We start from the raw sequence: 72089 nt of genomic DNA, 5'->3' as shown, positions 1-72089 counted from the left end.
ATAAATAAAGAAAAATATTCAGAGACAGAGACTTCTCACTCATTTAGCAAATAATTATTGAGCTCCAACCATGTGCTAGGTAATGTTCTAAATGATAAGACTATAGCCATGAATTTGATGTGAAACTTACTATTTTAGATATATTGGCCAGGAAATCCAGCTCCATTCATTTCCATGAATGTCCAATCTGTGCCGAGCAGCGAGTGCAGAGGTAGTTTCTCAGGAAAGCTAATGAACTTTATGCTTCATGGCTGCTTACTTTCATGGGCCCCTGCTACAGTTCTGGGTGTCCTTCTCAGGGATTTGGAGTTCATCTGGATGTATGCAATGCTGGCCCCCCAGGGTGTGGCCCTCCATCCTGAATCTGTGGGTGATGTTGGTGGTCTGCCAGTACTCCTTACATTTTTGCTGAACCTCTTGATACCCTGTAGCATGTGGGGTCTCCCTGAGTATTCAGAACCCAAGTTGGGCACCAAGTAGAAAGTTGACTGAGATTTCACTCTGCTCTCTGCTCAGAGTCCACTGGACTAAGGCTCTACCATGAGCACCTGGTGCCCTGCTATCCCTCTCCTCCTGCTCAAGACCTCTAAGAGGCTGCTGGACTTGGCTAAGCTGAGCCAGGTGCTAAGGCAATGGCCAAAGAGCCAGCTGGAATCCTTTCCAGTGCCATCAAAGGTCTGGAGCGAGTAAAAGGCACTTCCAGAACAAGAAATTGTTTCAGCTATGGCATGACCAACAAATTCTGAAGCTGAAAGAATCTTTCCTAAACTATTTTTTTCTTTTTTTCTTTTTCTTTTTCTGTATTTTTCTGAAGTGAGAAGCGGTGGGGGAGGAAGCAGACAGACAGACTCCTGCATGTGCCCTACCGGGATCCACCCAGCATGCCCACCAGGGGGCGATGCTTGGCCCCTCTGAGGCATTGCTCCACTGCAATTGTAGCCATTGTAGCGCACAATCAGAGCTATTCTAGTGCCTGAAGCGGAGGCCATGGAGCCATCCTCAGTGCCCAGACCAACTTTGCTCCAATGAAACCTTGGCTGCAGAAGGGGAAGTGAAAGATAGAGAGGAAGGAGAAGGGGAAGGGTGGAGAAGCAGATGGGCGCTTCTCCTGTGTGCCCTGGCCAGGAATCGAACCCGGGACTTCCACACGCCGGGCCAACACTCTACCACTGAGCCAACCGGCCAGGGCCTTTCCTAAACTATTAATAACAAAAACATCTATCTATCTATTATATCAGAAAATAAAATTATCTTTCTATTCTCTCTACACAAAATGGTACTGTAAATTTTTATCATATGAAGAAGGGTCAAAGAGTAGAAAGTCAAAAAAGTAGGGAATTATTCGAGCAGTTATGTTGTAACAGTAATAACAATTGTTAATACTAATTATAATAGTGCTATTTTTCTGGATGTTTTTTAAGACTTGTAACTTATGGTTTCTTTTTTTAAATTTAAAATAGAGATACACTCTTGAACCTAATTTCATAGTCTCTTTCATAAAGAGAGCTCCAAATTTGATAAGCTTTAGGCCTTGTGAAAATCTGGTTCTACCCTGACAGAGCACCTTTTCCTGAAGGAGTGGGCAGAAGTAAGAACATAGCAGATCACTAAAATCATGAGAAACTGATTCCCACAGTTTTTCTTTACACTATTAAATCCTAACCCTCTCACACTTGGTCTTAACTCTATTTAAAAAGCTGAGAAGAATCAAATGTCAATAAGAAGTGTTTGAAGTATCTAAATACAAAAGACCTGCCTGACCGGGTCTCAGTGAAAAAGCAAGAATCCAACTCTGTCTTCCTAATTTGGTAGAAGATAAATTTGCCTGGATTGGTTTTTGGAAAGGAAAAGAAATTACTTTGGAAGAACAGAGTTCCAGAAATTGAAGAGCATATCATTCCATTAGTGCATTTCTTTTAAAATTGGTTATTACTCCAGAGGTGGCCACTCTCACATGTCTTGAACACATCAACGGCTACTTTCCATCTATTCAGGAGGGAACAGCCAGGCGGAGAGCCAATGAAGGGAAAAGAAAGGACTGCCCATTTTGTTGCAACAAAACCAAAGAACTCTTGATTTATCAGTACATTTGGCACACTCGTTTTCAGGGGAGGGTGTGAAGGGGTGGTGGAAATAAAGGGTTGTAAATTTTATAAATGCAAGCCCTCTAAATTAGGCCAATTGGTCAGCTGCAAACTTGGCAGCATTGTGAAGCATGTGTGCTGGGGCTGCTTCAGAACACGATGTTCTGGTTCACTCTGAGAGCAAAGGAAAGTGGAAGAAGGGCTCAACCCGGGCCAGAGAAAGCGCTCAGCACAGACTTGTAAGAGGGCCAACAGGCACGGAAACACTGAGGATAAGAGACAACGTGGTTAGGCTGCTGACCACAAAATTAAGGGTGGGGGGCTGTGTGTGTGTGTGTGTGTGTGTGTGTGTGCATGCGCAACCCAAAACAAACTATTAAAGCCCCTGAGAGAGGTACTATAGTTCTGAATTTTACTGAAACTAAATTCTGGAAAATTCAGACCAGATTGATGATTAAAAGTAATAATAATGTTTTATGTAAGAGGACTGATGAAATTTTGCAAAAGTTATTGGAACTAATACTGAGATTATAAACTTTGAATCATAAAGATGTATGGCATGAAGAGAAAAAGAACAAGAAAAGAAATCACTTAAAACAGAATTTTTTAGCTCAAATTTGATAAGAACTTGCTAGGGCCTTTTTGAGCCTAAATTTATATTTCAGATTGTTTTAATTATTACTCAGATGCTAACAGGTGAAGTAGTCATATATAATACATATAAATAACTTGGCCTATTTGAGTATCTAGCCTTCTCAGATGTTTTCAAATGGTTTGTAAGAAAGTAAACTGAATACTTAAAGTGCAAAAAAAGTGAAATAGTGTATATAATTTAAGAAAATTAGGAGTAAAGTAAGTTATACTTTAATTCATAAAACATTTTGTGAAATGGTATTGACTACCTACACTCTTGAGACTTCTTTTTGGTTTTCTTTTTTAATGTTATTTAATTGTGTTTTTTTGTTTTGTTTTTTGTATTTTTCTGAAGCTGGAAACGGGGAGGCAGTCAGACAGACTCCCGCATGCGCCCGACCCAGATCTACCTGGCACGCCCACCAGGGGGCGATGCTCTGCCCATCCGGGGCGTCGCTCTGTCACGACCAGAGCCACTCTAGCGCCTGGGGCAGAGGCCAAGGAGCCTTCCCCAGCACCCGGGCCATCTTTTGCTCCAATGGAGCCTCGGCTGTGGGAGGGGAAGAGAGAGACAGAGAGGAAAGAGAGGGGGAGGGGTGGAGAAGCAGATGGGTGCTTCTCCTGTGTGCCCTGGCCGGGAATCGAACCCGGGACTTCCGCACTCCAGGCTGACGCTCTACCACTGAGCCAACTGGCCAGGGCCTAATTGTATTTTTTTAAGTGAGAGGAGAGAGATAGTGAGACAGACTCTCACATGCACCCCGACTGGGATCCACCCGGCAACCCTGTCTGGGGCTGATGCTTGAATCAACAGAGCTATCCTCAGCACCTGGGGCCAATGCTCGAACCAATCAAGTCACTGGCTCCGGAAGGGGAAGAGAGAGAGAGACAAGGGGAGAGGGAGAGGAAGAGAAGTAAATGGTTGCTTCTCCTGTGTGCCCTGACCAGAAATTGAACCTGGGATGTCCATACGCCTGGCTGTGGCTCTATCCAATGAGCCTCTGGCCAGGTCCTACTCTTGAGATTAAAGAGAATTTTTATTCAAATTATTTGGAATTGTGCTATGGTGATATCTCATTACAAAAAATCATTTATAACTGATATCATGCAAAAATAAATGCATCTGTTTTTCTTCAAATAGCCAGTAATGTCATAAACATGAAAGGACAGAGATCAAACTAGTGATAATTTCTTAATTCCAAATGTATATTATTACTTAAAAAATTTAAGTTGGGCCTACCAGACAGTAGTGCAATGGATAAAGCATCAGCCTGGGATGCTGAGGACCCAGGTTTGAAACCCCAAGGTCGCTGGCTTGAGCATGGGCTCATCCAGCTTGAGCATGGACTCATCTGGCTTGAGCGTAGGGTTGCTGGCTTGAGCGTAGGATCATAGACATGACCCCATGGTCACTGGCTTGAGCCCAAAGGTCGCTGGCTTGAGCAAGGGGTCACTGGCTCAGCTGGAGTCCCCAGTCAAGACACTTATGAGAAAGCAATCAATGAAGAACTAAGGTGCTGCAACTATGAGCTGATACTTCTCATCTCTCTCCCTTCTTGTCTCTCTCTCTCTTGCATGTGTGCATAAAAAATAATTTTAAGTTGAAAATAATTTCTTAAGGAATGTCTCTATACTGATTTATTGCACTGTAGAAGTTCAAGTATAAATGCAAAAATGCTTTTTACTTAGTAACATCCCTTTCTCCTTCACATAGGAAAAAAAGCCATGTTACTTATTATCAGTATGAAAAACCAGAGACTAGTGGCCAAAAGACTCAGCTGGTCTTTGTAAAGGAGTTTATGGCTTTCAGCTGAAATTGCTAAGTAAGAATTCTCCTTCTCAGCTGCTTGCTCTCTGTGAGTTCCCCATGGCCTCTGACCCCATTTCCATGGAGACAGAGGTGGGAAAGAGTAAAAATAAGTTAAGGGGGAAACTTTTTATTTTTTAGGCAGCATTTCCAAATCCCCATTCCTCGAATACTAAGGACTGTCCTAATTACAACTGGCCACACATGAGTAATTGAAATTCACTTTCAGTTCTTCAAGGTTAAATGACTGAAAATAAGGTATTTGATTGTAAAGGTACATTTGCGTAAATAGAAAATACCTGCCATGTTGGTACTGTTCAACCGAAGCTCAAAATAAATGTAAAATGGCTACTGATATTTAATAATGGAGAGAGAATCCTACCTACTGTTTTCCAAGATCTGTTTTATTTGGCTAAAGTTTATAAATGTTATGTGTTAGAATGTGCAGGCTTCTTCTGTAATGAGAGTGGGAGGGTTAGTTGGTGGTTCCCCAAATATCAGAAAGCTGAGATCTTGGTTAAGAAAACTTTAAAAAAAAGTGCCGTTTCCCCTCACATGTATCAATTAATCCATTCCCTTGCTGTAGGCTTTTGTTCCTGACTACTTAACTGAACTAATAAAAATAAATAGGAGATGATAATAACTATTACTCTAACCACTAGTTCTGCAGCTGAATACCAGCAGCTCCTTACTGAGTCATTATGGCATACTTGCTACTGTATGATATATGTTCTCACTTAATGACAATCCTCTTAAAACAACCTTTTCATTAGGAAAAAAATTTAGACATACACAAGAGAGGAGAGAATAGTCTGATGAGCCCCATGTACCTGCCACTCAGTCATGGCAACTACCAATGCATGGCCGCTCTTCTTTTATCCATGTCCCCACCCATTGCTTCCTCTATTGTTTTGAAGCAAATCTCAGATACTTTTATCCATAAATATTTTAGTATGCATTTATAAAACATAACTCATTAAAAATGAACACAATATCATTATAACACCTAAAATAGTAACAATTTTCTAAAATCAACAAATACCACATCAGTGAGATAGCTTTTTGAGTTATTGTTATATTCTTCTTCTTCACATTTTACAGCCATAGGAACTAAGGGCAAGAGAAGTTTAACATCTTGCCCAACATCTCCCAGAAGACCCACAAAAGAATCAACTTATAGGTTCAGGTAGAGGCAACACAAAGTCCAGGTTCAGTTTAGTAAGTAACCTTCTCAAGGTCATAAGGCTTATAGTAATAAAAGCAATGATAGCTACCGTGTTTTGTATACATACTATGTGCCAGACTTGCTCTAAATACTTCTTATCTCACTGAATTTTCCTAACAACCTAATGAGATTGGTGTCACTATCTCCATTTTACCGATGCGGAAGTGAAGGCAACACAGAAGTTAGACAACACCTAGTAAGTGATGCATCTAGTTAGGAGATACATTCACTCAATCTCTCATTTGTTTACTCATTGACTTTTCTTTAGACCTGTTTTTATATCTATCAATCTCTATATCTATATATCCATTTATTTGAATATATTTTCACAGATCAAAACTCAAGAGGCTCAAAATGATACACATGAAAAAAATTTGTCACCTCTGTTCCCTACCATCTAGTCCCCATCTCCATGGGCAACCAATATTTTTGGTTTCCGAGGTATCCTTCCGTAGGTATTATATACACATGCAAGCAAATACATTTCCACTCCTATTTTTACACAAAAGGCAGCATACTATACATACTATTCTGCATGTACAGATTTCCACTCAACAGATTTTTGGAGCTTTATTGTTCTCTTTTACATAGAGCCCATGTTACTCCATTCTTCCCATTCACACTGGGAAGCAAACCCATGTCTGTTTTCTAAGTCTCTGAATTTAACTTCTGTGTAAATATTTAATGTTGACTTGAAACTTCTTTCATGTTTTCCTCATTCATTTTTTGAGCCTGCCTGAGCACTCCTTAAAATCAATTCATTCTGCTATCATTGCCTTAGGGCAATGCCCTGAAACCTACTTTAAAAGTAAAACATATTGATATGTGTTGCCTGAGATCCAGGCAAAATTTCACTTAAAAATAATCCAATGTTATAATTAAACAGCTTTTAGATGTTATTCTATTTCTTCTTTCCATTTTGTCGTTACAATTTTAAAATGTTTTCAAAGAGGATATAAAATGGCCTGCAGTAACAGACACTACAAACTAATGTAGTGAAATACAAATAAAAAATGGAGGTGATATATTCAAATGTATCCTTCCAGATTTTCTAACCACAAGGGTTTGAGGCCACAATTGTCAATATCTACACAGTGTTTAAGACATCCCAAATTGGTATTGCCTCCAGATGACTGGCAGGAACAAACACAAATCTTCTTTAACCCAGGTTTCAAATGAATTCTTATGTGTCAAGTTCCAGGGAACATCAGCCATCATCATATTCTAAAATCCTCCCCCAATCCTCCAAAAATAGTAACACGGAGAAACAGGCTGCCATGAGTAAGAGTCAGCATAACAACAAACTATAGGAACAGAATCACAAACATGTCAGATATTGGAATTATCAGATGTAAAGTTAAAGAAAACTAGAAGGATTTAAAAAATAATGAAAATATAAGAGAGGTCCAAAAATATTTAGCATGGGGTGAGATGATCCAATATAATCAGACTGCTAGAACAGATATAGAAGAATTTAACAGATTTTAAATTACATGGAAATTGTATTGGTGTCTTTCAGAAAAGACACAATGCAATCAACAATTCAAATGCTCTAGAAATGTTTACCTGAAACCTATGTACTCTTATTGATCAATGTCACCCCATTAAATTTAATTTCTAAATAAAAAAAAATTTTAATTAAAAAAAAAGACCAATTCTTAGATCCAGGCATTTCAACAAATCCCAGGCAGTTGAATAGAAACCTTCATTTAGATACATGATAGAGAAACTACCAAAGTAAAATAAAGAATATCAGTTGGAGAGAAAGACAGGTTTACTACAAAAGAAAATCAATTAGACAGCTGACATCTCAACAGCAACATGAAATGAGGAGATGATGAATACTGTTTGTAAACCATTGAAGATGAAATAACTGTCATGATAGAATTGCTTATCCAGTGAAACTATCAGTTAAAAATAGGATGAAATGGAGATCTTTTCATACAAAAACAGAAAGTTTGCTACAAGCAGATCTTCACAAAGAAAACTTCTACCTGACGGCTTTCATGAAGAGTCTCAGACTTGAATTACAAGGGAAATTAATAACCATCAAAAATAGCAATGTGTTGAAGTCTAAACATGAAAAATAGAATAAAACAATAGTGTTTAATTTATGAAGTTAAGAGATAAATTAACACCCTCAATTAATTTACAATTGCAATAAAAAAAGAAAACACTATGAAAAACAAAGGATGTGAAAGAAGTATATGCTGAAAACTACAAAGCATTATTAAAAGAAATTGAAAAAGATACAAAATGGAAAAATATTCCATCTTCATGGATTGGAAGAATCAACATAGTTAAAATGGTAATATTACTAAAAGCTATATACAAATTTAATGCAATCCCTATTTAATCCCAATGTTATTTTTTTAATTTTTTTTATTTTTTCTGAAGCTGGAAATGGGGAGAGACAGTCAGACAGACTCCCGCATGCGCCCGGCCGGGATCTACTCCGCACGCCCACCAGGGGCGAAGCTCTGCCCACCAGGGGGCAATGCTCTGCCCCTTCGGGGCGTCGCTCTGTCGTGACCAGAGCCACTCTAGCGCCTGGGGCAGAGGCCAAGGAGCCATCCCCAGCGCCCGGGCCATCTTTGCTCCAACGGAGCCTTGGCTGCGGGAGGGGAAGAGAGAGAGACAGAAAGGAAGGAAGGGGGGGGGGTGGTGGAGAAGCAAATGGGTGCTTCTCCTATGTGCCCTGGCCGGTAATCGAACCCGGGTCCCCCGCACGCCAGGCCGACGCTCTACCGCTGAGCCAACCGGCCAGGGCCTTATTTTTAAAAATAAATAGAACAAAAAAAAATTATCAGATTTGTATGGAGCCATAAAAAACTCTGAATAGCCAAAGCAGTCCTGAGAAAAAAAGAATGAAACCAGAGTATCACACTACCTGGTTTCAAATTATACTCCAGAGCCATGATAATCAAAACAGCATAGTATTGGCAGAAAAACAGACATACAGACCAAATTAAGAATAGAGCTTCCATATGACCCAGCAATCCCTCCACTGGGTATCTACTTGAAAAACTTGAGAACATTGGCATGCAAAGACACATGCACCCCCATGTTTATCGCAGCATTATTCATGGTAGGCAAGACATGGAAACAACCAAAGTGTTCTAGATGATAGGATAAAGAAGATGTGGTATATATACAATGGAATACTACTCAGCTATAAAAAATAATGATATATTGCCATTTACGACAACATGGATGGGACTTGAGAACACTATACTAAGTGAAATATGTAAATTAGAAAAAGCTAAGAACTATATGATTTCACACATAGGTGGAATATAAAACCGAGACTCATGGACATAGGTAAAAGTGAAGTGGTTACCAGGGGGAGGGGTATAAAGAGGGACAAATATACAATGATGGAAAATGATTTGACTTTGAGTGATGGGCACGCCATACAATCAACAGTTCAAATGCTATAGAAATGTTTACTTGAAGCCTATTGATCAATGTCATCCCATTAATTTTAATTTCTAAAAAATAATCCTTGATTAAGATATATAAGGAGTGCCATTTAACACTGAAACATCATACACTTCTTATACTGCTCAGAGTAGAAATGATAATTAAACTGAGATTTTTAAAAATTAAACATGCATATTAAAATTATGTTTAGGAAAAACACTTAAAGTATAAAACTAGCAAAGGAAAAAAATGGAATGACAAAAAAGTAAATTTTAAATAATCCAAAAAAGCAAAAAAAGAGCAAAAGCAAAAAGCACATGGAAAAATCATAGCAAATATTTATAGAATGTGAAAATAAAATGGTAGAAATAAATTAAAATAGACCAGTACTCAATGTAGGTGGATTAATTCAATTATAAAACTATCAGATAGGATTTTTAAAATGTAGTATGCTGTTTTACATGGGTCATATTCAACTAAAACTTAAGATAAAAAGTCAAAGAATGGAAAACTAGACATTATAATAGACAAGGCTGAAAGGATTACCAGAAATAAAGTGAACCACTCTACTTTTACAAAAGTTTCAACTCATCAGGAAGATATGGCAACTCTAATTCATATATTCCAATAATGAGCCTCAAAATATATAAACAGAACTATAAGAAGAAACTGCCAAACCATTATTAAACTCGATCTGTGGTTCTTGAGCTTGAGAGTGCATCAGAAGCACCTGGAGGACTTTTAAAAACACATATTCCTGGGCCCATCCTTACAGTTTGATTTAGTAGATCCAAGAATTTGCACCTCTAGTAAGATTCCACATGTTGCTGGTACTACTGGTCCTGGGACCACACTGTAAGAACTACAACCCTAGAGAAGTCTTGCACATGTGCACCAAGAGATATGTATACTAGAGTTAAGAGCATCATGGACATTATTGAAAAGTATTGACAACAACATGTTATGTCAACCAACAACAGAAACTTAGATATTCAGACAATTGAACACTATACAGTGATGACCAAAAATAAACTACAGCAACATGCATTAACATATCTAAGTCTTAAAACCACTGAGCAAAAGAAGAAAATATAAGGAAAATATGTAAAGTAGGATTTCATTTATATAAAGTCCAAGGCAAAACAAATTGAGACATTGTGTAGAAATACGCCTAGTAATGATCAAACCATAAAGAAAAGCAAGAAAATGAATAACCTGGTCATAAAGATAACAGTTTTCTCTCTCTGTGTGTGTATGTGTAAGGAGATATAATCATAGAAATTACTGTTCTATCCCTTGAACTGACAGGTGAGTTTTTGGATGCTTATTTTATTCTAAGTTGTACAGATACAGGATGTATGCTTTTTGTAACTAAGGTAGATTTTGCAATAAAAAGTTACAAAGTTAAATAGTATATGAGAGGAGCAAATCTGTTTCAACTGAAGCAGTGAAAAGTGGATTCCACACGGAATTAGAATTTGCATGATTACTGAAAGTTTGACAGACAGACTTGGAGGAGTGGGAGATGTTTTAACCTTGACAGAATCACAGAATCAAGTGATTAGAAGTCATTCAATCTGGACAGAGAGAATAGTTCCCGTGGGGTATAGCAGGCACAGCAGGTTGGAAGGGAAGTTATAACACATTCTTAATTCAATTAAGTACACAAAGTCAGAATTTTGAGCTACTAGGACACTGTACAGAAACATTTTGATGGGAGAAGGTCAGGGAAAGTCAAAGATATGGGAGTTAGCTGTCTCTACATGGGAAAAAAAACTGCAGTATGGTTTAATCAGACTCTTAGGCTAAAGTCTGGTTATGTGGTCAGACATCTTTGACTTATTATTTTTTATTTTTTTCAATATAATTTGAGGTAATACATATATACAGTTTTAAGTTTATAACTCTATAAAGTTTATAATGAAAAACAATAGTTATTTTCTCTTAACTCTGCCCATTTGTGAGGTCCACTACCTTGAGAAACTACTTTCAACATTTTTTAGGCTCTTTCTTCTGGTTTTAACTTCTGTTTTTAGGTTGTCTTGAGACATGCACATTGACTTGTTTCATTATTTTATTTTTTTGTATTTTTCTGAAGTGAGAAGTAGGGGGGAGAGCAGAGAGACAGACTCCCGCATTTGCCTGACGGGGATCTACCTGGCATGCCCACCAGGGGGCGATGCTTGGCCCGTTTGGGGCATTGCTCTGTTGCAAAAGGAACCATTCTAGCGCCTGAGGGGGAGGCCATGTAGCCATCCTCAGCACCCGGGCCAACTTTGCTCCAATGGAGCCTTGGTTGCTCTAGGACAGTGGTTCTCAACCTGTGGGTCGCGACCCCGGCGGGGGTCACGACCCACAGGTTGAGAACTGTGGCTTTAGGCGACCCCTGTGTTTTGGTCGTTCGACCCCCGCCGGGGTCGCGACCCACAGGTTGAGAACCGCTGCTCTAGGGGAAAAGAGAATAGAAAGGAGAGGGGGAAGGGTGGAGAAGCAGATGGGCGCATCTCCTGTGTGCCCTGGACGAGAATCAAACCCGGGACTTCCACATGCTGGGCCGATGCTCTACCACTGAGTCAACTGGCCAGGGCCAAGACATGCACATTGACTTGTATGGTTTGCAAGCTAATAGCCATTTTTCACAGAATGCAATTTTTATTTGAATGAACAACTGACACATTATGGTTATTCATACTTGAGCATTTGACAGTTTTTCAAGAATTAATAAAGTAAGTCTGTCACTTCAAGAAAAACAACTGGCAGTATTTGTTACCAATAAAAAAATACAAGCTTTCAAGAGAAATTAGAACTTTGGAAACTCATATCTACCACTGTGAACTTGACAACATCCTGATACTTAAAAAAAATATTGCCTTTGAAATTGGTGGTGATATTAATGATTGTAATTTTTTATGTTAAAACAGTAAAATTGAGGCTCTGGCCAAGTAGCTCAGTGGATCAAGCATTGTCTTGGCATGCTGAGATTGGTTGCAGGTTCAATACCAGTCAGGGCACATACAAGAAGCAATCAATGAGTACACAACTAAATGGAATAACTACGTGGAACAATGAGTTGATGCTTCTCTCCCTCCCTCACTCACCCTCAAATCAATGCAATTATTTTTTTAAATTCAGTGAGAGGAGGTGAGGCAGTGAGACAGACTCCCACATGCCCCGACCGGGATCCACCCAGCAAGCCCAGTAGGGGGTGATGCTCTGCCCATCTGGGGCTGCTACTCTGTTGTAGCCAGAACCGTTTTTTAGTGCCTGAGGCAGAGGCTATGGAGCTACCCTCAGCACCCAGGGCCAACTCACTCCAATTGAGCCACAGCTGCGGGGGTGGGGGGAGTGAGAGGGGGAGGGGTAGAGAAACAGATGGGTGCTCCTTCTGTGCACCCTGATTGAGTATTGAACTCAGGATATCCACATGCTGGGGCGATTCTCTACCACTAACCAACAGGCCAGGGCCTCAATTAAACAAAACAAAACAAAACAACAATAAAATTGATAATAAATGTGTCAAATTTTAAAAGAACCACATAATTCAGTAAACTAATACTTTACATACATATGACTAATGCATAAGTAAAAGATCCATTCAATGTAAAAGGTAGACAAAATAATTTTAATGTGACAAAATAATCTTTAAGAAACTACTATTTGGTGATTTGGGGGAAGTATTAAAGAAAAATATACAAAACTAGTTGTAAAGGCTATTAAAATTCTCTTCCATTTTCCAACTATACACCATTGTATTGTAGAATTTTTTCTTTCTTTTTTTTTTTTCTTTTTTTGTATTTTTCTGAAGTGAGAAGCAGGGAGATAGAGAGACAGACTTTCGAATGCCCCCGACTGGGATCCACCTGGCATGCCCACCAGGCGGTGATGTTCTCCCCAGCAGGCAATTCTCTGCCCATCTGGGCTGGGCCGTTGCTTCATTGCAACTGGAGCCATTCTAGCGCCTGAGGCGGAGGCTATGGAGCCATCCTCAGTGACAGGGCCAGCTTTGCTCTAATGGAGTTTTGGCTGTGAGAGGGGAGGAGTAAGACAGAGAGGAAGGAGAGGGGGAAGGGTGGAGAAGCAGATGGGTGCTTCTCCTGTGTGCCCTGGCCGGAAATCGAACCCGGGACTTCTACATGCCAGCTGACGCTCTACCGTTGAGTCCACCAGCCAGGGCCTGTAGAATTTTCTTTATATACTTCATGAATGGTGGCTCAATGAATAGAGTGTTGGACCAGCATACAGACGTGCTGGGTTCGATTCCTGGTCAGGGCACAGGAGAAGTGGCCATCTGCTTCTCTCCTTCTCCCCTCCCTCAGCCAGTGGTTCAGTTGGTTTGAGCATTGGCCCCAGGCACTGAGGATAGAGCTTGGTTGATTCAAACATCAGCCCCAGACAGGATGGCCGGGTGAATCCCAGTCAGGGTGCATATGAGAGTCTGTCTCACTATCTGCCGTCCTCTCACTTAAAAAACAAACATATTGGTTGTCACACTGAGTGGGCAGAGTGCTAGTGGCATTTAGTGGGCAGAGCCCAAGAAATATGCTCAACATCTTACAATGCACAGGACAATCCCCAGGAAAGCAATTAGTCAGCATAAAGTGTCAGTAGTACTGAGGTTGAGAAACCCTAGAATATAGTAGATAATATAAAAACTGGCTATCAAAACAAAACAGTGAAGTTAAACTGCTTAAGTGTAAAAATCCAAAACACCACATTTTTCTATCAATATACATACAGATCAGCATAGGATAGTAGGTTTATTTAAGCCATAAAACTGTTCTTTGATTTACCAGTGAGACCAGCTTGTCATTTTCTAATGGTAAACAAAGGGCTAATGTTTGTGTTTGGGTCTATCATTAAAACTCTAACAATTTTTTAGACATTCATGCAGTGATGGGATTCAAATAATTTAACAACCAGTTCTCTGCCCTAATGTTTTAAGTATAAAAAAGCGATATACTAAAAGGTAGTTTATTATTTCATGCATTTAATACTTAAATAAGAACAATAAAAGAGGTACATAAAACTAGATTGTTATAAGAAAGAGTTTTAAAATATTAATAAAAAATATTAAATAATACCTGACAAAAAACAATAAAACTGTTATATTGCTTTTTTTTTTGTATTTTTCTGAAGTTGGAAACGGGGAGGCAGTCAGACAGACTCCTGTATGTGCTCGACCGGGATCCACCCGGCATGCCCACCAGGGGCAATACTCTGCCCATCTGGGGCGTCGTTCTGTTGCAACCAGAGACATTCTAGCGCCTGAGGCAAAGGCCACAGAGCCATCCTCAGTGCCCGGGCCAACTTTGCTCCAATGGAGCCTTGGCTACAGGAGGGGAAGAGAGAGACAGAGAGGAAGGAGAGGGGGAGGGGTGGAGAAGCAGATGGGCGCTTCTCCTGTGTGCCCTGGCCGGGAATTGAACCTGGGACTCCTGCACGCCAGGCCGACGCTCTACCACTGAGCCAACCGGCCAGAGCTTATATTGCTTTTTGATTGGTGTCCTCACTTGCAATTTTTTTTGCTTTCATCCAAGCATCATCGGCTGTGTGATTTATCCTTAACCATCATTTTATGAAAAGAATAAATATTATAAGCATAGTTCCATCAAATTTTTTCACCTATGGATGGAATGAACATTACTATGGGCGCTTAGAATATGCTGACACACAGATGAATGTTAAAAAAAAGTAAGGAGTGTAAAGTTGTTATTTCCACATTGGGCAGCTGCCCAGTTGCCCACCTTAGAACCCTGATTACAAGTGCCATTTTAACAATTGGTTCTCCAAACAACAAAATTAGGCATCAGCTCTGCCAAACTGGGGCAAACCAGCTGAATCCCACCACTGAATTCGTGTTATCTCACATTTAATATGTAACTCAAATCTGGTAATGTATATCTATATCTGCGTTTATGAATATATAGCAAATTGGGTCCCATAGCCTGAAAGTGAATTAAAAAGACACAATAATTAACATCTTGTGCTTTAACTCAAGGCAACATCCTAAGGTTCCCCAATTATTCATAAAATTAAAGACTTAAAGAATTATCTAGACATCTCATTAAAACACACACACACACACACACAAGAATAGTACTTAATATTCTGTTTAGTACTAAGAGAGCTAGTTAATAATAGTTGGGCCAATTAATGACATAATTTTGGTCTAGGAGTACATCAACTCCTAGAATCTCACAGTAGGAAGAATCAGCCTGTCAGTCAACTAGTTATACCTACTGTTGTGGGTTTGACTGTGTGCTCCCTAAGCCTGGATTGAAGTCCTAATCCTCTGTACTTGTGAATGTGACCATACTTGGAAATAGGGTCTTTGCAGATGTGATCAAGTTAAGATGAAATCATACTAAATTAGTGTGGGCCCCAAACATGACTGATATGCTTATAAGAGAAGAGAGGTTTGGAGAGGCACAGGAAGAGAGAAGTCCAAATGAAGCCAGAAGCAGAGATTGGACCGATGCAGCTACACGCCAAAGAGCACTACAAATTTCTGGCAACCACCAGAAACTAGGAAGAGGCAAGGAATGATTTTCCCCTAGAGCTTTCAAAGGGAGCATGGCCCACTGACATCTTGATTTCCAACTTCTAGACATATGAGACAATATGGTTCTGTTGTTTTAAGCCACCCAGTTGTGTTATAGCAGCCGAAGGAAACTAATACACTTACCGATCTATACCAAAGTCTCTTCCTTCAAAGTTCTTGTAGGTTGTTCATTGGCACTGGCCTGGGAAGGGCCAGTGATGGAGCACTCACTACCTAACGGAACAGGCAAGTCAGTGCTGGATGGTTATAAAAGCTAGAAAGTTCTTTTTTATATAGCGAGCAGACAGACTTTTCTGCTTGGTTGCCTGAATTATTTTATTTTTATCAACCACCAGTCTAGAATTCTGTCATCTATTCTATAGTATATATCATGATATAATTTGGCAAATGGGTCACTGAGAGTACATCTTATCCAAGGCAGAAATTGAGATTGCAAAATGCCAAACCAAGGTCTTGTCAACTCACTATCTTCAGAGTAGGCAGCAGTGCAAATGTGTAAAGTAGCCCACTGAGCTCTCAGGGATCTGTGGGTCCTGCAAATGAGAATGGGTGGCATCATGCTAACTCATTCCAATTCAGTTTTTAAAAAGTTTGCAGAGGAAATTAGACCCACAGGGTAGGGGCTTAATTTACACAAAAAGGATTAAGTGACTTCAGTCCTCCATAGTGGCAGAAATGGGATTAGAATCCACTTCATTATGCACAAATCTCTTTTGTGTTTTTCTTCTGACTCTCATGCGGAGTGCCTGAGCACATAGTTGGAATACCCATCATTTAATCCGCTGTGTACGGTCCCCTGTAAGGGGATATCTTAATAAGGTGTTTAATAAATGCTCACAAATTAGTTTACTTCCATGCCATTGAGTGTCCTTCTTCCACAGCAATTCAAATTCTATTTATAATAAATTCACTCAGTATTCAATGGGCAATGCATATATTTCAAAATGTTCAGCTGCAATTTGGATCTAATTAGTTGACACTTTGAATACTGCCAAAAGTTTTTTTTATTCAGGAGTAGATTGGCTGTTTCAATAACAAATCCTCAAAAACATCTGTAGAGTAAAGCCAACTGACAAAAATATTTATGTTACAGTTTTCAGCTGTGACATAAGGGGACATTCCATCTCATGTGCTTTGCATTTATTGCAAGAGCTTTAGCCACACGGGTGCTCTGTGGGGTGGGCTTTCCTCATTATCATCTTGTCTTGTCCTTCCTTCTTGTTGGTTCAAATTTACAAGATGATTTAGATAGAAAACTCAATGGCCTAACTGGATATTTTCCTTTGCATCTCAACATCCCATTGTCTGTAGTTAAAAATTAAAAACAAGGATGGCAGCCATATTGAAAGTCACTTCTAATGCTAAAGAATAATAAGAACAAGAACAAGCACTGGCTAACTGTGATCATGTTAAAGGCAATGATGATCACAATCACAACAAACAATCATGGCACGGCTTACTATGCACCAGTGACTGTACCAGACATGGTATCTCATTTAGCCCTCACAACAACTATGTAAAACATGCTATATCTCCATCTTGAACATGAGAAAACTGAGGCTTAGGGGGGCTGCATTACTTTCCCAAGGTCTCAGAGCTAATGAGTTGGAGGGGTCAGCATTTGAAACCAATTCTAACTTGCAAAGTCACTATGTTACATGGTATCTGGAGATACCACATGGGGTATGGAGTAGAAATTCATGTTTCTACTGTATATAACAGTATGCATATTCTACATTTTATAATGCCGTCATCCCTATCAATGCCTCATTGATTTAGATAAAAGGCAAACTAGCTTTCTCAGGGGAAGAGCAATGACACAAAGCGAAAATCTGGCCCTTTATAGTCACAGAGGAAGCTGGTGTCTGAGAGACTGTGGCCTTCTAGATAGGTATCCTGTAGCAAAGGATACTAACCCAAAGTTGTTAGCTCAGTAACTTAGACACCGCCCCTCCCATTTTGGTTTAATTTCATATTAGAGTGTGGGGCTGATTTTGTCCAAATAATTTGTTTTTCACTTCATGATGCTAAAGGTTGCAGACCTATTTCCATAGTCTGATAACTTGATCCCACAACCCATCTCACCACAGTGGGATCTAGGTTAGAAAGGCCAGACCCCAAGGCACAGTGTATTGTGTCAGAGCTCAAGAATGAGGCTGTCTGGGTTTAATTATCAGCACCATTACTCACTAACTGTGTGAGAGTTTTTAAGTTTCTTTTAAGTATTTTTCATTTTTATTCTCTTAAAACAGAGAATACTTATAATTCTTCAAAGAGTCGCTGGGTAGATTTAAATTAATACCTACATATAAAGTTCATGGAATAGTGTTTGACATATAAGGCTAATTAAGTATTAGCTATTATCATTGTCATTGTCATTTCCCAGCCTCTTGTGGGAATCTAGGTGTCTGACTCTACTATTAACTCTTGCTTTTCACTATAGAAAATGAAATAGTTCAAAGATCTTGATTTATATCCCAAACCATCCTTAGAAAAACTCTAGTAGGTATTAGGATTTTCATTAATTTTTATTTATGTCTATACTCAACAGCATAATTTTTCAAGATAATGTGATGAGCTAAAGAAGTTTCAAAAATAATTTTTATTCCATTATCTTTTTGAAAAGTAATGAATAAAGAAGCTTGTTTTTTCTTATTAATTCTTAGAGAGAAAGAATATGATAAACACTGATTTGCTGTACCACCTATTTATGCACTCATTGGTTGATTCTTTCATGTGCCCTGACCAGGAATTGAACTCATGTTAGGATGACAATCTAACAAAGTAAGCTACCAGGCCAGGGCTTAAGAAGTTTGTTTTTAAACATGTTGTTTCTGGCTAGAGATAATATGATAAAGCATTCAGCACAGTGCCTGCTACATGGTAGATAGTCAGTAAAAGTCATGATCACTACTATTAATATCTTCACGGCTGTCTTGCAGTCCTTATTAGTACTTTATCACACAGTGCACTTTTCTGTTGTAGACTGAATATCCTGCAACTTACAAACACTAAAAATATTGACTTTTTTAAGTACAGGAACCATAATTACTTCTCTGAACTTTCTAGCTAAAAATCTTATCTGAACTTCCTGGCTAAAAATATCTACCTTGCTCTCTTCTCTAAAGAAGGAATTAGAGGCCCTGGCCGGTTGGCTCAGTGGTAGAGCACCGGCCTGGTGTGCAGTAGTCCCAGGTTCGATTCCTGGCCAGGGCACACAGGAGAAGTGCCTATCTGCTTCTCCACCCCTCCCCCTCTCCTTCCTCTCTGTCTCTCTCTTCCCCTCCTGCAGCCAAGGCTCCATTGGAGCAAAGTTGGCCCGGGCACTGAGGATGGCTCTGTGGCCTCTGCCTCAGGTGCTAGAATGGCTCTGGTTGCAACAGAGCATCATCCCCTGGTGGGCATGCCGGGTGGATCCCGGTCGGGCGCATGCAGGAGTCTGTCTGACTGCCTCCCCATTTCCAAATTCAGAAAAATACAAAAAAAAAAAAAAAAAAGAAAAAAAAAAGAAAAGAAGGAATTAGAAAAATTTAACCTGAGTGTGAAAGAATAAATCAATTAGAACACGTACACACTTTACAATAGCATTCTGTTGAGAGCTGCTTATACCTAGACTTCCAATTTCGTGTCTGTCAATGGAACCTGTCTCAAATGTCATCATGCACAGTGTTAGTTTAACATCAGCTCAAAGTAAGTAAGTGCAACCAAGGATTCAAGTTTCAGCACTTTTAATAGTGAGGAAAAGCAAGTCTAGGAATAGGACCACTGGGATAAACTACGCACTAGGAAAACATTTTCTTTGCCTGAACAAACATATTTAGTCTCTGTTCTGTTAGAAAATGGTGTTTCAATGGAGAGTCTTCACTGTTATGACATAGTACACATTATTATTATTATTTTTTAATTTTTTGTATTTTTCCAAAGCTGGAAATGGGGAAAGACAGTCAGACAGACTCCCGCATGCGCCCGACCGGGATCCACCCGGCACGCCCACCACGGGTGACGCTCTGCCCACCAGGGGGCAATGCTATGCCCCTCTGGGGCGTTGCTCTGCCGTGACCAGAGCCACTCTAGCGCCTGGGGCAGAGGCCAAGGAGCCATCCCCAGCGCCCGGGCCATCTTTGCTCCAATGGAGCCTTGGCTGCGGGAGGGGAAGAGAGAGACAGAGAGGAAGGAGAGGGGGAGGGGTGGAGAAGCAAATGGGCGCTTCTCCTATGTGCCCTGGCCGGGAATCGAACCCGGGTCCCCCGCACGCCAGGCCGACGCTCAGTACACATTATTTTTAAGGTAATCTAAAAAATGTTTATTATGAACCTGGCCAGTTGGCTCAGTGGTAGAGCGTCCATCCAGTGTATGGATGTCCTGGATTCGATTCCCAGTCAGGGCACATAGGAGAAGTGACCATCTGCTTCTCCACCCCTCCCCTTTCTCTCTTTCTCTCTCTCTCTCTCTCTTTCTCTCTCTCTTTCCCTCCTGCAGCCATGGCTTGATTGACTTGAGCTAGTTGGCCACAGGTGCTGAGGATGGCTCTATGACCTCCACATCAGGCGCTAAAAAATGACTCCAGTTGCAACAGAGCAATGGCCCCAGATGAGCAGAGCATCGCCCTCAAGTGGGCTTGCCAGGTGGATTCTGGTCAGGGTGCATGTGGGAGTCTCTCTCTGCCTCCCCTCCCTCACTAAAAAATATTAAAATAAAAAAAATAAAAAATAAAATAAGTTTATTACTAAGTAATATGTGTTAATTTCCAACACCCCAAAAAAAGTTAAAAAAAAAAAAAAGGAAAATTATCACCTGTATAATACACAAAAACAAAATACTGTTAACATTAGGGTACACAGCTGTGTAGATTATTTTTTCCGTGTGTGTGTGTAATTTTTCCTGGTATTTATATTGGAGAAAAAATTTTTTTTTCTTTCCTTTTTTTGTATTTTTCTGAAGCTGGAAACAGGGAGAGACAGTCAGACAGACTCCCGCATGCGCCCGACCGGGATCCACCCAGCACGCCCACCAGGGGCAATGCTCTGCCCACCAGGGGGCAATGCTCTGCCCCTCCGGGGCGTCGCTCTGCCGCGACCAGAGCTACTCTAGCGCCTGGGGCAGAGGCCAAGGAGCCATCCCCAGCGCCCGGGCCATCTTTGCTCCAATGGAGCCTTGGCTGTGGGAGAGGAAGAGAGAGACAGAGAGGAAGGAGTGGGGGGATGGAGAAGCAAATGGGCACTTCTCCTATGTGCCCTGGCCGGGAATCGAACCCAGGTCCCCCGTATGCCAGGCCGACGCTCTGCCTCTGAGCCAACCGGCCAGGGCCCATTGGAGGAAATTTTAAAGTTTAAATTTTTATGTAGTTATCTAACTTCTACTTCATACCTTCATACTTGATGTCCCTTCATACTTGAGGTCCCTTCTTGTGTTAAGATTATAACACTGCTAGTTGTATTTTCATCTATTACTCTTATCATTTCATTTTTCATTCAAATTTTTAATCTATTTGAAATTGGTTTGGTATAGGAGTGTGTGAAACACCAGACTTTGTGTCACTTCAAATGGCTGGCCTGTTGATAAGACATAACTTATTAAATAATCCATTCCCTCTTGTTGATTTGAGGTGCACCTTTATTATATACAGTTGATGCTTGAACACATGGTTTTGAACTGTAAATCCACTTATATGTGGCTTAAAAATATTTTATTGAATTAAGGTGACACTAATAAAATTATATAGGTTTCAAGTATACAATTGCATAATAAATACATCGTCAGTATATTCTATTGTGTGTTCACCACTGAAAGTCAAGTCTCTTGCCACCATCATTTATTCCCTCTATACCCCCACCCCTTCTACTGCCCACACCCCTTTCCCTCTGGTAACCACCACACTGCTGTCTGTGTCTATGAGGATTTCTTTTACTTAATCCCTTCACCTTTTCCACCCAGTCTCCCAACCCCCTCCCCTCGAACAGCTATCAGTCTGTTCTCTGCATCTGAGTTTATTTCTATTATGTTTGTTTATTCTGTTCACTAGATTCTACATATAAGTGAAATCATATGGTATTTGTCTCCCTGACTGGCTTATTTGACTCAGAATAATGCTCTCTAGATCCATCCAAGCTGTCACAAAAAGTAAGATATCCTTCCCTTCTTATAGCCAAGTAGTATTCCATTGTGTAAAAGTATCACAGCTTTTTATCCACTCACCTACTGATGGGCTCTAGGGATGCTTCAAATCTTGGCTCTTATAAATAACACTGCATATATTCTTTAGAATTAGTATTTTGGGATTCTTTGGATATATTCTCAGTAGAATTGCTGGGTCATAGGCAGTTCCATTTTTAATTTTTTTGTGGAAATTCCATCTACTTCTGCATAGAACCACATTTATTAATTATTACTAATTTTGTATTATCAGCAATATCTGGCATTATACAAGGCCTGTATTTATTTATTTATTTATTTATTTATTTATAGAAAGAGACAGGAAGGGAGAGAGATGAGAAGCATCAACTCGTAGTTGCATCACTTTTAGTTGTTCATTGATTGCTTCTCATACATACCTTACTGGGAGCTCAAACTGAGCCAATGACCTCTTTGCTCCAGCGAGCAACCTTGGGCTTCATGTCAATGATCCCTCGCTCAGGCCAGATGAGCCCACACTCAAGCTGGCAATCTTAAGTTTTCGAACCTGGGACCTCAAGTGTCTCAGGTCAATGCTCTGTCCACTGCACCACGACTGGTCAAACTACATTTATTTTAAGTATCCTTCCCTTTCCCTCTCTGCCAGCTACTTCCCCATCCTGGAGCCAATTGCTATTGCTTATGTCTCCTTCCAGTACTATTCTGTGTGTCTATAAGCATAGAAATGGGACGTTAACATGGCACTTTCGGTCAAGACCCTAAAATGACAGATACTATATTGCCAGACACCCATGTAGGTGCCATACCAAAATATAAATCTTCAATGGAAACAGACAGAAACCAGGCTCATGACCCTTAAACTTCATACCCACACTGAGGATATAAAATGATCTGTTGTTGGAGACAAAAGGAAACTGACAAATGTGTGACTGTGAAGATCATTCCACAGAGAGAGAATAGTGCACTGTACCCCATTTCCCACCTACCCCAGGCCTAGAGAGACCCTTCCAAGAGACTCCTTCCAGAGTTTGATAGATGGTTCTGCCCAGTGACAGGCACTGTGAACAGTGAGAGTTCCACTCTCAGCTGAGGGCCAGAGGCAGGGGATGGGTTGCCCCTGAGGATGGAGCTGTGGGAGTGTGGGCCACACTGATTGGGTCTGTAAGCTCAGAGTTTGTCAGGGCAAAGGATTCTCATACACCAGATGTGGACCACACAGGAGACAGAGACGGAGTGGGGACGGGGGGGGGGGGGGGAGGAAGTGTGTGAGTGTGTGTGTGTGTGTGTCTAAAAAGCCACAACATTGTCCCCCGAGTAGGGTGACCAACTATCCCCTATGACCTAGACTGAAGGAATTTCAAAGGCATGGACTTTCATTTTGAAACAAGGAAAATCCTGATAACCTGGTACAAGTTGACCACTCTACCCCTTGGTAAAAATGTCAGTTTCAAACACATGCCAGTCTTAGAGAATGTAAAGCCGTCATAAGAGTCCAATTCTTAAGCTGAAGTGGTTACCAGGGGAAGGGGGAGCAGGGAAGGGAATAAGGGGGGACAAATATATGGTGATGGAAAATGAGTTGACTTTGGGTGATGAGCACACAACACAATCAACAGTTCAAATGTCCTGGAGATGTCCACCTGGAACCTATGTAGTCTTATTGGTCATTGTCATTCCATTACATTTAATTTCTAAATTCAAAAAAAGAGTCCAATTCTTACTTTCATACTTCCTTTACCTCTCACCATCACTCCCTGGAATGGTAGTAAGTGGCAGTAAAGTTGAACTAAAGAAAAGCAAGCCTCACCTGGGAGGAGGGTACGACAGTAACTTTGACTTGGCAGCTTTGACTATGACAGGGGACTGGGCATTTTAATTTCTTACTAGAGACTGAATTGCTAATCTAAAGTGATATAATTTATGAGGGATCAGAAAAGTCCTGGAAGTGAATTTTCATCCAGAGCAGGAGACTTTCGTTACCGAATACATTTTAGTGGGTCAGTAGGACACACAATACAGTTGCATTGTTATTTCACTCATGAGTCATGCTCTTTCAGTATGCTAGCTTTCTATTTGTGGGTTAAAAAAAAACCTGCTAAAGAAGTACAGTATATTACACATCCTACTCTGATTTACTTTTTTCATGTAACAGTACACTTTCGAGCTCCTCCATTATACTTTGGATAGAGCTGCCTCATTCTTTTATAATGTTACAAGGTATTCCAAAGGTGGATGGTCCTTGCTTTATTTAACTAGTTACCTAATGATTGCTATCTCGGTGGTTCCCAGTATCTTCCTATTATAATCAACTGTTAATATCAATTTCCCACATATCTGAATACAATCTATGGACAGAAGAGAAATGACTAGTTAAAAGATAGTTATTTAAGCCTGACCAGGCGGTGGCACAGTGGATAGAGAGTCAGACTGAGATGCTGGAAGACCCAGGTTCGAGACTCCGAGCTCGCCAGCTTGAGCGAGGGCTCATCTGGTTTGAGCAAAAGCTCACCAGCTTGAGCCCAACCCCCTTGGCTCAAGCAAGGGGTTACTTGGTTTGCTGAAGGCCTGCGGTCAAGACACATAAAAAAAAGATAGTTATTTAAATTTTTACTGGTTACTAAAGAGTTGTCACCCAACGAGGTTGCGGTATATTACATTCCACTCAAAAATTTATGATACAATGCTTATTTTTTTTCATACTCACCAATGTGTGTTATCAAGCCAATCTAACAGGTGAATAATAAATAACATGTAATTTAAATTTGCATTTCTCTTATTATAAGTGAGACAGAATCACTTTATTTGTTTAAGAGCCACTTGTTTTTCTCTTTTTTTTTTTTTTTAAAAAAAAGATTTTATTTATTCATTATAGAGAGGGGAGGGAGAGAGAGAGGAAGAGAGAGAGAGAGAGAAGGGGGGAGGAGCAGGAAGCATCAACTCCCATATGTGCCTTGACCAGGCAAGCCCAGGGTTTTGAACTGGCATCCTCAGCATTTCCAGGTTGACGCTTTATCCACTGCACCACCACAGGTCAGTATTTATACATTAGGAGAATTAGACATTTGTCTTTTAAAAATATTTTTACTCACTTAATTTTTGTATTTATCTTGTATATAGTATATTTTTATATGGAAAATTTGACCTGTATGTTCTAATTTAAAATTTTTTAAAAATGGTTTCTGGTTTTGAGTCATACTTAGAAAAATATTTCATCCTCTGCAATTATAGAAACATTTTTCCATATTTTACTTTAATATTTTAATGTTTTTTACATTTAAATCTTTGATCTCTTACATATTTTAATATAACAAGGCATTGATTGAATTTTTTTTCAAGTTGTTCCAATGGCATTATTCAAATAGTGTCCATTTCCTCCTGCTAATTTTTGATGTCATTTTTTGTCACGGAATTACTCCCTAAAAATCATCAGGCCTAGATTAGGTTTTATAGGTTAATTTTACTAAACCATTTTGAAACAGATCATTCTAATGCTATTTAAACTCATCTGAACAGAAAAAAATAGTTTCATACAAATAAATGAATGTTTTTAGGGAGTAGCTCTTTGACACGTTTCTCTATTTCTTCTTTCAAAATTGATCTGAGCCTGACCTGTGGTGGCGCAGTGGATAAAGTGTCGACCTGGAACGCTGAGGTTGCCGGTTCAAAACCCTGGGCTTGCCTGGTCAAGGCACATATGGGAGTTGATGCTTCCTACTCCTTCCCCCTTCTCTCTCTCCTCTCTCTCTAAAAAAAAAAAAAAAATGAATAAATAAAAAAAAAATAAAAAGCTTTATGGCCCTGGCTCAGCAGTAGAGCATCGGCCTGGCGTGCAGTGGACCCAGGTTCGATTCCCGGCCAGGGCACATAGGAGAAGCGCCCATTTGCTTCTCCACCCCCACCTCCTCCTTCCTCTCTGTCTCTCTCTACCCCTCCCGCAGCCAAGACTCCATTGGAGCAAAGATGGCCCGGGCGCTGGGGATGGCTCCTTGGCCTCTGCCCCAGGCGCTAGAGTGGCTCTGGTCGCAGCAGAGAGACGCCCTGGAGGGGCAGAGCATCGCCCCCTGGTTGGCAGAGTGTCGCCCCTGGTGGGCATGCCGGGTGGATCCCGGTCGGGCACATGCGGGAGTCTGTCTGGCTGTCTCTCCCCGTTTCCAGCTTCAGAAAAATACAAAAAAAAAAAAAAAATTGATCTGTTTGATTTGTATTTTTCTCTTTCTTCTGGAGTCAGTTCTGGAAAATCACAATGTTCATGCAGATTTTCAATTTCACTTGTCTGGAGTTCAGATTATCACTGTATTTGTTTTGTAGATATGATTATTTCCTAGTTCTTTCTTCCTCTGAATGCTTTTTTGCTTTATTTTGTTCTTGATAAGATTAGCTAATCTCTTTAATTAGGTCCCTGTTTTTAGATTAATGTGTTGGTTATTATCATATTTTTTGTTTTATAATTGATTAGTTTTTGCTGTTACTTTTACCTTTTTCTTGGGTTTCTTTTGTAGCTTACTTTCTAAATTTTTTAATTAGGTACTTGATTCCTTATTTATTAATATAAAATTTCCTTTCAGCATTGCTTTAGCTATATTCCATAGATTCTGTTATGTAATGTTTTATATCAGCATTCTTTAGGCATTCTTCCAGTTTCTGATTATTTCTTCTAGTTCCAAGAGCTGTTTGAGAAAGAATTTTTGATTTTGGGATGTATAGTTTTTTGTTGCTGCTGTTGTTGTTCCCTAGTTTTTAAACATTAAAAGTTAGCTTTATTAATTCATGATCAGGTAACTTAAAAAAAATGTTTAGATGGAGAAATTCCTTTACATTTCTCTGAAGGTTGATACCCTTGGAGAAAAAGAAAGGTGTGTGTGTGTTTGCGTGTGTTTGTGTGTGTGCAGGACAGGTAAAGCGGGTTATATGATTTCCTTGTCCAGAATCACTTTCTTGAACCCCCTTCTCCACCCTCTAAGGAAAAGCAAGGGTAAGTAGAAAGGGGGGTGGTGTATGGAAGGTGTTGCAGTTAATGTAGGTTTTGGTGTCAATCAGGTAAGGGTTTTGTGTGGCCGGAACCAAGCCTTCCAAGAGATAGGCATGGTACCATTTAGCTAATTACTAGGCTTTCATGCTTTGGGCAGAGGGCTAGAGCTGAATTGCTCCACTCGAAGGTACTGTAGAGATACATGAGGGGATAAAAGGAAACAGATGTACCAGTTAGAAGCAAAAGAAACCCTAGTGAAGAACCAAGATGCTTACTGATGGTTGAGTGGCAATGCCTGGTTCTGCTCAAAGCCTTCAGTAAAACCTACTTTCCGCTGTTGTGCTGTGAGGTTGCATCTTTTGGAGGGACTTATGGCTACAGTTAAGAGCTTCAGAAAGGGTTGATGCACCTGGAGTTGCCTCTGACTCCTGTCATTTATTTTGACCTTGGACAAATTACCTAATTCACTTAAGAATTGAAATCATCTAGTGTAAAATTATAATAAAATGTTGCCTGCTTCAGAGTCGTGGTGATGATTAAATGAGATAATAAAAAATGCTGTTTATCAGAGTGCCTGATGCAGAGTAAGCACCTAACAACTGGTGTCTTAAATAAGTAAACAGGCAAGTGGTGAAATAGGTGAGCAAGACTACAAGAAGTTCTAGTCCAGGCCGAGGTCTGTAATTGCGAGAAGTTCACTTAACTGCTCTCATCTTCCGCTTTCTCATTCAATTCCACTCTTAATTATTCAGCAGTTGTTTCAATAAACATCACAAGTCATTACACCTCTGGTCCTCAATGTCCCCACAGGTACTATAATAGGTCAACTAGCTCATTTTTAACCTTTCTTCCATTTCTAATTTTCCATGAGATCATTATAGTGAGTACCCTCACCATCTGTGATCCTGGGCTGAGTTGTGTATATTTTTCTCCTACTGATCCATGCTCCAGGTCATCAAGAATACTGTTGCTTTTCCATTCTTGGATGTGGGTGATATCTACATTCCCCAGAGAGTCAAACATAAACAGACTCGCACATGTTTCACTCTCTGTATTGATTCCAAATTTCCTTTTGACTTGGTACTAGTGATGTCAGTTTTGTGCCCAAATGGCCTCCTGGATAACCCTTAAAATCCACACTCTTAAAAAAAAAAAAAAAAAAAAAAGATAATGCACTTGCAAATAAGTACGGGTGAATTGTATTTAAAAACCATTATATATCCTCTCTTGAACTAGGAAGTAAAGGTATAGTACAAACAAAGCTTGGATGCCAAACAAACCCAAGTTTAATGGCGAGCTGACTGTACTTACCTTGGGCAAGTCACTTAATCTTTTGAAACTTTAATTTCTTCCTTTGTATTATGAGGCTACTGATAGCCCAGCATACAGTTGAAATTATTAAGTAAAATAATAGTGTAAAAGGCCTGGCACAGCATACATCCCTTCCTTCCCTCTTCTGTGGAGGCATAGATGACAAGACGCATCCATTCCAGCGAACCATGCTGTTGGAACTCTGCATTTTTGGTCTAGTAATACAGCTGAATAGCATGCCATCTTTGATGCTATATTTAAAAATCCTTGTATCAGGAAAAATAATGTATTTCAGTGAATGAGGCCTCCAGAGGTTATTCCGTGCACTGTTATTCAGCGTTTTAAAATTCGGTGCCCTCCCCTAAATTCCTAACTGTCCTGGGTTACACAACGTGAAGGGGAAGTAGCTGTGATGTCACGTGGGAAGGGTTTGCGTCTTAGGGAGAGAACCGGGAGAGGGGCAAAACCTTAAGGACCTGTCCACATGGTGGCATGAAGGAGATGGGAGGGGGCATGTATAATGTAAATAGGAAAAATAAGAAGGTAAGAAAAGCCTGACCAGGCGGTGGCACAGTGGATAGAGTGTTGGACTGGGATGCGGAGGACCCAGGTTCAAGACCCCAAGGTCGCCAGCTTGAGCACGGGCTCATCTGGTTTGAACAAAAGCTCACCAGCTTGGACCCAAGGTCGCTGGCTTGAGCAAGGGGTCACTTGGTCTGCTGATAGGCATGGTACCATTTAGCTAATTAAGGCCACGGTCAAGGCACATATGAGAAAGCAATCAATGAACAACTAAGGTGTCGTAACGAAAAACTGATAATTAATGCTTCTCATCTCTCTCCGTTTCTGTCTGTCTGTCTGTCCGTGTCTATCCCTCTCTCTGACTCTTTCTCTGTCCCTGTTAAAAAAAAAAAAGAAGGTAAGAAAAAAGGAAGGCAGATTGCTGATAAATCAGAAACAAACTTTACAATCTTTACTTGTCTTTTGTTCTATCCAACTAGTAGTAGGTATTCTAACAAATACTAGACTCTCTCAAATACTGACAAGAATGAGTCTCTTTTCAGTTCTGTTGACATGAAAAAGAAAAGCAACACTGAACAACTGAAAACCTGAATATCCAAGTGCTGATTAACTGAGAGTTGGCTCTAAAAAGAACGAAAACATCTGCTGGCTTCTTTGAAGGAAAAAAAATAAAAAAAACAAAACAAACCAATTCCTTTGGGTTTTTCCTGTAACAAATCCTGTTCTCAATTTTCTGTTTGGGAAAGATCCAGGAAAAAAATGACCTCTCCCATTCTAGTAATGAATTTTTATTCCCTTTTGAACTTTAAATATGTTAATTTAATCCCCAGATGGTCACCAAAAAAATATGCATTGTCAAACCATAGATCCTGACACACTGCTTCAGGGCTCACCCCTGTCCTGTTCCTCTGAGTTCCCTGGTTCTAAACACAGAGCTCCCCAAGGGGAACATGACCCAACCAGGTCTGCTCCTCCAGTGTTTACAAGTTTATCTTTTTGTCACGATGTCCCTTCATTGAGTTGAAGCTTTCCCAACCTTCAACAATTCCAGGGATTGGCTAAGAATAGTCAATGGAATTGGATCAAAACCACAATAACTCCTCATTTCTGGACTTGAAATCACCAGCACTCAGAACACATGATCTTACAATCTAGTAAATACCAACTGGGATTATATTTATCTTTAAAAAAAAAAAATTCAAGTACCTACCATTGTGAAAAAAAAATACATGGTATGTTAATCTTAAGGCCAAAAAGCACTGGACAAACCTGAGCTGCCGTAAGCACTTAAGATGCGTAGATGGGCCTGTTTTCCTGGTAGTATTGACAAATGCTGCCACTCAGTGTCTTTATAAGGTGGGCAGTCATCTTTCTAATCTGGGACTCACTAGCATTTATTGAGTACAGGACTCTGTACTGGAGGCAGGAAGTCTAGGAGCTGTAGGAGATCCTGTCCCTGTCCTGGGGAACTCCCCACTTCCTCAGAGGCATCCAGACCTACTCTCGGCCATCTGGAACCCTCAAATTTATGCTAGTGGGCCAAAGCTGCACATATAGAAAGCATATGTGAACATCTGAGCATTCACATAACTATTTGTACAACTAGTATACAAATATCTAAAGATTTATTAGAACCATGTGCAAACTATTAATTCATCAAACTTAATGAATAACTGCTTTGTGTGCTCAGAACCATAATAGGATGCACAGATGATAAGCCACAGACCTTTTTTCAAGAAATCTATAGTGCAGGAGGACAGATAAGAAGTGTAGTCAGGCCCATAATATGAGGAAGAAAGTAAGATCCCCAAGCTACCTGATCCATGTAATTTTGACCACTTCTTAAATCCCATGATGACTTTGATACATTGTCCTTTTTCACTGGTGCACTCCCTAGTTTGTTATCTCCAGGTTCTACAAGTATTAGAAGTGGTTGATAACAAGAAGGCATTCAAGAAAATAATGACACAATATTACTAAGGAAAAAAAAAAAGCAATTTCATCATCATAGATATCTTCACATCTACTGGGCTACTCTTTCAACAAAGTATCCCCAAGATCTTGCATCTTTCACACTTCATGTTCTTTTCATCTCAGTCCCTGATTTCCATTGACAAACAAACCTTGGGACTTACCACCTGAAACTCTACCTCCTCTAACATTTTAAGCTCTAGTTTGTCAATCATTGACCCACATTCTATCCTTTCTGCTCTCTTCCTCCCATACTCCCATTATGCTTATTATTCAACCTCATCCCTATCTTTCAACACACCAACTCCCTTCAATGTTTTTAATGTTCCCTTCTCTCCCTGCTATTGTCACTCATGATTCCATTTTTCTCCTTATCCACACTAGACACAAAATGCATCACTTTCTCCACTATCTTCCTTCTGCACCTGACTCCTCAATTCCCAAGATTAGAATAACTGATTTACCCGCTGTCTCCTATTTTTATCAGTTGAGTGCCCATTGTTGCCCCTGTACATTTAGGGTCTTCAATTTACCTGGTCCTTACGGTCCTCTGTGTCCTTTAAAAAAAAATCTCCCTGGCCCTGGCCGGTTGGCTCAGTGGTAGAGCGTCGGCCTGGCGTGCAGGAGTCCCGAGTTCGATTCCCGGCCAGGGCACACAAGAGAAGCACCCATGTGCTTCTCCACCCCTCCCCCTCTCCTTCCTCTCTGTCTCTCTCTTCCCCTTCCACATCCATTGAAGCAAAGATGGCCCGGGCGCTGGGGATGGCTCCATGGCCTCTGCCTCAGGCGCTAGACTGGCTCTGGTCGCAACAGAGCGACGCCCCAGATGGGCAGAGCATCGCCCCCTGGTGGGCATGCCGGGTGGATCCCGGTCAGGCGCATGCGGGAGTCTGTCTGACTGCCTCCTCGTTTCCAGTTTCAGAAAAATACAAAAAAAAAAAAAAATCTCCCTCCTCAGACCCCCTTCTGACTTTCATTACTCTGTCTAGGCTCCCTTCCCCATTTCTTCTGTCCCCTAATTTCATAGGGAAAATGAAGGCCATCATGTATGACAGCCCTCAAACCCAAGGACTCCCTTTAATGAACTAGATACCTCCTTAACCCATCCTTCCTTATGTTCCCTAAACTACCTGAGCCATGTGATGTGGATCACTTATATCCTGTGATGACTTTTACATATTGTCTAGCTCCACTGAAAAAGGTGTCCTTCCCTAAACAATGTTTCTCCCTCTGTGCTCCTGAAGCAGCTTTTATAAGACTATAATGTGGGGAGAAGTAATGCTTCCACACATCAGCTGGAGCCTGTGCTCCACAACTTCTCTTTCTTAAACCCCTGCTTGGGGAACTATGTCCCAATATCTGTTCTTAAAATTGGATCTCACAACTACATTCAAGATCTTCTTCATGGACTCGTTATTTTCAAATTTAGGGGAAAGCAATACAGAAGTCTATGATAAGATACAAACCTGCTAAGTTCTTGAATACTCAATTCCATATTCTTTTTTGGATACGGCATTACTAACCTATCCATGATTTATACTTGCTATGTATTTTGTTTTGTTTCCTGTTAGTCATGATCAAACCTGAGTTTAACAGAACAAGGTCCATATTTACTCACACCTGGGACAATCAGTACCAATGTCAAGTCTGTCAACAGTAAGATGATAGCAAAGGGGGAGAGAAGGCACTCATGGAAGTTAATAAAAATGGAACTTCAGAAGGTCCTCAACTAAAGAACATTATTTCTAGAAATATGAAGCTGTTCACTTCAAATCAATCAATTCTAACAAGTAAGTTAGGTCTGGTCAGAAGTTGTTCAGTGTAATTGCTAAATCTTCCCTAGAGGAGTGGTCTTTGGGGAAAGAGTGCTCCAAGTCAAACTCATCTTTATATAAAGCCCAGACAGCTCATGGCCCAGCCTGCCATTCAGCAATCTAAAGATGATTACCCCAGCCGTCAGATACATAGAATCTATACAGTTCAAAATATTATCAACCTAAGTCAAACTTCTAAACCCCGAGCATCTCCAGGAGATGGATATATCACTAAACTCACTAAACTCATGCCACTAGGTTTTGTGATAGGTTCATAACTGCTCAGCAGTGGACCAACTTCCCTTGACTAAACTCCCCCTGGATATCTGCTGATAGCTCTTTCTTAGTCAGAAAGAACTGAAACCCTGGGAAAGAGAAATACCTAGTCTTGGGTGTTTGCCAAACCCCCTGCAAGAAACTCTCACAGACAGAAGCAGTGTAGTAAGATTCAGGCTAAGGAGTCAGGCAATCTTGGGCTTGAATCAAACTTTAGATAACATAATTAAATCTGGGTTTTTTCATCAGTAAACCAAAAGGGTAGTTCAAGAGTTAGTTATCAAGCCTAAGTTTTATAAATAGTGTGTTATCTATAATAATTATTATTTTTGCTATTACATCGAAGACCCCACCCAGCCCCAATTACAGAAAGATTCTTTGCCATTGGGAAACACAATCAAAGATCTTGCCCAAATCTGAGAGCATAAAAGGCAACTGTAGCTGCTGGTTGAATATAGTGACTTGAAATTAACAGGCCTCGTCATTTTAGCCAAGACTTAACATAAGCAGCCAGTTCCTTGTGGTAGAAAAGTCTGAGGACTCCCTGGACCCAGCTACCCACAGAGGAGCTGGGCTCACAGGACAGGCCATAGCTGAAGATGGACTGTAATTGGGGAGGATGGACCTAGACATGCACTAGTGAGAACAACCCAATCTAAACCCTTAGGAAGGAAAAGATTTTTGATTAAACAAGGTATGTTTTAATTTGAAAAAGGCAGACTGAATCAAAATATGCCCTTCACCTAGTAATTACCATCATCCTGAACAAACTCAGACATATGTGGTAGCCCTGCCAATGAACAGATATCTGTGTTGATAAACATAGCTATTTCTGTACTTGTAAACCTCACCATATCTATAGACACATCTATAACTGATAACCTATCATCTAGATTTAGACCTATAGCCTGTATCTTGGAGTGTTCTGTATCTATTAAGAATATGAGACCTGTACGCCAAAGAGTTCACACTGGTTATATCTGGATATGTGGGGTTATGGATGTTAACCAATTTTTATTTTTATTTTTGCTGTCTTTCTTTGATGAACATGTACATCTATATTTCGATGGACATCTACATTTCGCTATCTTACTGGCACCTCAAACTCTTTATCTGTCCATACAGACCTGCTTACCCTCCTGTGTGTCCTGTTTTAGGCAATGGCATTTGTATTTTTAATAAGACAATAACAGAATATTAATTTTTAAGGAGACATTAGAGAGAAAGAAAAAATAGGGTTACCTCAGCCTTTTTCACTTCCCCTGGGCTTTACTGAGAAGGAGCACTGGGAAACCACACCCTCAAGGTTTAGACTGGAGGGGCTGTGGACAGGAGGGTTAAGGAAAATCACTTGAAACTGCTCATGGATTCCCTATTCAGTGTTTGGCCATGGAATTTCATTTCAAGTTTATATTCTATACAGTCTTTAATTTTTTTTTTACTAAAGTAAAACCAAGAGTGTTTTGCTTTGATCTCTGTGTTCTCTCTACTCTTCCCATTATACAGTCCTGTGTTCACATGGTTTCCTGGAACCTGAATGATTAGGGATAGTAGATTTTAAATCATATCCCTTAAAAAGAGTCTAGCTACAGGGGATCTAAGAAAGAAATGTATTTTCACTTTTTTGACGACCTGTTCACACATGTAAAGTCACTATTGTTCCTGGTAGTACATTTTAGTCCACGTGTCTCTTGAGTTTCCCAGGTTAATATTTTGGTAGGGGTTTAAATCCAGAAGGCATGGGAGATCTCTTATGGGAAGAAGAGGACTAGGTGCAGATACGGAGAGAAAGAGGATTTCCATGTCTGTGTGGCTGAAGGGCGGTGCCGGATCCCAGACTCTAAGAATGAAAAGGTATCTAGGCTCACAGTGGAGGGGGGACCAGCAAACACGATGGAGAGAACAGGGAGCGTGGCTTTCACTGTGCTTCCTCTCCTTGGGACTGCATCTGAAGGCAACCTTCCTAGAACTGCAGCACACTTCTCCCTTTAAAAGCACGGCCTTGGCTTTCCACAGCCACACATTCAGCTCCAGTGCACGTCTACATTTTGCTATCTTACTGGCATCTCAAATTCTTTATCTGTCCATCCAGACCTGCTTTCCCTCCTGTGTGTCTTGTTCTAGGCAATGCCATTACCAGCCAGCCAGTCATGAGAATCCCTGGTCATTTTTTACTCTTCCTTCTTTTATTCTTTATGTCCAACAGTACACTCAAGCTTGCAAATTTCACAATTATTTTCTCCTCTCTCTCCATCTGTGCTTCCACTGCCTTCGTGAGGGCCTTCCTCATTTTTTTTTCCCCTGAAACTTTTCTAGGCCTAACCAATCTGGCTTCAGTTTGCTTCAATTCTGTACAAGTCTTTCCAATCACATTCAAAATAAACATTATTGAACACCTATTAAGCGAGAAACTGGATATACAACACTTATAAAAATAGATAATAACTAATAACCATCAGTTCTTACTCTGTAGTGGACATATCCTTTACATGTCTAATACAATTTAATCTTTACAATATCCCAATGCTATAAGTATTACTATTATGTCCATTCAAGAGAGGAGTAAACCAAGGATTACAGAGATTAGATTAAACTGCTGAAAGACACAGCTTGTAGTTGTTGGTGCTGGGGCATGGACTATGGACCTGGGCTGCCCAACCCCAGAGTCTGAGCTTTAACTCTCTAATGAGAGAGGTCTCTGGCTTAGGGGGTCACAGATTAGTGGAAAAGGCAACCACTAATTAACCATATAAATATGAATTGGTACAATGGTCCTGTGGGAACTGAAGCAGGGTGTGAGGTCAGAGAACTCTTTTCATAAGAAGTGATGCTTGACCATTCCACTGATAAATAGAGTTTACCACAATTATAATAGTTAACTCTTAAACAGCACTTACTGCATACTAGGCACTGTTCTAAGTGCTTTGCACATATTTACTAATTTCATCTTTAGAATTTTTGGTAGAAGGAGGTATGGTCCTCATTCTGCACATGAGAAAACTGAGATTAGGGAGATTAAGTGATAAATTCAAATCACACAATAATGGAATGTCAAAACCAGGATTTAAAACCAAATTTTTGTTCTAGAGTCAGTACTACTAACCATTATGCTCTATTGCCTCTCAAAAAAAGAGTGATAAGGGAATTCCAGGTAGAAAAAATAATCCAAACATACAAAATTAAGACTCATGGACATAGAGAGGGCTGCAGTGGTTACCAGGGGGAGGAGAGGAGTGGAGAAGGAGGGGGTGGGGGGAGAGGGACTGGCTTAAAGAAAAACAAAATATAGGGTGACGGAGGACGATTTGACTTTGGGTGATAGGTATACAACATAATCGACTGTCCAAAGGATGTGCAGATGTTTTCTCTGAATCTATGTACTCTGGTTGACCAATGTCACCCTGTTAAATTTAATTGTCTAAATTAAAAATAAAAAAAAAGAAAAAGAAAATAGTCTATACAAAGGCAAGACATTTGGTATGGGGGCGTGTGGGCAATGACAGGAGATGAGTCCTGTTATGGTCCAAACTGTGTCCCCCTTAGAAACTCACATATTGACGCCCTACTCCTCAGTGCCTAAGAACATAAATGCATTTGCAGTTAGGGTCTTTAAAGAACTAATTAAGTCAAAATGAGGTCATCAGGGGAGGCTCTATTCCAATACGAATGATACCTTTGTAAGAAGAAGAAATAAAGACATAGAGAGAAGATGGCCAGCTACAAGGTAAGGAGAGAGGCCTAGAGCAGATCCTTCCCTCCAGGCCTTCGGAATAAACCAACCCTGGGGATACACTGATCTTGGACTTCTAGCTTCCAGATTGTGGGACTATAAACTTCCATTGTTTAAGCTGCCAAGGCTGTGGTACTTTGTTATGACAGTCCCGAAAACTAACACAAGCTCACAGAGATGGGTAGGGCCAGATCAAATTGGGCCTCGATCCTAGAGAAACTAGAAATGGACCAATGGGCTTTCAAAGGCAGAATCCTATGGTCCAACTATCATTTCCTAAAGCCTGCTCTGGTGGCAGGGTGGAGAGCAGAACTGAGGCTTGGTGGGCTCCATGTGGAGGGCCATCCAGGGGATAAGGAAGGCCTCAGCCCAATCAGGAATGGGGTGGAGGAGATGGATGAAGAAATCACCAGGAAGGAGAACGCTACCCATTTCCCTCCCCAGCCCCTGCACTTGCCTCTGAAGCCATCTCTAATTCTCACCAGTTCTGGAACATACCATGTGCCCCGCAGTCATGTCTCTATCTCTCTGTATAGAATACCTGGAACTACCTCTCATTTAATGATGCTTTAAGGCCAACTTCACCGGGCGATTCCACTATGACACGATCTTTAGTTCAGTTTCCTCCACTGAGAGAAGGTCTACCCCCCTGACTGACAGAAGTGCACAACAGATGCTGAATGAACGAACAAAACCAAGCCTTAAAAAAGAAGGTGCAAGAACCTCAGGCCTTTAAAGGAGATGCAGGTTTTGGTTCCACATGGTTTATAAGAAAGTACATAATAAATCAGGCACTTGGAAAGATATGGTCTCCAGAAATATAACACACGTATCTGTCTGACTGATAGCTTTGCCCTTTTTTCCCCTAGGTATAAAGGAACTCTGGGAAAACATAAAATATACCATTTGTTCTAGTGGGCTTTAGGGGAGACCATACTGGGGACAGCACAGGGGATTCAACACGCTTACTTAAGAAAGGTAATGAATGGCTTGAATAATCCTAATGCTCAGTGGCCTCTAATAAATATCTCTCTTTTTTCTCTTTGTGTAATTTGTCAGCTTTGGCTTTTAAACTCACATTTAGTTAAGTATCTAAAATTTACAAAATGACTGTTGCTTCAGTAGCTTTCAGACCCACCAGAATGTCTTGGTTATAGCTCTCATATTTAACTTAAAGGATTAAGAACAATTATTTTTAGTCAGAACTAAGATATGATTATACTCATCTCTGTACCGTCTCCTTAGGTACATGCAGTGAATGGCCCCAATATGTTTCGTTATCAATGTACCTCTCTCCTGAATTATATTTTTCTATGAAGTGTAATTTTCTCAGTGAGTATTTTATTTTAGGTTTGATGTCATAAAACCTAGAGTTTAAGTGGAGGAGTTGATTTTTCATTTTTGGTACAGATTCTTGATAAAGCAGCCCACATCAGAGAGACCTGTGGATGTCAGACGGTGTGGGTGATGCCTATAGAAAGATGATGCTTCTGACCTGTGTTAGTTCCCTAGGGCGGCCATATCAAATCACCACCAACTTGGTGGCTTAAAGCAGCAGAAAGTTCTCCGAGTTCTGGAGGCTAGAAATGCAAACCTAGGTGCCAGCAGGGCCACGCTCTCTCCAAGAACTGCAGGGGCCTCCGTTCACTGCCTCTTCCAGTTTCTGGTGGCTTTAGTTGTTCTACGGCTTGTGCCTGCCTCCATCTTTACCTTGTTCTTTCATTTCTAACCTCTGTCTCTTATAAGGACACTTGTCATTGGATTTAGGGTCTGCTTGGATAATCCAGAGTGATTTCACTTTAAGGTCCTTAAATTAATTATATCTGCAAAGACCCCATCCTATTTTTGAAATAAGATCACATTCACATGTTCTGGGGAATAGACTGTGGACACATCCTTTGGAAGGACCACCTTTAACACTCCACGTGACCCCTGGTCAGGAAGGTAGCAGAGGAGCTCTACCAGGAGTGATGAATTTATACCGGTGCATCTGCAGGTCCCGCCTCCTCCATCCTGAATGTAAAGTTAATAATGTGCACTCCAATGAGCCTAAATTAGAGGTGAAAGTGGTGGACAAAATGACCTCTCTAGCCAAACGATATGTTCTGACTGTGCTCCACTATGCTTTAACATGTTTGAATGAGTCGAATATATGAAACATTGGAATATTTTTATATAAAAGTCCAAGGTTTCTGGTTTTTCTTGTGAATTCAGCTATAACAACACTGGGCCCATATCTGCTCCTTTAGATGGGGCCAGAACTGTCACCGCCACAGTCTTCACCACTCCCTGTTGTTTACTGCAGCCCTGCTTGTTACAATTAATTGCTTGGCTCCTGAGTTTCTGAGCTGGCAATCTCTGGTCCACAGGCCTGTTATTAAGGGAAGCTAACCACTTAGGCAGAAATTCAGCAATGACCCTGAATCACTCTAATCATGGAGCTAAACTCAAAGAGTTTGTGTAGACAAGGATAGCGAGCCATTTTCGATTTGCCTGATGTAGCCATTAGCAGTCAAGACTCATAATTCCAAGATCTACAGCCCTGTTACTATAAGATAGATCCTACATTTGACCAGTCTTAACTTCTTTCCAGTCCAGTCTGTGTAAATGTGATTTGTAATCTGGAGTTTTGCAGGACCAACTTAACTCTAGAAGACTCGCTTATTGCTTTGTGGATCAAATTATTTCTCTGTTTACAATATGGTGGATATTTTCCAGCTCCTGGTCAGATGTATTTGTTGAGCTTATACCCATAGAGCTTAACTGAGCTAAATCTCTTAGTGTTTCATTACCTAGAACGTTTTTCTAAGGACACACAGGGGATAAAAGTTAGAAGAAAATTCTCTTTTCGGCAGGAGTGGTTTTAACAGATTATCTGCTTTTGCTTCTACTCTTGAGTCCAGATCATACAGAGTTAGAAATAGTTTTAAAACACAGAGATACATACAGACCTTCACCATGCAAGACTCATCTATTATTTGCAATGAGATTGACAGTTGGCAGTGAATAATTAAGGAAACACTGACCTCGCTAGTGTTGCTAAGAGGTATTTTCTCTTGGATTAACTGTTCTTGCACAAATTTCCCCATGCCATTCTAAATGTCAAAAATGGTGTGATCTCTGTCTGTAACAGGGAGATATATTTTCATGTGTACTATTCTCATGAACAAAATCAAAATTCCTTCATATATTTTGTGCTTCCTTAATCCTTTGAGTAGTGAGGTTTTTTTTTTTATGCTTGTTGACCCCTGGGAGTGAGTTTTATTTCAAAAAATGAAATCAGTTCCAGTTACAGTTTTATTAACTTAAAATCATGTTTGTTTGATAACCAATTTATGGAAACAAGAAGAACATACATTTGCTTTTTTTTTTTAATGTTTACTTATACATTTTTAAAATAAATTGATCGTACTCTGGATAGTCAAGAGGCATGAGGACGTACATGAATGATTGTACTACTCAAAGGGTTAAATACATTCCAATACTATAAATTCAAGATTTTAAAAAAAAGATTCACACACACACACACACACACACACACACACACACACACAGACTTCCTAGTAGGTAAAAAATGTGGCATTGATCTTCATTAACAGTGAATACCAAACTGACTTAATTTATCAGAGACAATCTAAGTGAAATGACTTATTAAGTGGCAAATTGAAAACTCAGGTTATACACTTTTTAAAACCTCAATCAAAGGAGATTCCTCAGAAAACAGAAATGTAAATGGCAACATATGATCTATTAAAAAGACACCTGCTTTCATATGCCAATGAGGATAATTTCTTTTTAGTATTTAAGATACAGAAAGAGATCATTGCTTTAAGAATGATTAAACAGCATCTCTTAAAAGGGACATCTCACTGTATACTTCATTAATGTTACAACAAGGAACTCAGCTGCCCACTTAGGTAGTTCAACCGAGCAATCTACCCATGTCATTGAAAACACTTTGGAAGAAGTTATTCTGTTTGAAGACAAACTTACTTTTGATATTTTATTTGAAATTTGAACGAAATGACAAAGGGTTGTCACTGATTCTCTGAAGACTGCCCCCAGATCTCTAAGACTTACTGGGGATAATGCTCAAGGAAGATTATGGAGACATGGCGTAAATGTGCAGCAGGCGGGCTGAAGAAGGGAAATGCTGATTAGTGAGACCTGCTGGCTGTAACCCTCCATCTTTGACATCTGTCACTGGTTTTTGTGAGTAATGAATTTCGTTCCTATAAATTACTTGAAATAGTTATGGTCAGATGGGTAATTAGTGATGATAAATAGCTGTATCAGAGGATACTGCACCTCAATTAATCTTCATTTTTCAAATTGTTGCTTCTTTTTAGAGAAAATAGACATGGCCATTAACTGCTGGCAAGGCAAGGTTGAGTAAGTGGAGACTGACGATGAAATGATTTATAAAATGTATTTCTCATTACATATGGACCATAAAGCTTGTAGTTAATTTTTCATTCATTTCTCCTGATAACAAAATAGTCTTAATTCATAAACTCTTGTGTTTAAAAACTGTCTTCACAGAATTTAATCTCAAAATAAGTCAGTTAATTTTTAAATGTCTTCAGTAGTCATTTTTTTTGTCTTTAAGCTAAAATAATTTAAGTACTATGACCTCCATTGACATAAAATGTCTTTAGTCATTGTCTAATAAATACTTGCTACTGTGGAGAGCTCAGGCAAGAAGAGGAGCAACTAATATGACATGATCTCTGCCCCCGGCAACTTGGGATCTAGGTAAGGTGGTGAAATGCACCAACCGGGAAGCATTTAACTAGCAATAGTAGAGAGATTAGAGATAAAAAGGAGGGTCACAAACGGTGACTGTCAAGATGATCTGGGGTGGGTGGGAGTGTGAAATGTAAATATAACAAACAGAACAGCAGAAAGCATCTCAAGGAAATGGGAGCAGGTCAACAAAAATGTAGCAGTGAAAGAGCTAGATTTGATGAAGAGCATAATGGCTGACTACATGAACTCTGAAAAGCAGTTCACCTGGCGAAGTAACTGAACATCTCCCATCAACACTTTCCTCCTATGTAAAATGGGCATAAAATAGTCACTACATCTTGGGTTGTTCTGAGGACTGAATGAAAGAGCAAACATATCATGATTAGCATGATTAGCCTGGAGTCAGTGCCACCTGGCAATTATTATTATTGACCTAACTATATTTTCCCCAGTTTTAACAATAGTTCCAAAATGTCTTCAATTTCTGAAATAATTAAATTTACTTTGCAATGCATATAATAAAAAATGCCATATGAAATATAATTAGACACGTTTACCCCCTACCTCAATTCTAGCATATAAATGCCTTCTTGGACCCTTTTTTGTTTCTGTTCCTATGAATGTTTATAGGTTTAACTCCTAGAAGGGCCCTCTTATGAATCATTACTAGATGAAAAAATTAAAATTTGGGTGCATATTTGATTTGACAGTTACTGAGGTTGGCCTGGCCCCAGATTGGCAGATTGATAAATTAACAGCCTCTCAGCCCATCTGTGTGATTTTACTTTTTTCCCCTCTCTCTGTCTCTTTGCTGTCTCTTTTCCCTGAGATTCAAAGGCCCATGATGTGAGCAATTTTCCAAACTTATGGTATCTTTCTGGCACAAATCATTGTCCCCAGAGGCTAGTAACTGGCCTCAGTTGTTACATGAAGAGTCCTTTAACAATAACACTTAGCTAAAGTGCCAGAACACAGCGCAGTGCTGACTTTGACACAGACAGCGTGCCCAGGTAGGCACTTCCTTCTCTGGTCTCTCCCCTACTACCTGGGCAGGAAATTTCCAGCCAGGTGGGTAGTTTGGGGCCCAGGAAGGGGCAGAGAGGCTTCTTGGAGCCCAGAAGCAGTGAAAAGAGAATGAAACGGAAGAACATAGGAGTAGTTCCCAGACCTCCTCCCCACCTCCCTGAACTGCTTCAGTCCCCTGCACAGGCATCCTGGCCTCACCTCCACCAGACCCAGATGATCTGAGGGCTCTCGACAAGATTCTGCCAAAATTACAACACACGTCGGCTGAGGTTGCCTCATCAGCTCAAGTCAGGTGCCAGCAAACCTGCCAGATTTGGCTTCCTTTCCTGTTCCCCCAATTTTCCTGCTTATTGGACAACTGGGACACTTGTAAAAGTATAGATTCTGGGGCTCCTTTCCTGGAGATTCTGTGGTCGAGTCCAAAGATCTGGCTTTCTCACATATCCCAGGTGGTATTATGATCTGGAAAATTTGAAAAACACTGTGTAAGTCTTCCTGGGAGCATCCATTGTATCCTGACATTGGGTTCTCGCAATCGGGAGGTGTGGGTGTGGGTGAGTGTATGTACTTCCGTGATGTCGAACCACAGCTCTGACCACAGTGTCAGAGGCCGTTAAGTGTTATTGACCAAGAGCTTAATCCCCTACCTTCTCTCCAGGTATTTAAACCATCTGAGAAGAAAGGTCTTTAATCCTTACCTAAAAGTTTATAAAGAAGAAAAATTCCAAAGCCCAGTTGCTCTCTTAGGTAAGCATTGTATCTATAGTGAAAACTTCCTAAAAACTGGCTGAGAGGAAAGGGAGGGATAGGTTGTTGAGGAACAGAGAGAGAGAATGAATAAATGCTGTAGTTATTTTTTGAAAATTACTGTTTGCTCGGGCCTCACTTCCAAATATTCATAAACTAAGCATCTATTTTTAAAATTTTATTGTTACTTTAAGAAAAAAGTGTGTTATTCCTGTATATGTTTTAAAATTTTCATAAGAAAAGAAATGCAAAATATATGATCTAAAAACCACTTTCCTCATAAAATTTTTCTGTCTGGTGCATTTAGAGATATGATCTGTAGAATAAAAATGTTCTTTTGAGGCTTCTCATCAATTACCTGACCCTCATTTCTTCTGCATATATTCAGGATCGCCATGCAGCATAGCTAAACAGGTAGCCTCCCTGCCCAGGAACACATTTTCTCCCTGCTGATAGCAGCTTGGCTGAGCCATTCCGGAAGTTACCTCTCAGTATGCATTTAAAATCACATGAACCATAGGATCCTTTTAAATCTAAAAACTTACACACATTTGCATAAGGTCTGTAGCTTAGATAATAGTGGTGTATCAATGATAATTGCCCAGTTCTGATCATTGTACTGTAGTTATGTAAGACACAAACATTGTGGAACGTGGGGAAAGGGTATACAGAAATTCTCTGTGCTATTTTTACAACTTTTGCATGTCTAAAACTATTTCAAGCCCTGGCCAGTTATTCAGTTGGTGAGAGCATCATTCTGAAACATCAAGGTTGCTGGTTCCATTCCCAGTCAGGGTACATACAGGAAGTGACCAATGAATGAAATGAAACAACAAATAAATGCTTCTCTCTTTCTCTCTTCCTTCTTCTCTAACATCAATCAATTAAAAAAAATTAAAACTATTTCAGAATAAAACATTAAAAATATTGAGTAACTTAAAATTTAGATAAAATATAATGAAAATCCATGATTTTATCTCCCAGATTTCATAAATGTCAATATTTTTGCCTTATTTGCCTTACTTATTTTTAGGGCAAAACATTAAAGAGACAATTAAATCTGTTCTGTATCAGTTTGTACTTCCACAAGTGGTGGGTCAAAGTGCCCATTTTTCTTCTTTCTCGCCAATGCTTAGTACTGTTAGACTTTTTAGTTATTCCCAGTGTGCTGAAAATTTGTTTCACTGTTCATCACCGCAAAACTAGGGAACTTGAACACCCCTTTATAGATTTATTGATCATCCAGGCTTTTTATTCTACATATTGTTTATATCTTCTTTTTTAATTTTTTTTGCTAATGTAGTAGCAGCTTTTTGTGTAACCTGGATATTAGCCTTTATAATATGCATGCAAATCTTTTCTCACTTTGTAGCATACTTTATTGTGGTTATAGTGTCTTTTGACAGATATTTTGCAATTTAACACAGTCACAGTTTTCTACCTTTTTATTTATTCTGCACACTTTGGTATTTATTATGAAAAATCACTATTTTCTCCAATATCATAAGATAGTTTCTAATATTCTGATATTTTGTTTCAGAAGTTTTGTTTTTAACACATCTTACTCCCTGAGGAATTTATGTTTGTGGCTGCTTTGAGGCTGGGATCTATGTTTATTTATCCCTGTGTTCCAGCTTCCTTAATGATTTATCCTTTTCCACCTCATTTTTAATGCCACATTTTATAAAAGTTCTCATATATGCTTGCATCTATTTCTGATACACTGTACTATTCTTTAGTGTAGCAGTCTATTCCTGTACCAATACCTTATTTTCACTTAACCATAACCTATGTCTTACAATTCATCAGTCAGGCCCTCCATTCTTTTTTATCCTCTTTAGAATTTCTTGGTATTCCTAACTCTAATCTTTGTATATACAGTATTTTGCATTAGTTAGCTAACATTTTATTGTAGTTTTTCATTGGACTCTTACTGCATTTATAAATAATTGTGGAGGAACTGACTTAAACACATTGTAGTTTCTTATTTATAAATATGGAATAATTCTCCCTCTATTGAGGGGATGCTTCTACATTCTTCAACAATATTTTAACTTTTTCCATAATTATCCTGTATAGATTAAGTGAGATTTATTTCTAAATATCTTATCATTTTTATTGCTTTGGTTAATGAGTGTTTTCTGTTTTTTTTTTTCTACTTGGTTATTAACACTGTGTAGGGACACTATTAAATTTTGTACAGCTATCATATACTCAGAAATCTTACTGAAATTTCTTATTAGAAATCTTGATTCCCAACTCATAACCTTCAGTGAAAAATAAAAGAAATGAAAGTGCTGGGGTTGAAGATCACATAAAGATTTTTTTGGAGACAACCAGGAATGTGCTATGAGTTCCTTCTATCAAATATAAAGGGGTGGGTGGAAACTACTTTCTCCTTTATCTCAAGTCAAAATAGAAGAGATTTAAAGAGCTACAATTTGCATTTCTAGGTGGACTGGTGATCCGGACTTCCTGTGAGAAATTTCTAGGGGATGGCTGGGCAAAGGAGAGGTAGCTGCATTGTTGACCCGAATCATTGGAGTTGATCAGGGCAAATGATGCTGGGATGATTCTTATGGATCAGGTAGGTTCAGTGGGAGAGAGCACCCATGCGGCGTCATCACAAGACTTGGAGTGAACTGCCTCAATGGGTGAAAGACTCCAGCTGCAGCCAATTGTCAGACATCCAGAGAGTGGAGGAAGAAGCTAATGATTAGCTGGCCTCTCCTTACTCATGAGAATTACAGGTGAGAAATCTCTGGTAATGGGGGAGGGTTGCAAAAAAACACAAAAAGTGCCTTTGAGAGATAGTCAGCTTTAAACCCCTAGAGAAAATGCATGTCACATTGTTGCTGATTGGGTGAGACATTTCCTGCCTCTATAGTTGTTCTTCCTCTTCTGGACCCTGGAGAGTGGGGGTCAGAAATCACAGCTAGCAAGATAGGGGGAAGAAGTGAGGTAGGAAATGTAAGGCTGGGAAGGGGGAGAAAGGTTAAACTCCCCTTTCACTACCACCTGTATACGTTGCCAATCTGTATCACGACTACTTTGGGAAAAATAAATAGTGTGTAATGAAGTTTCAATTTTAGTTGTTGCATTGGACAAGAGGTGCTTATATTGCCTGTAGGACCTTATGTTTTTAAGAATGATTATTAAAGTCATGAGAGTGCCCTAAATTTCATTCAAGGATAGGAAAGGAGCTAGACCTACTGAATAAATATGAAAGGAAACAAAAAAAAAAGTTGCTTTCTGATTATAACCCATGAGAAATGCTTGTTTGGTGTAATCGTGACATGACATGATATGAGAGACTATATTGGAGAGGTTAGATACTGGGCATCTAAGTTTTCTGTGCTTCAGTGTTCTCCTTTGTAAAGCATGTTACTGTGTGTTTATGAGCATTAAATTGTGCTCATAGGTTAATATATGTAAAGTGCCTGTCATGTAGTAAATGCATAACATTTACTGTAAGCAAGCAGTAAATGTTAGTGAACGTGATTACCATAGATTTATGTTATTTTGAAATTTTTTCCATTGATATCTATATAGATATAGCTATATATATATATATATATATATATATATATAGAGAGAGAGAGAGAGAGAGAGAGAGAGAGAGAGAGAAGAGGAGAGGAAGAGAGGAAGATAGGGAGGAAAAGAGGGGCAAAGTAGTGGGGAGAAGGGAGAGAGGGAGGGCAATGGAGGGAGAGGGAGGGAGAGAGAGGGCGAGGGGGAAGGAGAGGGAAAGGAGGAAGAGAGAGAGAGATCGATTAACTTGTTGTTTTTCCACTGAGTTATGTACTCATTGATTGCTTCTCCTACATGTCCTGATGGGGGATTGAACCTGTGACCCCAGTGTACCAGACTGACACTTTATCCACTGAGCCACCTGGCCAAGGCCTACGATAGATTTATTTATAAGTTGGTTGTAAAAACACTAGGTTACAACATATAGCAAAGTGCATGTTGAAAGACACAATACAATTAATAAAGGTATTTGAAAATTTGTAAACAGTTTAAAAAAGTACAACTCAATTACTTTCAATGAACTGGTTTACCTGTCTGAGAACAGATGAGAACACATTTCCCCCCTTAAAAATGAAGGCTGAACTCTTTCACAAAGAGGGCACTAAAAGTGAAGACAGAAGGTTGACTGTGAGGTGCCCCTGCCCCTCCACTCTGCTACCCCCAAAGCTGAAGCTAAAAGCAAAGACTCTGGAAGCTATGAAGGAAGTTCTGCAAGGTGTCCTCAGCCACAAAAGAACAATCCATATCATTGACACTGCTGTGCTGAAGGCAGCCCAGACATCCTCAAAAGAATGCTCCCAGGAAAAACAAAGCTGACCACTACGATCAAGTTCTTCCTGAGAGCCAAGTCAGCCACAGAAATAGGCAGCAACAACAAATTTATGCTCATGGTGGATGTCAAGGCCACTTGGTTCTATTGTTTCATTACCGACTGTCTGAATCAAATGTGAACCTGCACAGGCCAGGCGGCTGTGTTGGTGGCTGTGGCTACTGGCTTTACAATGTGAGTCATGTAGTATCTTATTAATCAATTAACTGCTACAGTGGAAATATCTATACCAATTTTGTTCACTTTCTCCACATTCTCCCATACACTCTCCAAACATTTTACAAATTTATTGAGCTATAATTAAAATGCAGTAAACAGCACCTATTTAACAGCATATAATTTGATACGTTTTAACATATGGATATATGTACTTGTGAAACTATCACTGTAATCAAGGTAATGAACTTGTTTCCTTGTGCCCCCAGATAGCCACAGATGGTTTTTCTTTTACTTTAGATAAAATTTTCTGTAATTTTATGTAAATAAAATAAAGTCTACTTCTGTTTGGTTTCTATCATTCATCATAATTATTTTGAGATTTATCCATGTTGTTTCACTATGTCATAGCTCCTTCCTTTTTATTGGCTAGTACTATTCCATTGAATGGATATACCACATTTGCTTATCCATGCACCTGTTGTGGGACATTTGAATTGCTTTTTGGATGTTTGCTATCATAAATAAAGCTGTTATGGACATTCTTGTATGAGTCTTTATATGGACATATGCTTTCATTTCTCTAGAACATGTAGGGAAGAAATGGCCAAATTAGCATAGCAGGTGTGCATTTAACTCTTTAGGGAACAAACTGTTTATCCAAAGTGGCATAGTACTCTGAACATTTTTAACATTTCAAATATCCTTTTTTGGGGGGCAAATTCTGTGAGTAGAAATTATGCTGGTCTAAATACTGTGAATAGTACACAAGATACGGTTTCTAAAGAGAAATGATGTCTAGTCAGTTGTCTTAGGTCAAGTCTTTGGAATATAATCCTCTGCATCTGCTTTGCTAAACAACAGGCTCCGAGTATTCAACAGCATGAGGACACGTGCCAGGCAGAAATGTGTTCACTGATCACATCACAGCTGTCCTTGGAGGGCTGCTGATTAACCAACAGGGCCGTGACAGCACTGCCACCTAAGCAGGGTGGCCCAGTGCCAGGAGCATAACTATCTTATTTATTTTAATGGTTTTGGCAACATGCACTACTCCTGTTGTCTTATAATAATGCTTCCAGTTTCCATTATCCCTTTGGAAAATCAATTTCAAATAAGGCACTGATAGCTTTATATTATATTTGTATGTATGTATATATCTACATATATACAAATATTCACAATAGTGTTACATATATAAATCTGGATATCTTTTCTTGCTCCACTAAGAATAAAGGTCATAGTGATGGCCTGATCAGGTGGTGGCACAGTGGATAGAGAGTTGGACTGGGATGCAGAGGACGAGTTTCAAAACCCCGAGCGTGGGCTCACAGACATGACCCCATGGTCACTGGCTTGAGCCCAAAGGTCACTGGCTTGAGCAAGGGGTCACTTACTCTGCTATAGCTCCCAGGTCAAGGCACATATGAGAAAGCAATCAATGAACAACTAAGATGCCGCAACGAAGAATGGCTGTTTTTCATCTCTCTCCCTTCCTGCCTGTCTGTCTTTGTCTGTCCCTCTCTCTGTCTCTCTTGCTAAAAAAAAAAAAAAAAAAAAAAAAAAAAAAAAAAAAAAAAAAAAGGAATAAAGGTCATAGTTATGATTCAATCTGTATTATGACAATCTGAACAACCTCTCACTTGTGAGTTACTAAACTTAGTGAGAAATCTGTGGCATTGAATGAGCAAGCTTCTAGAGCCAGAACTAGGACGAGCAGGAGATCAGTGTGGATTGGTGGGAGCAGTCAGGTGAACTCTGGCCAGAAACTGCAGGAAAGATAAGAGCTCATGTTGTAACCACTAGAGGTGGGGGGTAGGGGACAGATCATGATGAAGTACAAAAGGTACCTGCACATAAAAAGTGCTTTCCTAGGCACTGCTGTGAATTATTCCAATAACTTTCTGCTGCTCTCATTACTCATCCAAACCAAGAAGAAATTCTCCTGTAAACATGGCACTTTGGGGAGTTACTTTCTCCATTTAATTCTGCTGCATTTCTATGCCCCATATATGTAATAAATTAGAGCATATTAAATAAAACTCTGGCACTAAGACACTTCAGGGTATCTGTGCTACATAGAGACTTGTTAAGTCAGAGCTTAGCACAGGCTTCAATTAGTAACTTTTGTTTTCTGGCCAGGCCCTCCCTGCTTTGCTCTCCAAGGTCTGGTTCTTCCTCTGGACTTGACTGCTGAGGCTTACTCAACTCTTAACCCAAACCAAGGCAGGGGTCCTTAGAGGATCATGGTCTTTTACACTCTGGCTTTTGGGTTCCCTGTAGTTTCAGGGTGAGAGGGTCTCCTTGCATTGACTTCAACCAGATTTCTTAAACAAAGAGGACACTTTGTATTTCTCTCTTCTCCTTTCTGAGTACCCAAGGGCATGCTTCAATCTCAGGCAACTCTTCACAGGTAACAACTGCCACGTTCCCCAGTCCCCTCATTCTTTAATTTCACACCCTACCCTCTTTGCGGAGAAGCTCCCAATTCCAATCAACCTACATACTTCTCTCCTTTCAAAAAAATAGCTCCGGGCTATGTCTCCTCAGATAGCATTATCATGAGCTTGGTGGCTATACACAAATCTGATAAATTCATTAGGAAGAATGCTGGAAAGAACTCTTAAATTAAAAAGGCTGAATTAATTTACCAACTTGGTATTTGGGGCAGATTACACTGAACCTCAGTTTCCCTATCTGCAAAATGGAGATAGTTACTAGCTTTTAGGGTTGTTTGTGAAGATTGGTGGGATGCTGTGTGCAAAACTACTGAATTTATTTAGAAGTATATAGTCAGGCAAGGGCAGTGACCACAAAAGTATCAGGCTTGGTTTGAATCCTGACTCTGGTACCAGTGCGACCCCCGACAACTTAATTCTTGGAGTTTCAATATAGTGATAGGTAATGATACAGAAGTCTTATAAGAATTAAATGAGATTGGGCATTTTCATATGCATTTGAACCTAGTAGACCTGCATAAAAATGACATAGAGGAAAACTTAATATAATCAGACATTTTAAAATATCAAGACTTCCTGGAATTCCCATTCTTCCAAAAGCAAAAAATCTAGTTCTTCCTTTCTTACCTTTCTAGTTACCTTCAGGTCTAGAATACAGGAAAAGCAATCAGTAGACTTGTTACTTTCTACTCAATTCTGAACAATTAGAAAAAATTGGATAGGAATGTGAAGGTGAGTTACTCATCTTCAAATACATAACAGCCATGGAAGAAAATGCTAGATGCAGTTTGATAAGAACTTTAGAAAGCCAGTGGTCCCAAAACCTGACTTTTCTGTTACTCATGCCTGGTTGGCTTCCTTTCCAATCGGAGAGGACTTTCATCCACTCTCCTCCTACTGCCACATTTGGAAACGTGCTTCTAAGTCATTGGAAAAAAAGAGAGGTCATCCAGCACAAACTCTGCCTGTGTTCTTATCTTCCATCTTAACTTGTTCATCTGCGCCCATCCTTTCTTCTCTACAGGGCCAACTCCTCCAACTGCTTTCCCACCATTCATTTATATGTGACCTCAGACCACAAGATGCTACTAAGTTCTCTTGAATCATAAATTCCTGTCTTTCTACTTACTGGCCCTAGCTCTCTCTTCTTCCCTCAGACACAACCATTTTATGATTTCTCTCATTATAAAATGGTTGTCCCTTGACCTTCATCTCCTTCAAACTGCTCCCCCCCGTGACCAAAATGCTACTATGAAGAGTCAGTCTACACACACCAGCTCCACTTCTTGACCTCCTTGGGGTACTTGAGCTGCACCTGACCTATGACTGCAACACTTGCCATGTTTGACCCTTTAAAAGACAAAGGTCTCCTTTTGTTTTTTAGTCACTTGGACCCATTTACAGTTGGTGACACTGCAGGTCCACCCTTCTCCTTTAAGGCTCTGTTGGGTAGATAAAATATATTATGCTCACTTTGTTAAAGATGGTGCTGCCCATGTGGAAGCCCGTCACCCAGGTGATAATATTAGTTGCCCTTCTTGCTTGGCGTGATTATATTAATGTGTGTTGGGGGAGGGCTTTGGCGCCAAAGGTTTTAAAAGGAAGAAAGATCACATTGTTCTGGGGAAGAGTGATTACATTCTAGGTGGAGCCCATGCTGGAAGACAGCAGAGAAAAGAGAGCAGAGAAAGGCCACGTAGAGGAGAGGAGAATCAGCCAAGATGGCAGAGTGCTGTAGGAGAAGCCAGTTTGTGCAGAGTTTGTGCAGGGAGAAGGAGATGGGGAACAGAGGTGAATAATGCTGATGAGGTAGAAAACTTTGATTCTAGGAAACTCTAATAAGTCAGTGGCTTTGGGAGCCCTGAATGGAAAGGGAAGTGTTTTCCCACTGTGTGTATTTCTTGCCTGTTGGGTGCAAGCTAGGATAAAGATGATGGCCCACCAGTTCTTGGCTCCATTCTTTCATTACCGTCTGTTCAAATCAAATGCGAATCTGCATGGGCCAGGTGGCTGTGATGGTGGCTGTGGCTACTGGCTTTATCGGCTCCTCTTTCACACCTTATCACATCCATCCCATTGGGTTTTCTTCCTACCTGGAGCAAGGAGTGATGTTCATACAGAATAATGTTTAAGCCTAAAGCTCAGGAGAGGGGTCTGGTCTGGAATTTGGACCTGGGAGAATGTCCCTAAGCAGGAAGACTTGGTAGTTGCTACAACATCACTGCTGTTTATCTAGTTACTTGGAAATTGTGCAAATTAGGACAAATAGGTAGTAATCCTAGCAAAGAATGTGGAATAATTTTTGCCCCAGAGGGGTAATTTTAAAAATAAGTTCAGGCTCTGGCTGGTTGGCTCAGCAGTAGAGTGTTGGCCCAGCATGTGGATGTCCCAGATTCAATTCCCAGTCAGGGCACACAGAAGAAATGCCCATATGCTTCTACCCTCCCCTCCCCCTTCATCTCTCTCTCTCTTCTTCTCCCATAGCCATGGCTCAAATGGCTCAAGCAAGTTGGCCCCGAGTGCTGAGGATGGCTCCATGGTCTTGCCTCAGGCACTAAATAGCTCAACTGCCAAGCAACAGAGCAGCCCCAGATGGGCAGAGCATTGCCCCACAGAGGGCTTGCCAGGTGGATCCCAGTCGGGACACTAGCGGGAGTCTGTCTCTCTGCCTCGTTTCCTCCCATGTAATAAAATAATAATAATAAGTGCAATGTACCTAACCTGTTGTGGCACAGTAAATATAGTGTCAACCTGGAATTCTGAGGTCACCTGTTTGAACCTTGGGCTTGCCTGGGCAAGGCACATACAAGAAGCAACTATAAGTTGATGCTTCCCACTCCCCTACCCTCTGCCTTCCCACCTTTCTATCTCTCTCTCTCTCTCTCTGCTTTCTAAAATTAATAAATAAAATTAATAAATAAAATATTAAAAAAATATGTGCAATATTTTATTTCAGTCAAAGAACAAGGACTCTGAGAGTGAATTCATCCCACAAGGATCTGGTCAGTCTGGTTCTAGGAACTCGACATCATGTGATTGAGCTGATGGCCGGGTTCCAATATTATATAAGCAAAGAAAATGAACTTGCATAGCAAAATCAGAATGTGAGTTTTCTCATTACTTTACAGATAGAATCACCACCCAGGCTATTTAAAATACATATAAATTAACATGAAAAATGCAAATATAAATGGAAGAGAGGGTAAAAAAATTTGGGCAGGCAAGTCACAGCAATAATGCAGATGATCTCATTATTAGATTGCCATTCTTTTGAGAAGTGTATGGATAATGATAATAACAAGAAAAGAAGACAGCCAATAATCATAATATTAACATGATTTGGACTAGAAATATGAACACAACATTATAAACAGTACAGTATTTAACTTGGTCTACTATTGTCATTTATTTATGATGCTTATTGTCATACAGAGCTGTTTTCTGTCTTTATCTAGTCAAATCTGACCATCATCATCTCTATGGATTCTAGATAAACTTCCTCTATTGCTTCTGGATGTGCATTGGGGGGTAATTGCTGTAATAAAGGAGGGAGAGCATACTAAAAATTGATCAGTTTTTAGATTCAGTGGCTGGTGATCAGTGGCACCAGAAACTGACATATAGTATTGAGGAAAAGAATCAGCTTTGAGAAGGAAGAAAATTATTGAGTTCTGTGTGGGGCATATTGAGTTTTAGATTCCAACAGAACATCTTGGTTGTGATATCCAGTAGAGAGTTGTAAATATACTCATCATTTAACAGACAAGTAATCTCATGATGGGTGTTTGCAGCCCAAGCCTGGCACTTACATTCAGTTTTGCTATGCAGGTTCACGTTCTTTGCTTATATGAGTTTGGAACCTGGCCATCAGCTCAAAGCACATGATGCCAAGTTCCTAGAACCAGACTGACCAGATCCTTCTGGGATGAACTTGTTCTCAGAGTCCCTATTCTTTGACTGAAATGAAATTGCACATATTTTTAAAATAACCACTTTGGGGCAAAAATTAGTCCCAAGATCTTTGCAAGGTTTACTACCTATTTGTTCCAATTTGCACAATTTCCAAGCAACTGGATAGACAGTCGGCAGTGATAGAGCAGCAGCTACCAAGTCTTCCTGCTTAGGGACTTTTTCCATTTTATGAATGTGGGCAGTTTATAGCTGTTTATAGCATATATTATCAACATCTGTTATTGACCTACCAGCTTGATACTTGACAGACTTTCCCATAATTTTGCAGGTAGTACACTGAGATACTGATGCTGGGAGAAGTTATCTTTCCCAATATCACATCATAGCTAGTAGGTGGGAACACCAGGATTTAAACACAATCTGCCTGGAGCAAGAAGGAGTGATGTTCATACAAAATAGCATTTAAGCCTAGAGCTCAGGAGAGGAATCTGGGTTGGAAACTGGACCTGGGAAAATCTCTGGACTTGGAGCTCTGGTATTGACAACAGAGCCAGCTTCATGGATATGCAACATGTGCAGTCACAAAGGGGCCATGCTTGGTTTCATGCTCTGCTGGTATCATCTTAAAATTTATAATACTTGTCAAGAAAAGAAAGGATCACATTTTCTTTGTGTGTGTGTGTGTGTGTGTGTGTGTGTGTGTGTGAGAGAGAGAGAGAGAGAGAGAGAGACAGAGAGAGAGACAGAGAGAGAGACAGAGAGAGGGACAGACAGGGACAGATGGACAGGAAGGGAGAGAGATGAGAAGCATCAAGTCTTCGTTGTGGCACCTTAGTTTTTCATTAATTGCTTTCTCATACATACCTTGAAAGTGAGAAGCAACTGAATCAGCGACCCCTTGCTCAAGCCAGTGACCTTGGACTCAAGCCAGTGACCTTTTGGACTTAAGCCAGTGACCATGGGGTCATGTCTATGAGCTCACGCTCAAGCCAGTGACCCTGCACTCAAGCTGGTGAGCCCACACTCAAGCTAGATGAGCCCACACTCAAGCCAGAGACCTCAGGGTTTCAAACCGGGGTCCTCTGTATCCCAGTCTGACACTCTATCCACTGTGCCACCACCTGTTCAGGTAGGACCCACATTTTCATTTTGCACTAGGCCCTACAAATTATATAGCAGGCCTGGGTAAATGAGATTACTCATGGGATGTGAGTACACTAAGACCAACACAAAGGCAAGGGACAAAGTCCAGGCACACTCAACCTAGAAGCACTGGCAGAGGTAGGCTTGTCTATGAGGAGGGCTATGAAATCACAATGAAAAAGTAGGAAGAAAACTAGAGGGGATGGATGTGATAGAGAATGATGGAGGAGCCTTAAGGGAGAAGGGTGGATCTGCAGTGTCACCAGCTATAAATGGGTCTAAGTGACTGAAAACCAAAAGGAGACCTTTGTCTTTTGAGGGGTCAAAAAGCGGCAAGGGATGCTGCCATAGGTCAGGTGCAGCTCAAGTACCCTGAGGAGGTCAAGAAGTGAAGCTGGCATGTGTAGACTCTTCATAGTACCATTTTGGTCATGATAGGGAGGGGAGCAGTTTGAAGGAGATGAAGGTCAGAGACAAACATTTTATAATGAGAGAAATCATAAAATGGTTGTGCCTGAAGACAGGAATTTATGATTCAAGAGAACTTAGTAGCATCGTGCAGTCTGAGGCCACATATAAAAGAAAGAATGGTGGACATGCAGTTGGAGGAGTCAGCCCTGTAGAGAAGAAAGGATGGGTGCAGATGAACAAGTGAAGGTGAAGGCAGGGAAACTCTCAGAGTTTGTGCTGGATGACCTTGGTTTTCTGTAATGACATAGGAGCAAGTTTTACCCATCAGAATGGTTAAAAAAAAAAAGAAAAAAGAAAGAAATAAACGGAACAAAGGGGTGGGGATGGGAATATGGGTGGAAAAGGTAAAGGGGATTAAAAAGTACAAACTTCTAGTTATAAAATAAGTCATGGGGATGTAATGTATATCGCAGGAGTACAGTCAACAATAGTGTAATAACTTTGTATGGTGACAGATGGTTAGCACACTTTTTGTGGTGATCAGTTCATGAGATATATAAATGTTGAATCACTATGTTATACACCTGAAATAAATACAATATTGTCTATCAACTATGCTTTAATAAAAAAGGAACAAATGATAATATTTACATTTTTATCAGGTGGAGGCAAAAGGAAAGAGTTTTGTCTGAAGGCAAGTGATACTTAGAATGCTTATACCTTTTGACTAAAAAATTCTACTTGTAGATGACTATCCTTAAAAAATCGTTGCACATGTGCCCAAGAGGCATCCATAAGGATGATGCATGGAAACACTTTCTGTGGTAGCAAAAGAGGGGGAGAGATAAACTAAAGGTACCTTTGTTGGAAATAATTTAGCCAAATATGGTATAGTTATACAAGAAAATAAAGAAACAGATCAAAAGAATGAAATGTATTTATATATTCTAACTTGGAAAATCTCTACAAATTGTTAACTTAAAAAACCTGTAGTTTCTGTAAAACTAAAACAAAGTAAAACTTCATTGTATTCTACTTATTGATATGTAATTGTTAGAGACAGGTCTGGAATGATCTGCGCCCCATGATTAAATATGTTGGTTGCAGATAGTCATGGTGGGAGGGGAAGGTAGAGGAGAAAGGCCCTTTTTATTCTATATAACTTTCTATTTGAATTTATGTAACAAGAATAAATGGCCATATAATTGTGTAAGTTAAAACTATAATGACTTTAATTATGTATTTAAATAAAAACATAGCTGAGACATTTTATCATCTTACTCTTAAACCAAATACCTGATTTTATTTGACTAGCATGCACATGTTTCCATAATCTAAGGTGGTGCTCTGCAAGGGAGGTTTAAAAACTACCTCTGTCAGAACCTGGAAAAACAAAACAAAACCAGATTCCCCCAGGCCCCACTCCCAGTGGGTTTTAATCCATAGGTGTGGGATGGTCCCAGGAATTTGCATTTTTCCCGTTACTGAATTTGTTGGAGTGACACTGGTTAACAAAATTATGCAGGTTTCAGGTGTACAATTCTATAGCACACCTCTATACACCATATGGTGTATTCACCCACCCCCCAACTCAAGTCTTCCATCACCATCTATCCCCGCACACCCTCTTCCACCTCCCGGGCCCTCCTCCCAGCAATTACCACACCATCATTGGTGTTCATGAGGTTTTTTTTTTTCTTTTTGTGTTCAACCCACCTCACATAGTTGTCAGTCTGCTCTCTATATATGAGTCTGTCTCTATTTTGCTTGTTAGTTCATTTTGTTCATTAGATTCCACATATGAGTGAAATATGGTTCTTGTCTTTCGCTGACTGGCTAATTTCACTTAGCATAACGCTTTCCATGTCCACCCCTAATGTCACAAAAGATAAGGTTTTCTTCTTCTTCTTCTTCTTGTTTTTTACAGCCAAGTAGTATTCCATTGTGTAAACGTACCACAGCTTTTCTTATCTACTCACCTAGTGGTGGACACGTAGGCTGCTTCCAAATCCTGGCCATTGTAAATAACATTGCAATGAACATAGGGGTGCATATATATTTTTCGAATTAGTTTTTTGGGGTTTTTTTTTGGCTAAATTCCCAGAAGTGCAATCTCTGGGTCATAAGGCAGTTTTATTTTTAATTTTTTCAGGTGGAGGTTTAAGTCAATAGTTGTAGGATGATCCCAGGGATTCATTTTTAAAAAGCATGATTAGGGAATTAACTTTATTTGGGTTTCATTGGCCCTCAAATGGTTTTAAAGTCCTGATTCTCATTAAAGAGCCTAGAAAATAAGGCTAGATTAGCATAGTGTAGGCACAGGACATTGTAATTTAGTAGCTAAATTTTCAAAAATGCTGTACAACCACCTGTGTTTGTGGCTGCAGGTGCTGACCTTTGCCTACCTGAAGTGGGTCCTTGTATGCAAATCCACACCTGGACCAACTCAGAGAAGGCAAAAGAATGTGTATTCTATTCTTCCTATTTCCAAGGTTTGGGTTTCTGCTCCTAATTATGGCTATACTTTTTTTTCTTTTCTTTTCTTTTTTTTTGTTGCATTCTCCAAGATTTCTCTCTGCAAGCCAATACAGATTTAAGAAAAAACAGAGCTCCATACTGCAGGTATTGTAGCACATATAATATTATAGTTTGCTACTTACCAGTGCCGGTCTCCCTGAAGGCTGAGCTACTCAAAGACAGAGCTTATTAGCTTTGTGTTTCCAGCAGCTGGCATCATTCCTGCTGACCCATATTAGGTGCTGTGCTGTTCATATATTCTTTCCACCACGAGGTATTTTCTTTTTAATAATTCAACCGAGAAATTACCATTTGTGAAGTGAAAACTTTCCAATTTATCCTCTCTCCTGCATTTTTCACTATTTAAAGCACCTAGTCTGTTTTCTTGACTTGGATAATAAATGCCATGAAGGTGATTTATTAATATCATTCTTTAGAAATGTAGCCACTAAATCTTACAAGTTATATTGATTTCTGTTCTATCAAGATGTTTGACTTCCAATTCTTTTCTCAATATTTATAGACCTATATCATAACACCACATTTTATTACAATTATTTATTAGACATTAGTTCAGGTGTCTGTTTTTCTTCACTGGGCTGGCAGTTCTTTCAGGCCAGACAGTGGATCCACTACCCAGACAGAGAAGGTGTTCATGGGAATGTCACACAGTTTAGGAGCTTTTCAAATAATTTTAACTTGTATGCTTATTCCTGATAGGAATCTTTTCATTAAAAAAAACAAAAAACCCAACAACAACAAAACCCAGAAAAACCACCACAACCCTAATTTAAAGTATATGGCATATTTTTGAGGGAAGACATTCAATGAATTTTTTTTTGTGTGTGTATTTTTCTGAAGTTGGAATGGGGAGGCAATCAGACAGACTCCTGCATGCGCCTGACCGGGATCCATCTGGCATGCCCACCAGGGGGCGATGCTCTGCCCATCTGGGGCGTCACTCCGTTGCAACCAGAGCCATTCTAGCGCCTGAGGCAGAGGCCACAGAGCCACCCTCAGCGCCCGGGCCAACTTTGCTCCAATGGAGCCTTGGCTGTGGGAGGGGAAGAGAGAGACAGAGAGGAAGGAGAGGGGGAGGGGTGGAGAAGCAGATGGGCGCTTCTCCTGTGTGCCCTGGCCGGGAATCGAACCTGAGACTCCTGCATGCCAGGCCGACACTCTACCACTAAACCAACAGGCCAGGGCCTCAATGAATTTTTATATAAAGGTAGACTGTCCATCAGTGAAACCCTGAAAACAGTGGGATCGCTCAGATGAACCTACATTAAGAAATAAGTACAATATTCATTCAAATGATACTTCCACTTGAGCTGATCATTTGTTTCTAGGTCTACTATGTCAGCAACTGGGACTAAGTAAATTTTAGTTTGCCCATTCAATTCTCAAATTGGGATTTTTTTTTTTTTTGTATTTTTCTGAAGCTGGAAATGGGGAGAGACAGTCAGACAGACTCCCGCATGCGCCCGACCGGGATCCACCCGGCACGCCCACCAGGAGCAACGCTCTGCCCACCAGGGGGCGATGCTCTGCCCCTCCGGGGTGTCGCTCTGCCGCGACCAGAGCCACTCTAGCGCCTGGGGCAGAGGCCAAGGAGACATCCCCAGCGCCCAGGCCATCTTTGCTCCAATGGAGCCTTGGCTGCGGGAGGGGAAGAGAGAGACAGAGAGGAAGGAGGAGGGGGCGGAGAAGCAAATGGGCGCCTCTCCTATGTGCCCTGGCTGGGAATCGAACCCGGGTCCCCTGCACGCCAGGCCGATGCTCTACCGCCGAGCCAACCGGCCAGGGCCTCAAATTGGGATTTTAACAACTAAAATATGCTGCTTCATGACAACAACTTCATGACTCATACTTGTGCTCTTCTTCTTTTTTGCTGCTCTTAATATTCAATCTATTATCTGCCCTTTTCCCTGGTCGTTTAACATTCGAATGCTAAGAGAGAAGAGAGAAAATTGGTTGTCCAAATACTGACCTGCTTTACAATATTGTTGCCACCTAACTGTGATAACCCCCTTCCACCACATGCGCTCACGGCATTGTCCTGAACTGAATGAAGGTCAGAGAGCCTGTCTAGCACAGCGCCTGGTTCCATGAGAAAGCTGTTCAGAATCACCTTGGAGGTGACTTTTTTCAGTTAGGACAGCTGATTCAAATTTCAGTTTTTCTTTGATTCTCGGTTTTGAGGTACCAGACGGGCTAAGTATAATACAACATATTGTTATCTTTATTTATTAGTCTCTAAGAGAATTAATTATCTTCAGCTGATACCAAGCTCTCCATCATTTACAGGCTCTCTCAAGCTTTTGAGTTAACAGGCCATCCAGGATTTCATCAATTTTTTTCATGCCAGTAAGTAGTCATTTTCCTGAAATTTCATTTTAGTGCTATGAAGATGACTGCTTCTGCCTCTCCCTCTGAAATACCATTAGGTCATAGTGAACATGACACATTGGAAAAACTGTGTTTTCATCCTATATTAGCTATAACTGACTTTTGCTACCATTTTGGGGGAAAATATATGTATGTATGTATGTATATATATGTATATATATATGTATATATATATTAAGTGAAGAATCCATTTAGGTTGCAGTCTTCAAGGATATCAAATGCATTTCAGATTATCTATGAAAAAGGAGTAATCTCACCAGAATCTTGGTAAGCTCTAGTTGCTAGAAATGATTCTAGCTTCTCTATTACTACAGTCAATGTTTATCACATACATTAGAATATTCAATTAAAATTCAAGCAAAGACTGTTGGCAGATTCACAGCAAACCTCCCTGTACTGGTGAATAATTAAAGGGGAAGATGACCTCAGACTCACTCATTCGTGCTCAGAGAGAAAAGAGAGACTCAGTGGAAAGTGCTGTCATTTCTTCTGGACCGCCTGCATGAGCACGGGGGGAAGCCAATGATTCCCATTGGATTCACCTGGGCATTTAAACTATGACACCTGAGGTCAGGTCAGACCTCATGAACAGAATCTGGAAGAGTCATCCGGGGCTGTAATTACAGCGAACTCCACAGGTGAATCCAACGTGATTCGTGGGGAAGCAATACCAGCACATTGGCTCCCTAACCTGAGTGTCTTTAAGAGTTACAGAGGGAGTATTAAAATGCAGACCAGGAAGCTCCAACCCCAGAAATTCAGACTGGCTGGCTTGGGGTCCAGGAATTTGCATTTTAACCAGCATTTTAGGTAAAACTGCTTCTAGGGAGCCAAAGAAAACACACTTTGAGGATCGTTGGTAGAGCAACTAACCAGAATCTAGCCACAGAGAGCTAATAACTGAGTGGCCATCTGATTAATGCTGGTTATTAGAAGGGAGTATTTCAGTAGCTGAGTATAATATTTATAATTACTGGAAGAAGTATACAGAAAAGCTCTTTCTAATAGTGGTATATTAGTTTTAGCTTTTATTGCTGAAGACAGATCAAGAGAATGAAGAAATAAGTATATAAACATCCAAATTACCATCTAGCAAGTGTCACTTCTATGTATGTTTTACTTTTCTCCCTCCTCCCCCCTTCAAGACCACTGTTGAAAAACTACAGAAGTCAAACAAATAAAAAGATAAAAGAATTTAGAATAATATTTATTGGCCAACACCTTCTCCGTCCTCCACTTCATATAACTACTAAGGTTATCTGGCTGTGCCCAGATCTTCTAAAATACAATATAACCCAGTCAACTTCCTTCAAAGATTCCCAGAGGCTCTTAGTATCAAGTCCCAGACTCCTTAGCCCAGCAAAGAGTGGGCTCATGACCTGATCCTTCTTGCACTGTCTTAACCTGCCACCTGTTGCTCTTCTTTAGTTCTAGGTAAAGTCACTGAAAATGGATTCACTGGAAACAAACTTAACCAGAAAAGATATTCCAATGCTATCCAAAATACTAACTAAAAAAAAAAAAAAACAACAACCCAAAACAAAACAACTTCCAAAACAAAAATTTATGGCAGTTTATATTGAATGAGATTTTTAAAAAGCTTCTAATTATTTCTGCAATGTTTTAGTTGACTAGGGTTTTCATTTTATTGTTTTCATAGAAGCATTTTAAGGAATTGAAATTCAGTTTCACAATGTGAATAACAAGAGGGGACCAGCCATGAAAAGATCTAGGGGAAGAGCATTCTAAATTCTCCAATAACAAAATTTAAAGCTTCTTTAAAAGGAATGTTTATATTATTTTATAAGTTTCACACCAGATCATGTTGCCCTGCCCAAACTGCCAGGGTGGCTAGGGAATTCAGCAACTGGTATTTTTAGGTTTCTTAGTTGGCCTCATTAGGAACCATCCCCATTGAAAGGGGATTTACATGTGAATTGTTTAAAAGAATGATAAATATCTTTGGCAGCACTAGAGAAAAATACTGGAAACAAATATGTTAAACAAAGCAATAAATTGTTTTAAAACAATTTGTTTTGCTTAAAACAATTTAAAACCATCCATCAACACAGTTTTCCTTTAGTTTCCAATTAGTTCAATCTCACCAGTTTAACTTTACAGTATTTTCAATGACCACCAGTTTCTCTACTATAGATACTTTGTATTTCTGATCTGAGGAATGAATAATTCTTGTGAATTTCAAACTGCCACAAACAAACAAACAAAAATGCTAACTGGTTAGAAACATCCTTAAAGGCTATTGTAATCATTTATGGGAAATGACTTGCTATAATATTTGGAGAAAGTTAATTAAAATATGTTTTTGATGAACTAAAAAATTGGCAAATTGTTCATTCAGTTAATTGTTAAGGCTGAGGCTGAGGCTTTGGCAAATCCCACAAGTTAGTCCCATCTATTCGCCACAGTGGTGCTAACCTCCCAACCTCCGACCTCCGCACATGATGGTCTTTTCACTCAAGTCTGCAAACCACTCCTGTCCCTTGACCCTCCCCACTGCACACCTGCAATGTCACACATTTCTTACCCTCCAGGCCAAGAGCCTTCACTTTTCCTTGGGGGGGGGGGGGAGGGCTGGGGACGAATGTAACAATCACAATCAACCGAGTTTAAGCAAGAAAATAATAATTTCTATTAACTAAAAATACATCCACTAAACAGGAATATCATACTTGTCGAGAACCAGGGCATCCCAGCTCCAGGTAGTCTTAAACTGGCTGTCTAGGTGCCCCAAGGCCCCGTCTACCAGGGCTGCCGAGTCTTCCCAGGTAGGTTGGGGCTCGGCTTCCAGAGCCGCTCAGAAAGGCCCCCTGAGGTAGGGGCTCTGATGCAGCTGCCACCCCCGGGGCTTACCTCCCTAACCCCAGAGCTTCCTGTCTCTCCTCACAGTTGATCTTAGTTTCCAACCATGTGATACAAATGTCCCTCCCATGGCCAGGTGCAGGAGCTGGTTGGGAAGTCAACTATTGGCAGAGAGCAGGCAGCAGACCCTGGGATTCGCTGTTGCCAGTGCTCTTCTGATGGGCCCCCAGTAGGGTTAGGTTGAGAGGAGAGCATTGAGGCTCAAGCAATAGATACTATAGTCACCCTAACACTGGTAATTGTCCTTAAATGTTATTTGTGATGTAATAGTATTAATGTAGAGGGCATGGAGTTTGTACTTAACAGGGAAAAAGACATTCATATAGATGAAGGAATTTAGTCATAGATATACATATATATGACAATATACATGCATATATGTATAATTACATATTTATATATAGAATTATATAATAATGATACATGTAGAATTGTTTGTTGTATGTTGATCTCTCCATAGACTGTAAGCTCCTAAACTCACATCTATAAGGTCTACCGGAAAGTTCTGTCCGTTTTTGAAATAAAACAAAATACAAATTTTTCTTACCATCAATAAACTTTATTAAATAATATAATTGCCATTATTATTAATGATTTCTTGCCAGTGTGAGGGCAATTTGTATATCCCATTTTTGAAAAATGTTTTATCTTTTGATGCGAAAAATTGAACCAGTGCTTATTTGATATCTTCTTCATTTTTGAATTTTTGCCCTTCAATAAATTTTGTAAGGACAAAAACAAGTGATAGTCAGAGGGTGCTAAGTCTGGGGAATATGGTGGATGCGACAGACATGCTTCTGTAGCATTTCTTCCTTGTTGAAATTTATAAAAATTATAGTGACATAAATGAACTTTATCAGTAGCCATGGGTACACTATCGCTTCACACATAAGACTAACGTGAATCAACTTTGTTTTAGTTAATTTGCTATGTCAGTATGTATACATTAAGTGATAAAAATAGAGAGGCACACATGCGCCAAATAAATATGTGCTTACCTGTTGAAACTTGTGATAGAAACGTACAGAACTTTCCGGTAGACCTTATATTTTTCTTTTTCATCTTCATATACTTAAAACTTAAGAGAGTAGATGTTCAATAATTCTTTAGTGAAAAAATGAACATATTCACTCCAAACAACTTCAAGATTTAGTACAAAATTCAATGTATTGGCCTGACCAGGCAGGCAGTGGTGCAGTGGATAGAGCATTGGACTGGGATGCGGAGGACCCAGGTTCGAGACCTCGAGGTCATCAACACGGGCTCATTTGGCTTGAGCAAAAGCTCACCAGCTTGGACCCAAGGTCGCTGGCTCGAGCAAGGAATTACTCAGTCTGCTGAGGGCCTGCAGTCAAGGCACATATGAGAAAGCAATCAATGAACAACTAAGGTGTCAAAACAAAAAAACTGATGATTGATGCTTCTCATCTCTCTCCATTCCTGTCTCTCTGTCCCTATCTATCCCTCTCTCTGACTCTATCTCTGTCCCTGTATTTAAAAAAAATCAATGTATTGATGTAGACGAGACCACTTTAAAAATTGTATTTTGTGAGATGCTATATGTTAACAGATGAAAGTTCTCCAATACTGCCAATAAATTATTAAAATTGCTATAAAAATAAATTACATCTGTGTGTGTGTATAGTAAAATGTAGGCAAATGTACACTGTGATAATGCTACTGGTGTTAAACCAAGTCACTTGAAATGCTTCACTCTATTTCTTAAATGGTCTAGACTGGCTTAAAATATTAAAAACTCAAATCTTAATAATTTCATTTATTCCTCTATACACAGTTCCTACAATATTATCTGAAGCTCAATAACTATTTGTTGAAAGTATAAAATAGCCTCTTTGACTGGTTAGGCAAAGCAAGGACAGCCTGAGGGTGTATGAATTTGGCGTTTAGAGGGGTGGAAGAAATAATCTTTTCCATGTGCCTGGCTAGAAAGAATCAAAATACAAACATCATTCTTCTTTCTTTCCTGCATTTGTTTTCTGTTGTTGTGTTATGAATAGCAACTAGTTTAGCAGCTTAGAATAATACTCATTCATTAACTCCTAGTAGGTCAGCAGTCCTTAGAGCACAACTAGATTCCCCGCTCAGGGTACCATGAAACTGAGATCAAAGTATTGCCCAGATTGAGTTCTCATCTAGAGACTAGGGAAAAATTCACGGAATTGCTTGCTGTCAGCTGGGGGGAGGGGGCTCCTCTCAGATTCTAGAAGCCATCCACATTCCTTGCCACGTGCTCCCTTTCATCCTCAAGCCAACAATGGCACGTGGAATCCTTCTGGTACCACAGTGTTCTGACTTCATTCTGATCTCTGGACCCAATTTATGTGATAAGGTCAGGTCCACCTGCATAATCTTGTTAGGTCAACTGATTAGGGAATTTACATGTGCCAAGTCCCTTTTGTCATACTAATATAACATAATCATGGGAGTGAGATCTCATTATATCCAGATTCTGCCCATGCTCAAGAATATGAGATTATACAAGGGCAAGAGTCATTGGGATCATTTTAGGGTTCTGCCTATGATATTTCCTTACTCCAGGGCTTTGACTTGAGCTCAGGCACTATGTTAATCGTGTGTGTGTGTGTGTGTGTGTGTGTGTGTGTGTGTGTGTGTGTGTATTTGGATTATTCTGACCTTTGAGGTCAGTTGGATAGATCCATGAAACAGGAACCATCTGCAGTAGCATACAATATGAATATACTTTGTTGTCTATCTCTTGGACAGCTTGTGTTCCTTCTTTATTCTCTGGGTTTGAAATCCAGTCAAACCATTTACTAGCTCTGACCTTTGACAAGTGAACTAACCTTTATGCACCTAAGTTTCCTCATCTGTAGACATAGTGGTAACAACTAAATTGTAGAATGTTGGCAAGGATTAAATTTTTAAAAATATTTTTAAAGGTTTTAATTTTGTAGTTATAGTTGAAATTCAATATTATATTAGTTTCAGGTGTAGTGGTTAGACACTTAATATAACTCATGAGGTAATTCCCCCCAGGGAACAGCTCCTGTTCCTTTCTTTTCTACTTTAAAATATTTGGTCAGCAAGCCTTACAGTGTTTCTTTGTATGCTATCTTCATATTAGGTATCTATATCAGAAGAAGTATGTGGTGAAAGTAGTTGGGTCTAAAGATTGGAGGCCCAAGAATATAAGCATAATTTTTCCTTGTGGTAATCTTTGGGAAGCTGTGTGACTCAGGGAATTTTCTTAATTAGCTCCATGGAACTAAAGTTAAGTGGTTACACAAGATCTGCACAAGGGTTTTGATTGTGAAGGTTTTCCCTGAGATACTGTATTCCTATAAGCATATTTGGGGCAAAAATTTCCATGAGAGAAAGTGTTGGAAGATGAATTATCTGGAGGTGTGGGTAACATTATCTAGGAAGAGACTTTAATTCTGTTATTTTCTGAGTAACGAGCAGCGTGTGTGTTGATGGTATGGTTCAGATTTTCAAAATAGTAAAACAGAGCCTTATTCTAGCCCAGGGACTCTTCACCTGTGCTCCATGGACATCCACAATTCACAGGCAGGCTTCAAGTAGGGTCAGGAACCTTTTGAAATTACATTCATGTTTCTGGACAGGGCATAATATCATTAGATCCATTCATGAGTTCAGTTCACCAAAATGATTACAAACTACCAAGCTATTTGAAGACCATCTTATCATAATCAAGGAGCTTAATATCCACAGGTGCCAAATAATGCCTGAAATCACGGAACTAATGTTTTTGTTGCACAACAGAGATTAGATTCCTAGACTCCTACTGCACTCTTAAACAACCAGGACTATTACTGAGCCTTAAGGACAAACATGTGTGACAGTCATATGTTAACTAAAATGATATTAACTGTTCCTTGGGAAGTGGGTCTTGAGACATATGATATCCTTTAAAAAAGTGAGCTAAACTGGTTGGGATATATATATATATATTGCCTTGCACATAAGAAAAAATAACTGTTGAATAAATGAGTGGTATAGAATGTTCTATTTATGAAACAAAAGTATATATAGAGATTGCCTTTATGACTAGTACCCTGTTATTTACTTCTAGAATTGCTGTAAAAATTTCTTTTGGGGGAAATACAGTTTTGTAAAAGGTAGGGGAAAATGAAAAATATATTACTGATGAAAATAATAAATGAATTTTAGTCATTATGATGTACAAGGTATGGCTGTGCTAAATAATTTACCTAAACTGTCTATTTTTAATTTAATCCTTGCCATAAAGACGATGTGATGCATATATACAATGGAAAAAAAGGTTAACAAGTGTGGTACATTTACACAGTGGAATACTATGTGGCTGTAAAAAAGAAGGAGATCTTACCTTTTGCAACAGCATGGATGAACTTGGAGATTTACTTGGATACTAAGTAAAATAAGCCAGTAAAAGAAAGACAAATTCTACATGATCTCACTTATATGTGCAATCTAATGAACACAATAAACTGAGGAACAAAATAGGGACAGAGGCATGGACACATGGAAGAGACTGACCGCAGTCAGAGAGACGGGGTACAAGGGGACTGTTTCAAAGAATGTGAAGGGATTAGCCAAAAAAATATATACATAACACACAGACACAGACGACAGGGCAGCAATAGCCAGAGGGAAAGGGAGTTGGGGGCAGGTGGAGGTGGGCAAAGGAGGGGCGGGGTATGGTGACAGAAAGAGACTTTGCTTGGGATGGAGAGTACATATTGTGGTGTGTATGTAGATGGTGTTATAGTGAGTTATACACTTAAAACATGTATGGTTTTGGGAACTGATGTCATCCCAATAAATTCAAATAAAAAATGAAATCTTACCATTTGTAACAACATATATAGACCTAGTGCATATTATGCTATGTAAAATAAGTCAGACAGAGAAAGACAAATACCATACAATTTCACTTGCAGGTGGAATCTGAAAACAAAAATCAATGAACAAAGAAAATGGAAACAGAGAGTGAACTGAAGGTTGCCAGAGGGCGGGGTGTTGAGGGGCTGTGTAAAAAATGTAAGGGGATTGAGATGTACATTGGTGTTTACAGAACAGTCATGGGAGTATGGAGCACAGCATAAGGAATATAGTCAACAATGTTGTAATAACCATGAATGGTGCCAGATGGGTACTAAAAATATTGGGGGGATAGCTTTGTGAGCTATATAAAGGTCTAACCACTATGTTGTATACCTGAAACTACCATTTTTTCTCATGTATAAGATGCACCTTTTCCCCAAAATTTTGGGGTATAAAAACTGGGTGTGTCTTATACAGTGGTTGTAGATTCTTTTACTTGCATTTTCCGCTTTTTCGTGGTTGTTTTTGTGTTTATTGTTGAAGACAGTGATTCGTCATCAGACATGGGAGTTTTGACAGTGATGAGGAGTTGTATGAATTTTATGAATAAAACTTGAGTTTAATAACTTTATGTAATACATTTTTTTTTATTTCGGGCCCCAAAATTAAGGTGCATCTTACACATGGGAGTGTTTTATACATGGGGAAATACTGTAATATAATATTGAATTCCAACTATAACTAAAAAATTAAAAAATATATATTTTTAACATTATCAAAAATAATTCTTGCCAACATTCCAAAAGTCTCACAAAGGTGTTATCACTATGTCTACAGATGAGGAAACTGAGGTGCTTAAAGGTAAGTTCACTTGCCAAAGGTCATAGTTAGTATAAACGGCATGGCCCAGATTTCAAAAAGTATGACAAAAGTTTTTGCTCTAACCTCTAAGCATGAGGTCCATTTCTAACAAACAGGAAGAAAACATTGGACTAGCAAGTTTTTTTTTGTGTTTTTTTTTGTATTTTTCTGAAGCTGGAAATGGGGAGAGACAGTCTGACAGACTCCCGCATGCGCCCGACCGGGATCCACCCAGCCAGGAATCGAACTCGGAACTTCTGCACGGCAGGCTGACGCCACTGAGCCAACCGGCCAGGGCCGGACTAGAAAGTTTTTGAGAACAGAACAAAAAATAAAACAAAACAATAGTAATTACCTTTGAGGCAGCATTATTGAGCCCCCTCCAAATACACACATACAACAAGGGGGTGGGGGTGAGGGAGTTATATAGAGTGGGACACTTGAATCCGTGTTAACACAATAAATTAAAATTAATAAAAAATTAAAAAAAATACACACATACAACTTTATCTTTAGGATTTACTTCAGCATTAGCTGTGCATTTCTCTTTTGTTGTTGGTTTTTCTTTTAGTCCAGGATCAGCTGAATTAACAGGAAAAGATTTTTTTTTACCAAATCCTGTTAATGAAAAAAATAACTACATGGATAACCCCCTAGAGACATCTGGAAAGTCAAATGTAAGAACTTGGGGTCAAAGGCAGGGGAAGATGGTTCTTTTTAAAGCTGAACAAATGTGTATTCTTAATTTGGTGCAAGAAATCTAGATTCTCGAATGACATGTGGATTTCCATTTGTTCTCAGTGCTTACACTTGACAGGCAGTTAGTCCATAGATAAAACAAAAACAAAAAAGCGTTTTATTGAACTATGTAACATACCTGCAACAAAGAGCACACAAGTTTTAAAAGTTTAACTTGACAATTTTCAGGGCCACTAAATTTGGGTTCTGGGAAAGGTGTTTGACAGAGAGTGATGACAGAGGGACCCAATAGTGACCTTGTTGTTTGGTGTGGCTTTACACTTGTGTCCCAGTAACAGGAATCAACAGCAAGGCCAACCTGTGCTAGCCAGTTCATATTCAAAAGTCTCACAAAGAAAACTTAGGTGAACCAGCTGTTCTAGTGAATTTATGCAATTCTACCAGGAGACTTGGTGTCCCCACTTCTGTGGGAGGCTTTACAGTACCCATGACAGCTGCCTGAATGTTCACTGTGAAAAGAGCTGTGGAAAGTGGCTATAATTTACAAGGGGTACTTGGGAATGCCAACCTGAGCCCCGAGCCCTGTGATTGCATAAAAAGAGGGAAGGTCCCTGCCCACTGCCTGGGAGGTAAATGACCTTGTGCATGTACTTTACTTCCCTGTTTCCATCTCCTTAGTCTCAGAGTTAAGGAGTTGGACAGGACTGGTGATTTCAAAGAATGAGGAATTTCCTCCTTATATCCCTCCCTCTACGTGAACATATCAGAACCTCTGGAAGACGCAAGAGTAATTTAAATAAAATAGAGTCAGTAGTTAATCTTCTGGGCCTAATGGCTTCTTTAGGTCTTAATTTTCCTTTTAAAGATTCCTGTGTACATACAGAAATATTAAATAAAATCTGGGTGCTTTTCTCCTGTCAATCTGTCTAATATCAGTTTAATTCCTAGGCCCAGCCACAAACCTAAGAAGGTAGAAAGGAGTGTTTCTTCTCTCACACAGTCCTCTCCTTGAGATAAGATCAACCCCTCTGTGTGCTTTCTGGATTTCACTCTGTGCACTGGGTTGAATAGTGTTGCCCCAAATTCATGTTCACTTAAAACCTTAGAATGTGATTTTATTTGGAAATGGGGTTTTTGCAGATGTAATTAGTTAAGATGAGGTCATACTGGATTAGAGTGAGCCCTAAACCCAATGACTGTTGTCCTTGTAAGAAGAGGGAACACAGGCACACAGGGAAGAAGCCCATGTAAAGAAAGAGGCGGAGATTGGAGTTACATTGCTATAAACTAAGGAATGGACATTGGTCAGTAAACACCAAAACCTGGAAGAGGAAGGAAAGAGTCTTCCAGAGCCTTGGGAGGGTGAATGGGCTTGCCAACACCTTGATTTTGGGCTTCTAGCTTTCAGAACTATGAGAAAATAAATTTCTGTTATTTCAAGCCACCTATTTTTGGTTACTTCGCTATGACAGCCCTAGATAACATAGATTTTGGTAGCAGGAGTAATTCTGTTAGAACTCCACATCTTTTATTACCATCCCTTGCATTTTCCCTTCTCCTTCTGAGCTCTTTCATTTCTATCTTAATTCATATTTTCCCTATTTGAAAATACACTTTTAAAAAAGAATTCACAATTTTGGCTTGCCCTGGTAGCCCTTTAATAAACAGTTTCTGCTTCCTGTCACTAAACAATTTCCTTTCTTGGTGATATTAAATTCTCAAATACAATCCAAAGTCCTTAATAGCTGTCACCTATCTCATCAGGTTCTGGCTCTTGTAGCTGGTTGTACCAGGCCTTTCTTAATTTGGTTTCTCTCAACTTATGAGACTCCTTCACGTGTTCCCCCCACTCTAACCAGACGATCCCACCTTAAAGTCTTTCTCACGCTGTGTCCTAGTCTGTTGGGGCCCCCTCTCCCCATCTCTACCAAGCTTACTCAGCTTTCAAGAATGCAGTCGTGGACTTTTCTTTTAATTTTTTTCATTATCCTTCAAACATACTTGTTTCCTTATTTTCTGGTCTTCTTTTATAATTTAAGTCACCACAACACTTATGCATCTGTTGACAGTGATTTTGTGTGACTATTCAGCTTCTCTAACTTGATTTTAAATTGTTTAATACAAGAGGCTATGCCTTTGTATTTCTTTCTATCTCATCATAGAACTCAGTATCATGATGAGTACACATTAAGATTTAGAAAAATCACCTGATCAGGTGGTGGTGCAGTGGATAGAGCATTGGACTGGGAGGCAGAGTACCCAGGTTTGAAACCCCAAGTTTGCTGGCTTGAGCACGGGCTCACCAGCTTTAGCGTGGGGTCACTGGCTTGAGTGTGGGATCATAGACATGACTCCATGGTCACTGGCTTGAGCCCCAGGTTGCTGGCTTGAAGCCCAAGGTCATTGGCTTGAGCTCAGTGTTACTGGCTTAAGCAAGGGGTCATTGGCTCAGCTGGAGCCCCCAGGTCAAGGCACATATGAGAAAGCAATCA

At 39.9% G+C, this 72089-nt stretch overlaps 1 long non-coding RNA gene and 1 other non-coding gene across 4 annotated transcripts; one reads left to right on the top strand and one right to left on the bottom strand.

Annotated features, from left to right (window-relative positions):
• Positions 1–3343: 3343 nt before the first annotated feature.
• Positions 3344–3419, bottom strand: TRNAS-GGA (transfer RNA serine (anticodon GGA)). The gene has a single exon. It is a non-coding gene; the product is annotated as a tRNA-Ser (tRNA).
• Positions 3420–40581: 37162 nt separating this feature from the next.
• Positions 40582–47981, top strand: LOC136389037 (uncharacterized). 3 transcript variants are annotated; one of them, XR_010748242.1, is made up of 4 exons: positions 40582–40671; positions 42893–42981; positions 45435–45731; positions 46779–47981. It is a non-coding gene; the product is annotated as an uncharacterized lncRNA (long non-coding RNA). The 3 variants fall into 3 exon arrangements; XR_010748240.1 differs by lacking the exon at positions 40582–40671 and adding an exon at positions 41752–42526; XR_010748241.1 differs by lacking the exons at positions 40582–40671; positions 46779–47981 and adding an exon at positions 41752–42526 and having other exon boundaries at positions 45435–46514.
• The last annotated feature ends 24108 nt before the right edge of the window (positions 47982–72089 follow it).

Source organism: Saccopteryx leptura, chromosome 1 (assembly GCF_036850995.1).
Source record: "Saccopteryx leptura isolate mSacLep1 chromosome 1, mSacLep1_pri_phased_curated, whole genome shotgun sequence".
NCBI lineage: Eukaryota > Metazoa > Chordata > Mammalia > Chiroptera > Emballonuridae > Saccopteryx > Saccopteryx leptura.
The sequence above is the reverse complement of the archived record's forward strand: the minus strand, read 5'-3'. Positions and strand labels throughout refer to the sequence as shown.